This window comes from Eptesicus fuscus, chromosome 8 (assembly GCF_027574615.1).
Source record: "Eptesicus fuscus isolate TK198812 chromosome 8, DD_ASM_mEF_20220401, whole genome shotgun sequence".
NCBI classification, from domain to species: Eukaryota; Metazoa; Chordata; class Mammalia; order Chiroptera; family Vespertilionidae; genus Eptesicus; species Eptesicus fuscus.
This window is the reverse complement of record NC_072480.1, coordinates 89125036-89196878: the sequence shown is the minus strand read 5'-3', so window position 1 is coordinate 89196878 and position 71843 is coordinate 89125036. Positions and strand designations below refer to the sequence as shown.

The 71843-nt window shown below is 43.0% G+C and overlaps 1 protein-coding gene and 2 long non-coding RNA genes across 5 annotated transcripts; 2 read left to right on the top strand and 1 right to left on the bottom strand.

The window, feature by feature from the left end:
* Positions 1–27422: 27422 nt before the first annotated feature.
* LOC129150118 (uncharacterized) lies at positions 27423–28120 on the bottom strand. Its single transcript, XR_008556848.1, has 2 exons — positions 28041–28120; positions 27423–27861 (listed from the first exon to the last, which is right to left on the bottom strand). It is a non-coding gene; the product is annotated as an uncharacterized LOC129150118 (long non-coding RNA).
* Positions 28121–28773: 653 nt separating this feature from the next.
* Positions 28774–32236, top strand: LOC114233256 (uncharacterized). The gene is made up of 2 exons (XR_003619405.2): positions 28774–29074; positions 31887–32236. It is a non-coding gene; the product is annotated as an uncharacterized LOC114233256 (long non-coding RNA).
* Positions 32237–37501: 5265 nt separating this feature from the next.
* On the top strand, positions 37502–68001 carry LONRF1 (LON peptidase N-terminal domain and ring finger 1). 3 transcript variants are annotated; one of them, XM_008146219.3, is made up of 12 exons: positions 37503–38308; positions 47744–47862; positions 49285–49407; positions 51948–52097; positions 54758–54998; positions 55097–55193; positions 56443–56557; positions 60219–60340; positions 63284–63442; positions 63561–63723; positions 65027–65179; positions 67732–68001. In XM_008146219.3, the coding sequence occupies exons 1-12, from the start codon at positions 37594–37596 to the stop codon at positions 67888–67890; spliced, it is 2316 nt and encodes a 771-aa protein (XP_008144441.2). In that variant the 5' UTR covers positions 37503–37593; the 3' UTR covers positions 67891–68001. The 3 variants fall into 3 exon arrangements, with proteins under 3 accessions (XP_054576064.1, XP_054576065.1, XP_008144441.2); XM_054720089.1 differs by lacking the exon at positions 51948–52097 and having other exon boundaries at positions 37502–38308; XM_054720090.1 differs by lacking the exons at positions 56443–56557; positions 60219–60340 and having other exon boundaries at positions 37502–38308.
* Positions 68002–71843: the final 3842 nt, after the last annotated feature.

The following is a 71843-nucleotide window of genomic DNA, read 5'->3' as shown; positions in this document are numbered from 1 at the left end:
GGGGTGGGGGTGGCCTTTTGTACTCACAGTCCTCCCCATCCCTGGAGCAAATACAGAGGGGCTAGTCTGCAGTTTCCCTGGGGGTAAATGAATGGGGCCTAAGACCCTGTAGGTTAGGTTCTCACGGGGAAGAAAGGGGGCACTAAAATGAAAAGAGGATCATCTGCTATTGCCATCAGAAAACACCTGTTTCAAAGGGTGTTCCTATACACACCAGGGTGAGAACCCCCAGCGACTCCAGTTATGCCTTTAGATAGAGGGATGGGAGGTAGAGAAAATTAGGTTACTGTCCTCCTTGCTGCCTGCCAAGCTACCACTGCCCCGCTCCATGTCTATTCACGGACAAGTAGGGACCCTGGCTCCCTACCTGATTTCAGCCACAGGGAAGATGTGTTCATTTTGAGGGCCATTATTTCTTCTCAACAAGATTATGTATCAAGTGGTTTCACCATCTTTAAAGCCTGAGCTGAGGCTTCTTTTGGTCCAACTCCTCACCCACACCAGCCAAGATCTCCTTGTCCTTGATTCTAAGGAAACAATGAGTCAGTCTTGCATTTACTCACTCTCAGCTGAATACTCAAGACATACTATTGGCTTCCTTTATAAACTCCTAGTTCTTCAGTAACTAGTCTCCTATACTGGTAGTGTCCAGGCTGTGGTATAACAAAATATCACAGACTGGGTAACTCACATACAACCAACATTTACTTCTCACAGTTTTGAAGCCTAGGATGTCCAAGACCCAGGTACCAGCATGGTTGTGTTCTGGTGAGAGCCGTCTTCCTGCTTCACAGCCTATGTTCTCAATGTGGTGGAAGGGGCTAGGGAGCTCTGTGGGGTCTCTTTTATAAGAACACTAATCCCCTTCATGGGAGCCCCACCCTCATGACCTAGTACCTCCAAAGACCCTACCTCCTAATACCATCACCCCAGGGGAGAAGGGGTCTAAGATTTCAACATATGAATTTGGGGAGGATGCAGGCATTCAGATTATAGTATATACTGTCCTGTCAGAAACTTTATTTCTTCTCTTGTACTGTAGCTTCCCCAGTGGCTGGATGTTTCTGTTGTTGACTTCATTTTCCCCTTATTTATAGCAACCCTTCCATTGTCAATGCCACTGCCATCCACCTGGGCTTTTTATGAATATCTGACCCACTCTTAGTTGGCCAGTTACCATGGGCTTTGACTTTGCATATCACCTGGTATTCTCTTGAGGACTAACTCTAGTTTTGAGTTCCCTTTAAGCTCACATTTCTGGGTACCATTTGTCCTAAAATAGCTGTGGTTCTAATTGGGTACTTAGTCTCTTCTTTTTTCTCTTTGGCTCATTTTACTGCCATCTAAGCTCAGGTTAGAGAAGGCTGAATCTGACAACTGAAAAGAACTCTTAAAAATTTGTTAATTGGGGTTTTCTTTAGAATTGTATTGTCAATTGTATTATGCTTTTCTGCCTTCTCTAAAATTAATATTACTTATCATGAATTTATTTGAATACATTTTCATGTTTGATTTTCATAACTCCTACATTTTCAAGCATTAATATTTTTGCATAATGACACTGATAAAGCTTGAGAAGTAATACATTGTTAGCTTACAACTGAGTTCTATGTCAAATTCTGATTCCTTAATTTGCTAATGGTCTATGATAAGAACCTAGGATTTGAACTGAGTCAAACCAGGGTCAATCCATCCTAGTGTTCATCTAGAAATAGTTACCTCAACTAGTATGCAGTGAGAATAAGCAACTACTCTACCTAACAAGCTTTCAAAGTAACTATATCCCAGAGTGCTAGGATCCATTTATGGCCTATTAGTCATAAATATTTCCATGCCTTTTATGATTCCATTTGTGTTTCCTACGAAAACCACTTCTGCTGTAGACATCAGTCGCTCTCTTTGGCTGTATCAAACAGAGAAATCGGTAGAGAGAATGATGTGGTGAGAGAAAATTTTATGATTTATGCTACTACAATATATTGAAGGCATGGTTTGATCGAGAAAAACAGATATAGATGATTTAAAATATTTTTTATGTTTGGTACAGTTAGTGTGATGTAGTGGAAAGAATATAGACTTCAAAGTCAGGCAGATCTAAGTTTAAATTCCGGTGCTGTTCTTTACTATTTTCATGACCTCTCTGAACCTGTTTCTTTATTTGTTAAAAAACAATTAATATTTATCTTAAAAGTCTGTTGTTAGGATTAAAATAATAACAAATGTACCCAGAACTTAGTAGGTATTCGATACAGTTGGTCTTTGAACAACAAGGGGGTTAGGAGTGCTCCCTCCCCCAAATAGTCAAAATTTTGTGTATAACTTTTGACTCCCAAAGAACTTAGTACTAATAGTTTATTGTTGACTGAAAGCCTTATTCATAACAAAAACATTTGATTAACACATATTTTTGTGGTATATGTATTACATACTATATTCTTAAAGTAGTCTAAAGAAAATATTATTAAGAAAATCATAAGGAAGAGGAAATACACTCACAGTATTTTGTTGGCAAAATGCACACATCAGTGGATCCATGCAGGTCAAATCTGAGCTGTTCAAGAGTCAACTGTATATGAATATAGTAATAGTAGTAATACTAATCTGGTAGATCTCATTTAGAAATAGTCTTTCAACACAGAAAATAGAGAAGAAAAGAAACTAAATTAGAGTTTTGTTTGGTCTTGGCAACACATTGCAGAGTCCTCAAAGGGAGCATGGTCTAGACCTGCGTTGTCTAATGCAGTAACCACTAGCCACGTGTGCTTATTTGTATTTAAAAATTGTAGTTAAATATTCATTTCCTCAGTTGCACTAGCCACAGTTTAAAAGCTCTAGACCATATGTGGCCAGTGGCTACCCGATTGGATAGAACAGATAGAAAATGTCTCCATCACTGCAGAAAGTTCTATGGCCAGTTCCAGTGCAGACACAGAAATTCTCCGTAGGCTTCATCACTACTGTCAATAGCAACTGTTCAGGGTTAGGCAGCCCCTCCGAGTGCGGGAAACTGAACCAGCCCGTTTGTAGTTCCCCTTCCCCACCGCATCCATTGGCTTCTCAGTCCCTGCTCTCTTGTCCCATCGCACAAAGCACCCAGGGCCATTTTCCCACTCTTACACCTCCACCAGAAGACGGGCCCTTAACTGTTGGAAGCATAATATATAACCTTTTACAGGAATAACTCTGTTTTCAAATTTAAAGTAATTATTTAAAATGCCTCTCATTTTAGAATTTCAGGAGGAAACTCTGGGGTATGGGATATCCCCTATACTCTAAAGACCATGGTGGCCCCCTAGCTTTCTGTGTCCACAGCTGGTTCTATTTTGACTGCACTGACTGGCTAAATTAAAACATGAAATATCTCTTAGGGCGATCAAACTTTTAGAGACACACACAGCATTGTAGCCAACACACTGGTAAGTTTTTAAAGTTGATTCTACACATACTACGTGCCACATAACTCTAATGAGGCTGCCGGAAGCCAGTTCCAGCATGTCCTAACTGCAAGAGTTTCATCGAAGGGTTGATGGAACTTGGGGACTCAACAAGGGCTGAGTCACATATGTTATCGCCTGTTGGGAATGGCTAAAGGCAATGTGCCACATAACTCTAATGAGGCCAATAGAACAGTGAGTCTGAAGTGGTTAAACAATAAAACTTGAAGTCTGCTGCCAAATAGAGCACTTAATGATGTTTGACCTTAAGTGTCACGGTGTTAATAGTACGGGGTTCATATCTATTTAGATGAGATCAGGAAATTATTCTTCCTGCTTGAAACTGCTAAGTTTTAAATGTTTCTATTGCCATAATAAGGTAGAATACGGAAGTCTGAATCAGAGGGAGAAATGTGAGGTCACATAATAAAGAGAGGAGACATTCTTATTATATGGCAGGCATTAAAAGGGGTTCTTGAAGGAAAGCAACCCCTTCAAGTTAGCTGGTGAAGACTGTATCTAAAACCAGCACTTTGAACATTTATAATACGAGACAATTTTCTACCTTCCATATATGAGAGTGACAACCTCAGTACAAAACAACCTCTGACTAGGATCACACAGAAGATATATAAAAAGAACAATAGAACCTAGAGGCTCAAAATAAGATGAGAATTCTGACCAGACTAGAACAGAAATAATTCTACTGGCCACATCAAGGAAGGAAGCCAACAAATTAAGACTTATTGGGAGAAAAAGGATATAAATCAATATTAGAATTCTCATTCTACATTAAAGATTAATTAAATTACTAACTAAACTCTATACTTAAATGTATATGCTTCATGATGTATAGTCCAATTATTTGTTTTTTAAATCCCAATTAATATTTAATTACTCATAGATAGATGAACAGATCTCATATTCATCCTTTTTATTCATAGGTAGATATTTGGGTTGGCTGGACTCAATTGATACTTGAATTTGAGATTGTGTGTCATAAGTGACAATTTGAGAAAAAGAGTACTCTACGCAAAAATACCTTAATAGAGCTTGTTCCTAAAGTTAGCAGTGTAGTTCACTAAGGTAAAAAGACTCCCAGAAAGAAAAAAAGTATTCCAGTTTGCCATAAGGGAGGTGACTATTATTCTAAAGCAAAACTGTTTTGTGAAAAGCCAGTTTGTCAAGCTGCTAACTCACTAAAGGCCATTTCAGCAAAAATCAATTCACTGTGATCAACTGTTACATTACTGAGGGGTTTATGTTTTGTTTTTTTGTGTTGTTTTTTTAGCTTTTCCTCAGTGTCACAGCAGTCGCATCATTATGAATTTCTAAGTCCAGCTCAGCTGAATGTGAAACTCAAGTGTGTTTCCAATTTCAGATACAAGAAAACTTCTGTAATGTGTAATGGGAGACAGTGAGCCTTACTTCAGTGATACGGCACTTGTTTTCTTCTCTATGTTCAAGGACTTATATCCTATCCCAGTTCTTTCCCCTACAATTGCTTCTGTTTCCCAAGGCAAAACACCAAAACACCTGGTTTAAGACCGTTGTCTCCCAGCATTCACTTGATCAACTGGTTAGGTGATCATGCAGGTCATTGGCTTTTGGCAACTGGGTCACCCAGTGAAGTGCCCGCCTATTAAATAGTCATTTAGGGAATTGAATAGAACCAACTTTGATTCTGTCTCATCTTGAAGGTGATGTGTGCATGGGAGCTACCACCAAGAATAATTTAGATAGTCCATGACATGCGCTGATCTGCACATTGATCTTTCTCACACTGCTTACATTAATTTTTAGTCATTCTCATATCAACTTTATTATTTTTTTCAATATTCTCATAGTACCTATACTATTATTTATTTAATATTTTTATGTAAATGGATTCAACTTTTTAATTTAATTCATTTAAAGAAAAATTTTATACTATCTTACAGAGCATATATTTCTGTAAGTTCACTCATTTGACATACCTGTATTTTAATTTTTTAAGTACACATAAAAATACATTACTCTGAATAAAAAAATATTCATCTCTGAACTATCCAAACTCATCTCACATATCATTATAGATATGTAATGGGGTTCAGGACAGGCCACCCCAAAATATGCCACATTGCATATTGATTATTTTGAATTAAAGTTACTTGAAAAATAGCCAGTGGGAAAAAAAGAACACTTTGACCCTCATCTGTTTCTCCTGAAAGTAGGAAATAAATCTTTCATACGTACCAGGAGATAAAGAGACATCCTTATGCCAGAGATAGGGAATTCAGGGCTAAGAAAACTATGTAAACAAACTCTGCTTAGGATCTTCACTAATTACATGTGCAAGCCTAAGTTTCTTTGTCTTGTCAATCCCTCACAAATTTTGGGGGGTTTTTGGTCTAAAAAATAGAAAAGCTGCCTGTTTTGGCCACTTTTTAGTACCATATCTCTGAGACTTCCATACATACAAAATTAAATTTGTTTTTTCTCCTGCTAATCTGTTTAGTGTGACTTTAATTTTTAAACCAGCCAGAAGAACTTGGAAAGGTAGCGGGAAAATTTCTTTCCTTCCTGACACATGAATACATACTTTGGAAAAAGTTTATATCTATGTATATAAAAGCCTAAGCTACCGTTAGGACCAGTCAACCGAACGACCATTCGACCAGTCACTATGATGTGTACTGACCACCAAGGGGCAGACGCTCAACGCAGGAGCTGCCCCCTTGGTGGTCAGTGTACTCCCACAGCCAACTTTTTGCGGCCGGCCAACCTCCCACAGTCCCTCCCCCTAGCTGGCTGGCCTCGATCGGGACTGGTCAAGATGGCCCCGATTGGCCCCAATAACCGGCCAGGCCGAGGTACCCCACTCGTGCAGGAATTCATGCATGGGCCTCTAGTAAAGGAATAAATAACATGATAACTTTGCATCGTGCTTAGCAGCTGCCTTCTCATAGCAATATTCCACAGGACCAGTGGTTCTCAACCACTGAGCCCTGGCTCCACCCCAGGCCAAGTGATTAAGTATCCCCCAGTGGAGTGGGACCCAGGCATGACATTTTGTTTGTTTTTTGTTTGTTTTCTTTGTTTTTATTGATTTCAGAGAGGAAGAAAGAGGGAGAGAGATACAAACATCAATGATAAGAGAGAATCATTGACTGCCTGCCTCCTGCATGCCCCCTCCTGGGGATCGAGCCCACAACAGGGCATGTGCCCTTTGACTGGAATTGAACCTGGGACCTTTTAGTAGGTAGGCCAACACTCTATCCACTGAGCCAAAATAGCTAGCGTGGGCATGACATTTTATAAAAGCTTCCGGTTGATTCTAAGGTGCAGTTAGGATTGAGAACCATTGCACTGGCCCATATTCTCCTGGTTAATCCCATAAGGGAAGGAGCCGAGAGGAGTTTGGGCAATGCCACATTCCCTAACACTAGAACAATAGCTGCCCTGAGGCAGTCTTGAGTTACTATTCTAAAAAGGGTAGCTAGTACTGCCACTTGGGAAGCAAAAAGATCATTTTTAATTTTTCTGCAGTAGAGTAAACCACTAAGTCCAAGACTAAGAGGGTGATCCTAGAAGACTGTGTCCTCAATGATGAGATTAGGAATTCCCGTGAATTGTATCCTCTGGTTTTTGTTGTTCTGTTTTGTTTTTTCACGTTACCTCTTTGCCACTCTTTGTGGTCCAAGCAGTATTTCTGAGACCTAATTTATCTCTGTTTCTGATTCCCTCTTTGTCCTTGAGTAAAGTTGTCCTCCACTTTTAGCTGCCTCACGCTCCTCACTCTTTTTTTTTTTTTTTTTTTTTTAAATATATTTTATTGATTTTTCACAGAGAGAAAGGGAGAGAGATAGAGAGCTAGAAACATCGATGAGAGAGATACATCGACCAGCTGCCTCCTGCACACCCCCCACCGGGGATGTGCCCGCAACCAATGTACATGCCCTTGACCGGAATCGAACCTGGGACCCTTCAGTCCGCAGACCGACGCTCTATCCACTGAGCCAAACCGGTTTCGGCTTCGCTCCTCACTCTTAAAATAAAAATAAGAAGAATAAAATTCCTGAGCCAGTTAACAGGACTGCTAGCCTTCTATGCTGGAGCTATGTCCTACAAAAGCTCTGATGAATAATAATAGCTTGTTTTTAAAATGTCTTTAGTTATGATACATGTTTCTATGAAAGATTAAATAAGTAGCATTAATCATTTTAAACTTTCTCCTCCTTCCCTCCCAGGCTAAGCATACATGAGCAAATACAATATGGGCTTTCATTGTGTTGGCAAGGGTATTTATAAATGAACGTGTGTGTGTGTGTGTGTGTGTGTGTGTGTGTGTTTACACAAGTGATTTAAAAATAACCCAAGTGAACTAAGTAAAGTAAGTGGATGGCATGCTAACCAGGAATATTAGGACGCAAAGGCCCTTCAATATCTGAATTAGCTCTGGCACCGTTTCAGGAAAGAACCGGCTCACATCTCTTGCATAAGACTTATGTAAGAGATTAGATGTGGTGCCTGAACTATTCCAGCAAGGGAAAAAGAAAAGTATGCTACATTGTCGTTACTTGCTTAGCTCTCTCAGTTTCAATGAATTCTTTGCTTATAGAACTAAACCATCTCTAACTCTTTAAAAAATAAAAAGCTTAGTTTTTCTAGCGTTTGTCACACAAGAATAGGTGGATGCAAACCAAGAAAACAAAGCTATGGTACAGGCAGTAAGTAACTTAGAAACTAGGTAAATATTTAAATAGATTCATATAAACAACAACAAAAGTAGCAGTTTTACTATTAAACTTAAAATTCCAAGGCCACATTCCACACATAGCTGTTACATATCACTGAAGAAATAATTAGGTTTTCCCACATAACATAAATTAGCTCCTCAAAATTTTGAACTAAAAATGTATTGTCATAATCATTATACTCTGAAAAGGATTAGATCAAACCTGATTCCCAGATACTTTGACCAAAATAGAAATGAAAGTCAGACATGGGCTTCTCTGTAGTATAAGGTTTTTCTTGGTTCTCATTTATGATAAATATATATTTTCTCATGGAGCTGTGTGGTGTAGAGAAAAGAACTTGTCAGACTAACCAGTTTAGGAATAGATGCACGTATCATCACTTACTTGTATGACTGCTGGGGTACTTGTCCCAGCCTTACAAAGGGTTCAGCATTCTGAATAAAGGGGCTGTGTGTAGATGATCGAGAAGGAGTCCAAAGAAGAAAGATAATTTTGAAAGGCATTGGGTTCAAAGGATCTTCAGCTGAAGGAGCTAAAGACTCCTACCTTGACCAAGGACCCGTGCTTTTATTCAACACAATTTGTCCTAAGGCAAGGTGGAGATAATACAATTCAAAGGGTAGGGTAATAGAAGCATTGTCAGTTTGGGGAATAGCCTAAAGCTGTTCAGGTGTTTGGCCAACAGGAGGCAATAAAATGCCCTGAGCTGTCTGGCAGTTAACAATCCTATTCAGGCTTGGGGGAAGTACAGTTTAGCCATTTCCAACAGGTAAACTACATATGTGGCTCACCCTTGTTGAGCCTCCCAAGTCCCATCAACCTTTTGATGGAACTCTTGTAATTATTACATGCTGGAATTGGTCCCCGGTATATGACCCAAGAAAATTGTTTAATTATTCTGAGCTTACTTTCCCAATTATAAAATGAGAATAAGATCTACCTCTTAGCCGAAACCGGTTTGGCTCAGTGGATAGAGCATCGGCCTGCGGACTCAGGGGTCCCGGGTTCGATTCCGGTCAAGGGCATGTACCTTAGTTGCGGGCACATCCCCAGTAGGGGGTGTGCAGGAGGCAGCTGATTGATGTTTCTCTCTCATCGATGTTTCTAACTCTCTATCCCTCTCTCTTCCTCTCTGTAAAAAATCAATAAAATATATTTTAAAAAAGAAAAAAAAAAAAAAAAAAGATCTACCTCTTAGTGTTATTGAGAGGATTTATTCTTTTTTTTTTTAAAGTATATTTTTATTGATTTCAGAGAGGAAGGGAGAAGGAAAGAGAGCTAGAAACATCGATGACTAGAGGCCTGGTGCACAAAAATTTTTGCCCTAGGGGGGTCCCTCAGCCCAGCCTGCACCCTCTCGCAGTCCGGGACCCCTCGATGGATGTCTACCTGCTGGCTTAGGCCCGCTCCCTGGGGCATCAGGCCTAAGCTAGCCCTCGGGGGATATCCGACTGATGGCTTAGGCCTGCTCCCCAGTAGTGGGCCCGAAATCAGATATCCTTAGCCCTGTGGAGGAGGTGGGAGAGGATCCCACCACTGCAGCTGTGCTCACAGCAGTCAGCCTGGCTTGTGGCTGAGCAGAGCTCCCCCATGGGAGCGCACTGACCACCAGGGGGCATCTCCTGCATTGAGCATCTGCTCCCTGGTGGTCAGTGCATGTCACAGCGACTGGTCTTTCCCAGTTGTTCCACTGTTAGGGTCAATTTGCATATTACCCTTTTATTATATAGGATGAGAGTGAATCATTGATCGGCTGCCTCCTGCATGCTCTCTATTGGGGATCGAGCCTGCAACCTGGGCATATGCCCTTGACCAGAATGGAAACTGGGACCCTTCAGTCTGCAGGCTGACACTCTGTCTTCTGAGCCAAACTGGCTAGGGCTATTGGGAGGATTTAGATGAAAATAACCAACATGTGTTGAGTGCTTAATTGATACTGTGATTTATATTAAGAAGTATTTGGTCTTCTGTCCCCTTCCTGGCACAGAGCTCCTAAAACCCTTAAAATCTCCTAAATGATATGAGTAGTAAATCCCTTTCAACCATACCTGCATTTATGTTAATGAGGTGGCTGTTGGAAAGCCCCAAAGGATGGGTGCTGATTGTCTGGGGAACCAACCAAGTGATTGAAGGATTGGAACTTCCCACCCTAACCCCTGACCTCCATGGAAGGAGGAAAGGGCTAGAGGTTGAATCAATCAACAATGGCCAATGGACCATCCCACATCATGAGGCTGCCATAAAAACCCAAAAGACTGGATCTGGACAGCTTCCAGGTTGGTGAACAGTGGAGATGCTAGGCGGGTGGTGTACTCACGGAGGCACGGGAGCTCTACACAACCTCTCACATCCCTTACCCTATGCATCTCTTCCATCTGGCTGTTCCTGAGTTTTATCTTTTCATAAGAAACCAGTAGTCTAGTGAAGTCAACTGTTTTTCTGAGAGCTACTCTGGCAAATTAACCAAACCCAAGGAAGGAGTCATGGATACTTCTGATTTATAGCCAGTTAGTCCGAAGCATAGGTGACAACCTGGACTTGCAATTGGTGTCTTAAGTGGGCAGAGTGGAGGGAGAGCCTTGTAGGCCTGAGTCCTTAACCGGTGGGATCTGACACTAACTCCAGGTAGATAATATCAAAACTCAATTGCAGGACACCCCGCTAATGAAGCAGAACGGTAGTGTGGGGAACCCCTCCCCACACTTGGTGACCAGAGTACAGAAGTGTAGAGTAAACATAGAGAGCAGAAGAGAAATACAGGAGTGCCTTTCCTAGACGGCTTGCTACGAAACTGGCATGTTCTCAGCACTTTACTTAGAAAACAAATCCATTTAATCCTCATAGTAATCCTGTGAGGTAGGTATTATTATTATCCTTCCTTTCTTGATGAGCAAACCTAGCCCAATTCACCCATCTTCTAAGTGGGTCACAGGATTGTGTGAGGTTGTGTGCCTTTAGAACCTGCAAGTGGATGAAATAAATAAATATATTAGCACTTAGCAAACCACAGAGTTCATATGACAGTCTCCTGAATGGTCATTACACCTACTTCTCCTCTTTCCAGAGAATAAGTTTTGCAATGAGGTAATATATGTCCCATGAATCTGTAGTGCCCCTACTGAGCCAGGATGTCCCTTAGGGGGCATTAACCGCTCAGTTTGAGCTGCATTTTTGAAACCCCAGCTGGGCCCTGACACTGAGAGTTACTACAGGCCTCACCCGGTCCCTGGGCCTGGCTTCAATGAGAAGACAGAGGTGCTAGGGCGTGGTCCGTCCATACACTGTACTTTGAAAAGCTCCAAGTAGAAGGAATTGAAAGCAGATTTAGTGATCTATTAGGCACTGGGATAATGGAAACAAGCCTAAAATATCTGCATAGAGAGAACTTGGGCTTCGTAGTTGTTATCGGAGAAATGAAAGTCTGCACATGTGTTTGGCTTATGTACATGAAAACATCAAGTCATGATTGTTTTAAGATGAGGCACAGTCAGAGTCATAAAATGTCTTTAGAAACGTTATGTAATGAGATGGATAATGTGCGTAAACTAACCACAGTGCCATATATGGAGCAAATATGAGGTAATCTGCAATGGTTTTATTATATTCTCTTTTAGAGCATACAAACTTCTCAGAACTTATGGTTGGAATGAGAAATGGGCCTTTCCCCATGTATTCCTAGATGGGAGGTAGGTTTAAGGTAAGCTGTACTGATTTCACTATCTTGTCCAAAATCTCAAATGAAAAGCTGCTGCCCTGGCTGGGTGGCTCAGTTGGTTAGAGCATCCTTCCATTATGTCAAGGTTGTGGGATTGATTGCTGGTCAGGGCACATAGAAGAACCAACCAACGCATGCATAAATGAGTGGAAAAACAAATCGATGCCTCTCTCTCTCTCTCTCTCTCTCTCTCTCTCTTCCTTCTTCTCTCTCTAAAATCAACTAAAAATAAAATAAAATGTAAGGCTGCTCAGGGCACCTGAAGTGTGACTGAGGATTACCAAGGCAGCTGCCCAGCCTCCTGCGGTTCTCAAGGCACTGGCTACCCTCCAGGCATGACGCTGCCCTGCATCCTTTTCTGGTGAGAAACACAATTTCAGGGCTCCCCATGTTTCATGAATCAGCTACTTCGGTGGAACTGACTCACTTGGTCCTTATAAGTAGTTATCATGGCCATGTACCTTCCATATAGAAATTTGCCCAAGGATAGTGAACCATGTACAGTTCACAACTGTTATAACCAAAACTATTATAGCTCTGCTTGAGGATTAGCAAAGTCAGTGTCACCCAGCCCCATTGGGAAGTAGTTCCACCACCTTTCGTTCCTTTAGATCTGAATGGCTTGAAAGTGACCTTTATTATGCCTTCACTGCTCAGTTCAGTCTGGGTGTATGAAGTATTTTTATATTTATTTTAGTATGAACTCTCTTCCAAAATGCCCAAACACATCAATTGATAATGCATGCCCCAACTTAACTGGGTCACACAAAACAGTCTGATATCCAAATAGACTGAAAGCCAAAGTCACATGCACACATGTATATGAGGAACCCCACTCCTCTCAGGCTCTTCCTGGGGTCCAGTAGGCCACAACTGAATGGCTGAAGTGTAGCAGGAGGGACAGCAACAGTGTCAACCAGAATATTAAACATTAACAAAGGTCATTTCCTATCATGCCTTTATTTATTTTTAAAATATATTTTTATATTTATAAAATATATATTTTATTTCAGAGAGGAAGGAAGAGGAGAGAAAGATAGAAACATCAATGATGAGAGAGAATCATTGATCAGCTGCTTCCTGCATGCCCCCCAATGGGGATCAAGCCCACAACCCAGGCATGTGCCCTGACCGGGAATCAAACCTCAATGTCCTGGTTCATAGGTTGATGCTCAACCACTAAGCCATGATGGCTGGGCCCATCGTGCTTTTATTTTTATTTTTTTAAAACTTTTTAAAAATATATATCTTTATTGATTTCAGAGAGGAAGGGAGAAGGAGAGATAGAAACATCAATGATGAGAGAGAATCATTGATCGGCTGCCTCCTGCACACTCCCCACTGGGGATCAAGCCCGCAACCCAGGCATGTGCCCTTGGCCAGAATCGAACCCAGGACCCTTCAGTCCGCAGGCTGAGTGTTGACCTATGAACCAGGAGGTCACAGTTCAATTCCCAGTCAGGGCACATGCCCAGGTTGTGGGCTTGGTCCCAGGTAGGGGGTGTGCAGGAAACAGCCGATCAATGATTTTTTCTCATCGTTGATGTTTTTATCTCTGCTCCCTTCCTCTCTCTGAAGTCAATAATATATATATATATATATATCTCTCTCTATATATATATATCTATCTATCTCTATCTATCTATCTATCTATCTATCTATCTATCTATCTATCTATCTATCTATATATATATTAATGTTATAGAATGCTAAAACTAGAGCTCCTTCAAACCCATCATTTAAGGATTGATGAGTATAAAGCAAAGGTCCTTGAAAGTTTTTCGGAGTTGTTTTTCTCTGCCTTCCCACAAGCTCACCCTGGAAGTTACAATTTAATGCCAGATTGCTTTTCAGCTACTGCTCTCCCCCTGCACCGTTTGGTAGCTTTGCTGCACAAGATTACAGAGCTGACTTATTCCATCTGAGAGTCTGTGGCGTGCCCATGATGGATGGACCAGTTCTAGCGTATAATAGGAATACATTTCCATTCGCCAAATGCTGTCACTGAAGTGGACCTCCAGTCCCCAGGGAGCAGTGGGATGTGTGGCCACAAAAACAAAGCCGTTGTAGGTCAGATCTGTTTTTATACACAAAAACCGGTCATCTCGTGTCATATGTAGATGTGATCTGATGACGATATTTAGATATGATGAATATAATTTAAAGTATATTTTGCAATGAGAATAGAAACATTAAAAATCACTGTCATGTTTATGCAAAAATTATTATTATTGTTGTTATTATTATTACTGTAAGAGCTTTTCATTGTATGGCTTTAAATGTGGGCATTTTCTTTGAAGATGAGCTATGAGAGGATTTGTTGATCTGAGGACTGCACTAGAGTTATGCCAGAATTGATGAATGGAGATCGTTACTAACTGAAGAGAAGACCAGAACAACGACCCAAGAATACAGGACATGATCAAATGTTAACTATTTCTTCAGCTGTTTCTTGAGACAGATGTATATCAATAAGAACAGAGAATAGGAGAAATTTGATTTATCCTGTTATATGGACAATGGCAACTCTAAGATGTTAAATCCTACGTGCAGCTGCATGTTGAATTTCTGGTTTCAGACTATCAATCTGATGGTTTTAAAGGTATAATTGTGGACTCATGGGCTATTTATTCATTGGCTTACAATTACAATCATTGTTTTGAGCTTCAGATAGTCCAAAACTTGGCCATCTGAAGGCCCTTCAAATTGTGCCCTTTTTAACTTGTTTTACTTTTTATTTTGAAATCATTTCAAACTTACAGAAAAATTGCAACAATAATACAAAGAACGTTCTCATTCCGTGACCCAGTCATTAACATTTTACAGCATTCTCTCTCTCCCTGTGCTGTTTTTTTCTGGAGCCATTTGAGTGAATCATAGTCATGATGCCCCATTAACTATAAACACTTGAGTGTGCATTTCCCAGAAACAAGGCCCTCTCTTACGTAACCAAAGGACGGCCACCCAATCCAGAAATCAACAACAATACGGCATTGCCACGATCCCCTAAATGTTTGTCAGCTCCTCACCCAGAAAGAAATTCAGTGCCCAGCTCTTGGTGGGCAAAAGGCAGCTTATAATGTTACAATATGCAACCAAAAACTAAAATATCTGTTTGCTATGTAGAGCTTGCAATTCCAGTAACTATGTCTATAACTGGAACACTATTTCACTGAATATCCTTGGGTGATGTATGGTCTTGTGGAGAAAGATAATTGAGAGAAATCAGCCATAAATCCAGTTCATTATTTTTGTCTCTCTCTGGAAAAATACATTCTTTTTCTATATAAGGACATAAGTATCTACACATAGGTACTCTTAAGAGCAAGAAGACCCCTGAGCATATGTAGGGCTTTGCTGACTTTAAAATTGCTTTACCTGCACTTATTGGTCTTTAGAGGGGCAGACTCAGAACTTACAAGTTCTCAGGTATTGTAGGTGAGCTCTGGGTTTTGGTCTGTGCATAGCACAGCTGACTTCCCAAGACATTGGAAGTCTGGGGGTTAGAGGTCTTCGAAAAACTCTGGTGCTCTCAGGGATTCATGAAAATATAAATGTGGGGAAAAATATAAATATTGGGGCTTGCTTTTCTCCTTTTCACGTTAATGGCATTTTTATTATTTTGTTTTCTACTTCCCATGTGCTATTAAAAAAAAGGTTTATTTTCTTTTATTGACTTCAGAGAGGAAGAGAGAGAGGGAGAGATAGAAACATCAATGATCATAGAGAATCACTGAATGGCTGCCTCCTGCACGCCCCCTACTGGGGCTATTTTTTCATTATCTGAGGTGTAAGATAAGCCAAACTGCTTTTCCTTTTACAAAACTTAAAAATATTTCTTGAACACACATACACACAAAACAAACAATACCTTTAATATAGAGTACAAATATTTTCTCAATCTATATTTACATACATATTACCTTGCCATATAGTTTATTCGCACTCCAGGATTGAGAAAGCCAGTTGAAGTCTCTGTTTATATAAAGCCTTGTTAATCCCCTCCTCCCACCCCCACCACTGGAAATGCTATCCTTCATAAGAGAAACAGGCCCTTCATGCAAACAGTCTATATAAACCCTAACCAATGATCTCGAGTGGTTGCTAGAGTGAAGTGACAGCTCACATCTCATGAAATGTATTTGTTTTGATAGGAGACCCTTGGGTCACATCTGTTTACAATCCTTCATTAGACTGAGAAGAGGGTGACATACAAGCAATATGACCCAGGCAACCACAGAGGAGAATCACTCTTTCCCACATGCATGAACATGTCCCAGCCGTGCGGGCTTGCACGTAGACTAGCTTGCCCTTCTCCACTTCCAGACTAACCAATGATTATTTTTACTTATTTATGGCAGCCTATCTCCAAAAAGAATTCGAGGCAGCTTGCAAAATTGATTAATAGCCATTAGCTAAACAGACTTCAGGGCCAAAGTCGGGTTTCCTCTGGAAGAAAGTTTCACCACACTAAACATAACAGTTGATCAATGCCAGGAGTCAGCTAAAAATTGCATGGGAACACTCATTCATGCTCATTATGTATTTTCTGTGCTCTGGAAATACCAATGCACTTCAAAAACTGCATAATATAGGTCACAGTGACCCAGACCACTAGCAATGATGGAAATGTTGTTGCCAGCTTCAAAAATAAGGGACATCTACGTAACAAACTATACAGAGCTTGTCTTTCAATAAGAGTGGCTCTTTGCTTACATAGGAAATATTTAAATTTGGTCCGGCTACAAACAAAATTTTCCTATGGAAAACCAGTGAGATTTGCTTATTTGTTTGTTTGTTTGTTTTGCCAACCTGAAGAACTACCATATGCCAGGAAGAATTTTGTTTTTGAACATGCACACAAAGAGGCAAGGGTTCCCCCAAATAAGATCTAGAACTCTGGAATGTTTTATTTCCCAGTTTGGAATCTTTTATTACAGAGGCCTTGAGCTGTTTTGGATTTTTTCTCTTTTTCTGTTTTGGATTTTTCAAAAAAACATATTATAAAATACTAGAGGCCTGATGCATGGAATTCGCGCAAGAGTAGGTTTCGCAGACAAGGCTGCCTCGGCCCCCACAGCCCCAGCTTCATCCTGAAGGTCGACCAGAAGGTCATCCAGACAGTGGTTCCACTGTTCGGCTGTTCGGTCGATTTGCATATTACGCTTTTATTATTATAGATATCCCAAATCTGAATATCCCAGTCCAGTCTATATTATTTCTTGCTTAGACTACTTCAGTAACCTTCCAATTGGTCTCCTCTATTCCATGCCCACTGAACTAAGGTCTATTCTCCACAAGGCAGGCTCTGAAAATGGAAAACAGATGATGAACTCCTCTCCTCAAACCCTTCAAAGGCTTCTCCTCTTCCTCGGAGATGTGATTTCATTACGTCCCATGACCTCCTGCTCTTACCTGCTCCTCTGATCCCATCTCTTGCTCCTTCCCTTTGCTCACTCTGTCCTATTTTCTAGTCTCTCTACTACACTTCCAACATCCTGAGCCCACTCCTACCTCAGGTCCTTTGGACTTCTTTCTACATGGAATATCTTTACCCCAGTTATCTTTGCAGTATCTGCTTCAAAACTGCCGGAGTGGCTCAGTGTTGAGCATCAACCTATGACCCAGGAGGTCACTGTTCGATTCTCGGTCAGGGCACATGCCCGAGTTGCAGGCTCAATCCCTAGTGAGGGGTGTGCAAGAGGCAGCTGATCAAGATTTTCTCTCAGCGTTGATGTTTCTATCTCTCTCTTCCTCTCCCTTCCTCTCTGAAATAAATATATATTTCCTTCAGCACTGTACTCAAATGTTACCTTACCAAAAATAACTTTCTCTAACTGGTCACCTTATATGAAATAGCACACTGTTCTCTCTGTCCACCTTCATCCTTGCCTTATTTTTCCCCTAATACCTTATGTGACATTACATAAACATATATATTATTTGTTCACTCTCTCCCCAGCTAGAATGTAATCTCCATACAGGCAGGACTCTGTTTCTAAGCTTCCATAGTCCCAGCATCTGAACATTGCCTGGAAAAGTGCTCACTGTTGAATGAACAACTTCTACCCACAAGCTGAGACATAATTTTTATTTGCTTTTGACTAAAATTACAACTGAGTGCAATAAAACTGATAAGATTACACAGATCCAAAGTTCTGATTGGAAGCCATTTATATGAGTACATCATTACCTTTTTTCCCCATCATCATCCCCCAAGTTCTTATAGACATATTTTTCCCTAATCCCACCCACCATGAAATTTAATACCATAGATATATTGTATGTATTTTACATACTGTATACATCTGTGTGTGTGTGTGTGTGTGTGTGTGCGTGCGCGTGCATGTGTGCACTCACGCTTTATAGCCAGCTGGTCAAAAGTTCAGGTGACTAAGCCCTTAACCTGTGGAGTCTAACACTATTTCTGAGTATTTAGTGTCAGAAGTGAATTGTAGAACCTCCAGCTGGTGTTCTGTTAGCACAAAGAATAGGTAAGATCACTAATAACCCTACTACACATTTTCCGCTCCAGTTTCCAGGGTTTCCCTCCCTCCATCCATCCCTCTCTTTCTTGTTTATTTTGCATAGCTTATGATGAAAACACCACTCTGATCATGGTTGCTCAATGTTTTTGAGATGATCACTAAAATCTATTAGGATAGAAAGGCCTTTCTTTTTCTTTGCTGTGGCCTTCCACAATTTATGAAAAGTACCTGGTAATTAAACCCCAAGATTGTTAGCTCCTCTGATTCAAACAGCCCCTCTGTTCTGTGTGTGTGTGTGTGGGGGGGGGGGGGGGGGGGGGGGAGCCACATGCTAACCTGACAAGCTCAGGGAAGCCCTGAATGACAGTCTTGCAAACTTAAAGACCTAAAGTAACCACAAAGATGGTCTGAAATTAAACTTTAACTAAAAGCAGTTATGGTGGGTAGTCATATCCTAGGCCGGTATTTTTCTTGACAAGGTCAATTTTTACCTTAACTGAGCCTATTCTATTGTCCTCTTGCATCTAAGATAACATACCTATGAAATGTCAGAGTAATTTGTAACTTCCCTTTTTCCCCAACCCCTGGGGCACAATCAAATGCATCTGGGGGCCAGGACAGAGACCATAAATTCCTTCCTTCATTGTTATTGTTACCGTGTTAATTGTAGATTGTTAACTATCCTGTGCCCACCTAAGTAATGCATCTATCATTTTACTTTTTATTCAATCCCAGAGGTTCTCCCTTTGCTTTCTCCCACCTCCCTAATCTATCACCAATGAATGTCATGTAACTCACTTACATCTCCTCCTTTGATGTAAGGTATAGAATAAGGTGAAAAACCACCATTCTCTGGAGCGTTATCCCAATCTGTTGAGATGCCGCTTCCCGGCAATTGTCCAACAGTTTGGCTCAAATAAACTCACAAAAATTCTTTACAGGTTTAAATGTTTTTATGTTAACAGTTCAAACTGTAAGACAAGGTAAGTTACTCTCAACACAGTGCCCTCAGCATCCTGGATCTGTCTCTTGCTTCAACCGCGTTTGGATGGAACAGACCCAGGGACGCCCCTTCGGGTCTCCCACCACTCTCCAGGTCTTACCCAGTCACCACCTTCAGAACCACCTCAGCCTCTAGCCAACACTGTTTTGTATGTTTTTTACCTTGACTTCTTGTTGCTGAACAGCCATGAGCTCCCAAATTCGTCAGAATTATTCCATCAAAGTGGAGGCTGCGGTCACCCTCCAGGCAACCTGCCTCTGCGGGCCTCCACACCTACCTCTCTCTGGGCTTCTGTTTCCACCCGATGAATTGGCTTGTGAGGATGTGGCCCTTCTTCCTCGAGTTGGCGGAAAAGAAGCTCGAGGGCACTGAGCGTCTCTTAAGATGCAAAACCAGCTCAGTGGCCAAAATGCATTCTCTTCCAGGACGTGCTGAAGCCTCCCCAAGGTGAGCAGGCAAATCTCAGGAGCCATGGAGGCTGCCTTGGGCTTGGAGAGGGACCTGACCCAGGCCCTTTGGGAGCTGCAGGCCCTGGTTCTACCCACAGACTCTCGTCTCAGTGACTTCCTGGAAAACCACTTCCGAGGTGAGGAGGTGAAACTCATCAAGAAATGGGTGACACCTGACTCACCTTGGCAGGCTGCCAGCCCAGGCTGGGCTGGGCAAGTATCCTATCTAATAAAGAGGAAATATGCTAATTGACCACCATGCCCTCACAAAGATGGCGACACCCACAGCCAATAAGGAGGGAATATGCTAATTGATTGTCACACCCTCAAAAATGGCGGCGCCCACAGCCACAAGATGGCGGAGCCCAGTCCCCTCAGCCCCACCGGGGCAGCAGGCACCCGGCAGGGCCGGCCTGCCCTCAGGTGGGTCCGGCTGTGCCGTGTGCCTGCCTCCAGAGTCCCCCAGTCCCCTCAGCCCCCCAGCCGCCCAGGGCCGGCCCAAGGCGCAGGCAAGCCTTGGATGGTGCTGCCCAGGCGCCCAGGGCTGCCCAAGGCTCAGGTAACCAGGGCCAGCCGAGGCTTGCACTGCCAACAGTGGCAGCAGCAGAGGTGTGATGGGGGCGTTGCCATCCCCTGATCACCAGGTCGCCTCCCGCCCCTGAGGGCTCCCGGACTATGAGAGGGGGCAGGCCGGGTTGAGGGACTCCCCCGTCCAGTGCATGAATTTTCATGTACCGGGCCTCTAGTCTATTAGAAAGGCTCACCTCAGCCCAGCTGGCGTGGCTCAGTGGTTGAGCTTCCACTTATGAACCAGGAGGTCACGGTTTGATTCCTGATCAGGGCACATGCTTGGGTTGTGGGCTTGATCCCCAGTATGGAAGAGGCAGCCAATCAATGATTCTCTCTCACCATTGATGTTTCTCTCTCTCTCTTTCTCTCTCTCCATCTCTGAAGTTAATAAAAATATATTTAAAAAAAAAAAGAAAGGCTCACCTCAAGCATGACTAGGAGCCTTTGGAGCCAGAGGCCTTGGAGAGGAACCCAAGTCTCTCCTTTGAGGGGCCCCTCTGCATTCCCCTGGTGTCTGGCTTTTGCCTGAGCTTCTCCCCAAAACTACTAGCCATTCTTTTAACCACTCCGAAGCCCTCTTTCTTTTTTGTTAATCCTCATTGGAGGGTATTTTTCCTTTTCTTTCTTTTTTTTTTTCGACAGTGGAAGGGAGTGGGAGAGACAGAGAGAGAAACATTGATGAACACATCAACCCGCACATGCCCCTACCAGGGCCAGGGATCAAGTCTGCAATTGAGGTACGAGGTCTGTGCCCTTGACCACAATCAAACCTGGGACCCTTCAGTCTGCAGGCCAACACTGTATCCACAGAGCAGATAAAGCGTGGGCCTCCCTGAGGTTTTAATTACTCCGGGGAAATCAGCGCCAGAAAATTTCTAGTTAGTAGAAGTGCTCTATTCCCTCCCTTTCATACCCAAGCTGCCCCCGCCCTTCGAACTCTTCGAAACTTTCGCTCTAAGAATGTTTCACAGGCTTGCGAAGTTGCTGATAAAGACACCTCCCTAGGACATCTGCCTGGACTGCCTCCTAAACAGCAAACAAACTTTTCAAAGACATCACCACTGATGTCTGCTCAATTTCTGCCCCCAAATCCTCTCTTCCTTGTCACCTAGCAATAGCTGCCAAGGCTTTAAAAGGGGGAGCCACGTTTTGTTTCTTGACTCTGTATTGATTAGCAATGCACTGGTCCTTTCCCTTCAGGGAAGTAAAACAAACTTCCTCTCTGTGTCTTTTCTTTTAGTTGTGAATTCTTTCACAGCCTGAGTCACTGGCCAAAACCCTAACAAGATCTATGAGACTTCGCATGAGAAATCTCAAGAAACTATAGCTTTTTTCCCTTAAAGACACCTCATGGTGAAGCCTTCCCTGTTCTGCTCAAATATGGCCTAAGGCTTCTAGGAAAAATGAAAATGACTTTCCTTCCAACCTGGGACGTGACACACCAGAATGAGCCTTCCTGACAATGAAGGACCAGCTATGCTTTTAATAACTGATCAGTGCTACATTCTAATAATTGATCAGTGGTGTTTTCAACAAAATATCACAATCAAAGAGGGAAATGTTTTATATATATATATATATATATATATATATATATATATATATATATTAGTGTGTGTGTATATGTGTGTGTGTGTGTGTGTATATATATATATATATATATATATATATATATATATATACACACATATATATCCGCTTTGAAATGGAGTCGGAGTTGCCATCCCAGAGGGACTGCCTGGCACATCTTATGCCTCAAATCTTTAGAATTTTAAAACAAAGCAACCTTTGGACTGGGCCTAAAGCAACATCAAGTCCCAAAGAACTGTTTCTAAGGAAAAAGCACAAAGCAGATATTACAAAAATGAAAAGCATAGTTTAGAATTAGCAACACTATGTTAACTTATCTGAACCAATAAAAATGCCTTCCTTTTATTGATGTAATTGTTCCCTTTCCCTTCCTCAAAAATACCTTTTGCCCTTGTCTCCTAATCAGAACACTGGGTTTCTGCCCGAATCAGCACTTTCCAAATAGCTTTTCCTTTTTAGCTCAAATAAATGCTTGTTGCCTTGCACTTTGGCTTTTTATTTTTAGGTTGTCAATTTAAACTATCTTTAGCCTCTGAGATACAGTAAGATCTTTTATGAATGAATGCTCTTTTAGATGTTGAATTTCCTTCTAACGTGGACTCTCAGAGGAATGTGTGACTATTTGATTACAAGTAGGTGGAAGTGCTTTACTCTAAGACAAGAAACTACCCAAGAAATGACTTGTATCTGGGAGGAGACATTTATGTTAGACTAGGGGCCCAGTGTACGAATTCGTGCACCTTGAAAGGAACTGTGCGCCGAAAGGCTGAGGTGGGCACAGGGGCGGGTCTCTGCCCATCCTCCGAGCCCCTGCCAGGCCCCTCCTACCATAGCCTCCTTCCCCCCTGCCCCCACTCCTCTGCCAACATACTGATGGTGGGAAGTGATTGGGGCCGGTGCTAGCAGAGGGTGTGAGCAGGGCCAGCTCCATCAGTGGGTGCGAGCCGTGGCTGCTGCCCTGATTGCCCCTCAGGAGCAGGGGGAGGTGGAGAAGCCCTCAGGGGTGATTGGGCCCGGCAGCTGCTGCTCGTACCGGCTGTTAAAAACCTTGACTCTTGGTTTGAATTTAGACTCCACCTCTTATAAGCTGCACAACTTTGAATAAGATAGTGCATTTCCTCATTAGTAAAATGTAGTACCCATCTCAAAAAGTTATTAAGTGAATTAAAGGAGATAATGTATTTGTGTGTGGCACATAGTAGCTAATAAATGGCAGCTAGTTTGATAATCAAGCTAATAAATGGCAGCTGGTTTGATAATAGAACACCTAGTTGCACTTGATGATATGCAAACAAGGATTTATGGCCTTCAGGGCAGCTCTCTGAAGGTACCGTCACACCCACCATCAGAGGCAGTCACCCAACCACAGGGCTGCCTTCAGTGGGTCAAAGGCCTCTTCCCTGTGACTTGCTGGCCTCATTTTCCAGGTCTTCCTTTACCGAACATGATTTTACACAGCCTGCCTGGGCCTTTATTGCCTGCCTCCTGGTGCTGGGAGGAGGAAATCATTCCTGGGGAGACATTGTGTAGGGCCCCTGTGCCCCGATTTGCCGTATGCAATTGGGTGAGAACAGTGACTTGATGATACCTCCCCTCTCTTCCCTGCTTCCCCACTCCCATCTTTCTTCCGGAGCCATACTGTCTGATGTCCTGCAGGAACCTTGGGAGCTTAGCTCTTATCTTTGGTCCAGGAAACAAAGATGTTGGTCACGCTCCTAACTCGCACATACATAAATTTGGGGAAGGCCTTGTTTCTTGTATTTACCTGGTTTGCTTCCTGAGAAATGGTGACTTCCTCCTTCTCCCAACATTGACTAATTTCGGGGCTTGCTGTGGCCATGATCAGCGGTGGCCATCTCAGATACTGTGCAACTGGCCAACTACTTGTATTTTTATGGCCAGTCTATCACAAGTGTAATCGGGCAATCAATGGGTCCTTGCTGCCTGTCACTACTTGAGCCAATTAATCAGAGACAGGGTTGAATCATATATGAACCTTTATTACAATACTGCTGGCAGTATGGGAGAGCAGCAGGTCATCCACAAAAATCTGCTGTGCATGGGGGTAGGGGAGGCTGGGGGAAGGTCAATGGGGAAAAAAAAGGAGATATATGTACTACTACATGTAATACTTTAAACAATAAAAAAAAATAATAAAAAAATCTGCTGTGCAACTTCCATAAGCCAACTGCTTATATAGGGTAGGACAAAGATTGCACGGGGAAATAGGGATTACAGGCATGGAAGTAGGAAGCTGGGGTGGGACTCCATTGTTTGGGCAACAAGGTTGTTACTTTTCCCATGATGATAGGCAGTTCTTGAATGAAATGGTTCCAAGGTTGATTCCCAGGTCCAAGGTTGACTCCCAGGGTCTGGGGGTGTACAACTCCCAGCCAGGTCAGAATGTCCTTTCTTTAACCAACACAAGACAATCATGGTTAACAGAGCAGGATTAATATTTCCCATAACCATAGCTAGTCCCCAATATTTTATTTTTGCCCCTCACACAAGGAGAGGTTATGATAAAAAGAAAATATGCAAGTAGATCGTGTTTTTTGACTGTCTTGGTACTGGTGAAAAACCACCTAATTTCTAATGTGTTCTGAAAATCACACAAGCTTATTTTATTCAATCACATAGGAATCTATTTTATTTTAACAACTATTCTATTTCGGTGTGGATAAAACATGTTTTAACCACCTCCTGTGCATCCCACTGACCAGGGAAGGATTCCTGCCCTAAAGTTATGGGGGTGGCACCCGTGACAGATGAGGTTCCCAGCAGTTTGTCACATACGCTCACAACCCAGGGGAGGACAGTGCACGCCACGCATGGCCATAGAGGAATAGAGTGAACAGACACAGGCTGTGGGAGGCAGTCTTGGTAGTATCAGGAGAGTGAAGGGACCTGTAGTTTCCCCGGAGGATGTGATTGGCTTGTTGGAGTAATTCCACGGCTGGCAGGGAACTGAAACGCCCCCTTGCAGGATAAGCAGGAACTGCCTGTGGTTTCCTTGGTAAGGAGGGTTATTTGGCTACGGACCTTATCCATAGGTGCAGGGTGAGGAGGGGCAATGCCATTAGGACATTCAGGGCTCTCCACTTGTCAAGGCAACAAATAATATTGGGCCTTAATTAAAAAAAAAAAATAGACTCCTTTGTGGTCGGGCTGAGGCTGGTGTTTCCGTGGGGGAGGAGTTGTGTCCTAGACCCCTGGAACTTTCTCCTTTTCTTCTCCCCTAGTGCTGCAGGCCAAGGAGAAGGATGATGATCTTAGGGTTGACTTGTCCTCCCCAGCCCTATGATATTGGGTATGATTTCTGGTGGGAATTCTGTCCTTATCCCGTCTCCCCTGGACTTCAGCCTTGGGTTGGGACACGCAGTAGCTTCTGTCACGTTCACCGTGTAGCCTTCACTCTGCCAGGCTGAGCGAGAGGTCCTGCTATGGTACCTATACCTGTTTCCACAACAGGCTGGCTGGCTCTGCTCTCGCTATCACTACCCACGTGCTGCCCTCTGGGGAGGCACCAGCAGCTCCTGCTGGGAGTATGCGCCTGAGGCCAGCACTGGCTCCAACTGTGCGAAGACCTCTGAGGACGCCAGAGAAGAACCTGCCATGGATGTGCTGGCTCTGTTCCTGCTGGCCCATGAGGGCCACTCCTGCCGGTGCTGGATTTGTGTGCCAAGCCTGTAGGTTCGGTCGCCTCCATGTCCACAGCACCTGCTGTTGTGCTGGTTACTGCCACTGCTGCCCCTTCATCAGGCACTGCAGGTGTGTTGGGGAGTGCGTTTCCATGAACACAGTTCGTGCAGGAGGGACGATCACATCCTCCGGGGAAACTAGATGTCACTTCACTCCCCTGATACTACAAAGCCTGCCTCCCACAGCCTGTTTGCTCACTCTGTTCCCGTGTGGCCCTGCATGGCCTCCCCCTCAGCATAATGGGAAGAGGTGCCCCAAACACCTCAGGGACCATGAGGAGGCTCTTTAAAAATATTAAAAAATTATATATATATATATATATATATATATATATATATACACACTAGCTTTCCAATAGTGTGTGTGTATATATATATATATATATATATATATATATATATATACACACTATTGGAAAGCTAGTGTGTATATATCCTGCAATAGGATTTCCTGCTGCACTCTACCCCGCCTCCGTTCCTCCCTTGTTCGCCCGCCTCACCTTCTCCTCCAGCCCGCCCTCGTTTCCCTTTGCCCCCGGCCCCGCCTCTGCTCCGCCTTTATCACCCGCCTCACCTTCTCCTCCAGCCCGCCCTCGTTTCCCTTCTCCCCCGGCCCCGCCCTTCTCTTCTCTTCTCCTCCTCCCCCCCCCCCCCCCCCCCCCCCCCCGCGGCTTGCTTGCTTCTTCGAAGCTTTACTCCCTTCTGCAGCTGTTGGCTTCTTTGGACGCTGTCTTGATATGCAAATTAGCCGCCATCTTTGTTGGGGCAATTTGCATACTCGTCCTGATTGGTTGGTGGGCGTGGCTTGGCTGGTGGGCGTGGCTTAGGTGTAGCAAATGTGCGGTCAATTTGCATATTTGTCTATTATTATATATATATATATATATATTTTTTTTTTTTTCAGAGAGGGAGAGAGATAGAAACATCAATGATGAGAGAGAATCATTGATTGGCTGCCTTCTGCACACCCCTTACTAGGGATTGATCCCAAAACTGAGGCATGTGCCCCAACCAGGAATCAAACTCTGACCTCCTGGTTCATAGGTCAATGCTCAATCTCTGAGCCACGCCAGCTGGGTCATGAGGAGGCTCTTGATGCTGGCTTCATGGCGATCCCCTTCTCCTTGGTGCTCCATGGCGACTGGGCTAAGCCTCAAACACGGGAATGCCTTTTGTGTGCTCACCTGGGATGGCCTGGGTACAGCTGTAAGCGTCCACCAGTGGTCTGGGGGCAGGGAGGGGAGGAGGGAAGAGGTGTATAAACAAGATTTTCCATGAACAAAACGATCTCTTCCATCTGAAGGGGACACAGCTGAAGGTAAACGCTCTTCCAAGTTTTAGGCGGGACTCTTGTTTCCCATGAGTGTGGATGGCTATCTTTACAAACCAAGAGAAGCTGCCTGGTTAGCTCCAAGGTCTCTGTCGGCCTGCGGCCCCTTCCTGGGTGTCTCGGCCACATCTGGCAGACTCTCACAGTACGCAGCTGTTTGGGCCAGGAGCACAGTATCAGGTATTGCGAGGCAGGAGCTGGTGGAAACGAGGCTCAAGGTCACCTCCCTTTTGCTGATCTAGGTAAAGTCATTCTCAGTGCACTCTTGAACATAGCACACTTTGCTGTATTGGCAGCGGCAAGGATGGCACCAGGTGTTAGACCAGTGGGGTCAGACGGGGGGCCCTGGGTTCACTAACCTTCATACTTGAGTTCTGGCTAGGAAAGAATTCAGAACCGAGACTCAAACCATAAGAGAACATTTATTTGGAAAGTCACAGAGGTGAAGTAAGTAATTTGTAGAAGAAGTGGGCTTAGGAAACAAGTTATAGAGGTGAAGGAAGGGCCCTTGTAGCTTAGAAGTGAGGAAGGTACAGGTGATGCCACTGAGGAGATAGGGAGAGGGAGGGGGAAGGGAAAGGGTGGGGGGCAAGGGGGCATGCTCAGGGAAGGAAAGCAGCATGGCTGGGTCCTCCTCCTAAGGGTTGTAAGGGTGGAGATTTTAGGGGAGGTCCCAGGGAAAGATCTCAATGAAATACTCATCAGTTTTCCACGTGTGTCCTTTCAGGATGGTGGTCTCCACTGATTGATGGGTGGGAGCCAGGGCAGGGGCTATTAGTCAATGCACTTGGTCCCGAGGTCAGCCTTGGTGTCGCTGACCTGGTTTTGCTGCTTTTCTGGGCCTGAAACAGAAATACCCCAGAAGCCCAGATGTTATCTCTAGGGAGGAAAGGTCAGGGGGTCCAAACGGCATGACCAGCAATAGGCTAGGGGAGGAAAGGTAACCCTAGGGGCCAGGTCCCACCCTATAATTGTTGGGTGCTAGGCACCTGGGGCTTTCCCCCCTGGTGACCTTCTGTACCTGGCGCCTGTCCTTGCTCTGCCTACCGCACCTGGACAGCTCTTGCTGCGTTTCCCCATGGAGGTAAACATGCTCACCTCACCCCGCTCTCCCCTGGGAATAAGGTAACAGACTGTGTAATAAGGTAACAGATTCGCTGCTCGTGGCTGCCTTTTATGACGGCTCTGGGAGCCTCCTCCACACCTCGCTCACCCACCTGGTCTGCCTCCCCAGGCCTCCCTGGCAGGTGGCTGAGCTTCCATCTTCGCAGCCCGTCTCCCCCCCCCCCCCCCCCCCCCGTCCCTCCCGGCCCCCCTTTCCTTTCCCCTTTGCTCTAAGTACTGGGGCAGGGACAGCTAGGAAGGGATCCGGCACCGATTACCCACCACTCAGCCCTGTGGATCCCGATTGCGCCCACTAGACCGGGCAAGGCGGTCCATGGGCCCCCCTGGCCCTCCACCTGGCTGAGATCCCCAGGTGCCTGCCTTCCCCTGAGCCTCCACCTAAGCCACTTTTAACCCTCTACCGCCCATTGTGACCTAGTCCTAGCGCATCACTCCGCCCTTTGTCCCTGTCACCGACAGCCGCCCACTCAGGGTAAGGACACCATTCAACCCCGCCCCTCGAAACACAGGGACCCTGCCCAAAGGAGGGGGGTGTAGCGGGGGGGGGGGTGATGCCTAGACACTGAAACCACTGGGAATGGCCCACCTAGGGGGTGGGGGTGGGGTGGGCAGCAGCGGGGGGCGGGGGTTAATTACAAAATTAAAGATTTCACTATGGGCCCTAACTGCTGGACTTTCCACTACAAAGTTATCAAAAGGCAGGGATGTGTTTGTTCAGAAATTACAGGCTCTGTGAGCCGGAAGGGACTGTAGAAATTACATATTACAACCCCTTCATCATACAGAGTTGGAGATACTTGGCCCGGAGTACAGAGAATCCAGGGGCTACCTCTGGGAAAGACAGTTTGGGGCCTCGTTGTAAGCAACCTAGTGTCCTTCAACTCACTCCATCTGACTCCATCTGGGCTGTGGCAACCTTTTCTCATGCATGTAAGTGGCTCTACTTTCCCAGATAGACACAAAACAAGTCTGATTTATCCTATTAACAATTCCAAAACATTCTTTGAAGCGAGTTGTTTATGTAAACTGATATAGATAAAAGCTTAGTAAACTCAGCTCTTGCTGGCTACATTGGAGCTATCTAGTTTTGTTTGGAGCCAGATAACTTGGCTGCATGCAGCAAGTTTAGGGGAAACAAAAATGGAGCTGTTAAGTTACTTGAAATGCCTCTTCTGCTCTGAAAGGTTTGATCTAAATTTGGAGAAGCACTTTCTACGGGACAGGACCTCATTTCTTCAGGCCCCAGTTGATGTAATTGAGGGAAAAGAGATGGTGGTACCTGGATCAACAAACCCTCCCTGGCCAAGGGCACGTGTAGCAAAGTGACCCTGGAATAAATGGACTTGGGGGAAGCTTTGGCTCCCTCCACACCGCATAAGCAGTATTGTCACCTAAGAAAGGAGTCTCGGGTCCTGAATTTTCACAAAGACCGAGGTAGGAACCAGGTTAAGTTAGTTTCCAGAATTCCGGAGAGTCATGTGAGCTAGTCAGCCAGGAGTGAGAAGGGTCACCATAAACTGACACATGCACTCCAATATGGCTTCACACTTGCTGAGAGCTCTAGTCCTCATCTCTGATTATAAGGCATTTCATTCAAAGTCATTTATGTGTTTGCAATTTGGTTTCACAGGAAGTTTGTTACCGGCGAGATGAAGAGACCTCTGTTCTTGACTTCTACTTTTTAAAAAAATATATATTTTTATTAATTTCAGAGAGGAAGGGAGAGGGAGAGAGAGATAGAAACATCAATGATGAGAGAGAATCATTGATTGGCTGTCTCCTGCATGCCCCCTAGTGGGGATTGAGCCTGAAACCTTGGCATGTGCTTTTGACCGGAATCGAACCTGGGACCCTACAGTCTGCAGGCCAACGCTCTATCCACTGAGCAAAACCGGCTAGGGCTGTTCCTTGAGGGAAAGATTTCAATCAAGAAACAAAGTGTAAAAAAGCAAGCAAGAATTTATTGACTGCAGCAAAAACATACTTAGTTCAGTGAAACAAGGACAAATGAATCCTGTCCCATAGAAAGTGCTTTCTCTCCTGGTTGCAAGTCTCAGGGGGTCCCTTAAAGGTAAGGGGGTAGGTGCCTGTGGGAAGGAGAGGGGGCAGGGAATGGCACCAGGTCGTGCTCCCTGGGACCTTCATTTCCAGGGGTTTTGGGGGCTGGGAATTTAGCTCCCCTAAGTAGGGGCAGATTGATAGAATACTCATCAGCTTTATGCTGATGTGCCCAAATGAGATTTATTCTCTTAACTAGAGGCCGGGTGCTGAGGGGGGGGAGAGGGGGACCCTCAGCCCAGCCTGCACCCTTTTGCAGTCTGGCAGTCCGACATCCTTAGCGCTGCCATGGAGGCGGGAGAGGCTCCCGCCATCGCGGCTGCACTCACCAACCATGAGCCCGGTTTCTGACTTAGAGGCGCTCCCCCTCTGGGAGCACACTGACCACCAGGGGTAGCTCCTGTGTTGAGCGTCTGCCCCCTGGTGGTCAGTGCACGTCATAGCGACCGGTCATTCTGCCATTCAGTCGATTTGCATATTAACCTTTTATGCCTGTGGGATCGGGCCGAAACTGGCTCTGCCACATCCCCCGGGGGGTCCTGGATTGCAAGGAGAGGGCACAGGCCAGGCCGAAGGACCCCACCGGTGCATGATCAGGGCCAGGGAGGGATGTGGGAGGTTGGCCAGCCAGAGAGGGACCGAGGGAGGGCTCCAGGGCATGTCTAGCCCGTCTTGCTCAGTCCCGATTGGCCGGACCCCAGCAGCAAGCTAACCTACTGGTCAGAGCATCTGCCCCCTGGTGGTCAGTGCACATCATAGTGAGTGGTTGAGCGACTTTAGCATATCATTAGCATATTATGCTTTGATTGGTTGAACGGACGACCAGACACTTAGCATATTAGGCTTTTATTATATAGGATGTGTCTGTCCTTGGCTGTGGTTGGTAAATGGCACTAACTGGATTTCTGTTATCTGTCTCCCTGAGTAGGGTGATTTAAGCTATTTACCCTTTGGATGGGGATGAGAAGTGCAAACCTACTTGTAAGTGTCCTTGGTTTAGGGAAGATAGGATTTACTAGGTGGCTGCAAGCTGCTGTTTAACTATCTCTAGTCTTAGTTTCCCTATTCTGTTTGCCTTGGAATTTCCCTAGCCCCTTACTATGCTATAAGAAGTCGGTGGGAACTAAGAATATGGGAACTATCTTACTGGGTTAGACTCCTGGACCATCCAACCCCGTGTTCTCTTATTGACAGAAATATCAAAGGCTGGGTCATGGGAAAGCATCATTGTTTTTCTTGACTAAGTTCAATAGAGTTTGACTTTCCTTAGTAGTATTTTAGTGCCCATCATTTTTACACTTGCTTAAAATGATGGGAAACTCACAAAGTTAAAAATTTTAGTCCTGGCCGGTTTGGTTCAGGGGGTAGAGTGTCAACCCTCGGACGGAAGGGCCCCAGGTTCGGTTCTGGTCAAGGGCACGTACCTCAGTTGCAGGCTCAATCCCCGGCCCTGGTACAGTAGGCAACCAATTGATGTATCTCTCTCACATCGATGTTTCTCTCTCTGTCTCTTCCCCCTCCCTTCCATTCTCTCTGAAAATCAATGGGAAAATATCCTCGGATGAGGATTAACAAACAAACTAACAACAACAACAACAAAACACACCCAAAAACAAAACAAAACAATATTAAAAATTTTAACTTTAGACGTATAGTTAATAGGCTTGGTAATTAATGCATGTAGGAAGCTATTGTTCCAGGGACTGGAGTGTACCCCTGGACTTGCCCTGACTTCAGGAGATCCACAAGCAATTCGACCTTTGTGCCCCAGGAGGACTGCAAGGGACCAAGATGCACTGCAAGTGACCAAGACAGTATCTGAGCCATTGTGCTCCAGGGAGAGGAGGACCGCAGCCCAGGAAGCAGATGAAGACTCAGGGGTCAGCAGAGGAGGGGATGCTCAGAAAATCACCAGACTGCAGCTTTTGTCTGGTTAACCTTTTCCCCTGAATGTCAGACCCCTTACCTGCTTTCTTCTGAATCCCAAACCCTTTCCCTACACTTTTCTTCTCGTTATAAAAAGGGTCTGCTTGAGATGAGATGTAAGATGGTCTTTTTAGGGTACATTAACCTGGTTGCTCTGCGGATAACAGAATGCAGGGTGTAATGATAAAAACAGAGGCCCATTAGAAGGCTATTGTGGTAATCCAGCTGAAAATGCGACTGGTGGCTCGGACCAGGGTGGTGCAGGGGAGAAGTGAGATGGGGTGAGATTCTGGATATATTCTGAGGTAGAACCAAAAGCATTTTCTGGCCTCGCATATGTGAAGTGTGCAAGAAAGAGCGGAGTTGAGGATGACTCGAAGATTTTTTTGGCTCATATAGGCATCCCACAAAATCTTCTCAAATCGTCAAAGACTTTCTGATATTCTCAGGAGTCTAGCAAGCATTTCTATATGACAATAGTAATCATAATGTAGATTCTATCCAATTATTGCTTTATAATTTTCTTTTTAAAAAATCCTTACCTGAGGATACTTTTTCCATTGATTTTTTATTTTTATGTTTTCCTCCATTGATTTTTAGAGAGAGTGGAAGGGAGAGGGTGAGACAGAGAGAAACATCAATGTGAGAGAGACACATTGGTTGCCTCTTGCACACATCCCTACTGGGCTGGGGATCAATTCTGGAACCGAGGTACATGCCCTTTGACCAGAATTGAACCCAAGACACTTCAGTCCAAAGGCTGAAGCTCTAACCACTGAGAAAACTGGCTAGAGCTGCTTTATAATTTTCAAAATACAAAAGCTTTATTTGCTATGTGAAAACTGTTATATTTCTTTTTTCTTGGTTTATATATACAGATGTACATACATGTATATTTTGCTGAATATAACTTTATATCTATTGCCAATTGCAAAATTACTTCTCTTACCTAAAGAATGTCAAAACCGGTTGTACTACTTTTTGAGGAGAGATGCTGGTGGCTTGGGCCAGGGTGATGGAGAAAACAATGAGAAGAGGTCAGATTTTAGATATGTTCTGAAGGCAGAACCTGAAGGATTTTCTAGTTGACCCGACGGGCAGTATGAGAGAAAGCGGGGAGAGGTGAAGAAGATAAACTGTCCTAGTGTGTTAATGGTAATAGGTTTTTGTCACTAGCAAGAATGAAGAATATCAGGTGATACCATTAATGTGTGTGTGACTCATTCAACAATGATCATCTAGTGTCTTCTCAGGGCCCTGGGTGCTGGAGTCAGATCAGAGAACAAGATGGGCAGAAACCCCAGCTCTCAAGGAGCTTACATTCTAGAGGACAGAAAACACACACACACACACACACACACACACACACACACACACACACACACACACACAATGTCAGGTGACAATAAGTGCTAAGGGTTAGGTCAGGGCACAGGGAGGAGGATAGAGAATGCCAGGGGAATGCATATATAGTCAATTCTCAGAATCCTTTATTCTGTGGGATTTATTCCTATGCCCATTCCTTTTTAGCGGCCTGATACCGAGAAATGCACTCCTTTTATCAATTTGCCTACCAATAAAATACAATATGGGTTACATACTTAGTGCTTCTGGATTCTTCAGAGTATTAGAAGAGTTAAGCGTGGTGCCCTTGGTAAGGGTAGTGCCCTTGAGCATTCTGACGGCGTTCCCCACAGGAGTAACAGAGAACGTTTTAATAGTGAGTAGTAAACTGGACTTGGTTCCATACACAGTAGCCATCGCAAGCATTTGGGTTTAGACACCTACTCAGCATCACCTCTGTTTAACCTACTCAGGTTGTCCTCATTAGGGCTTTTAACTTAGAACACCATTATAGCAATCATATACTGTATTTTTAGCATCTTATATAAACTTCCCCACAAATGCCCAAGTTATATAACACCCCCCCACCCCCCCAGGTTTTCCACCAGCTTCTCACAGATTTACAGTGGGGGCAAGGAGGTATGTGTGTGTGTGTGTGTGTGTGTGTGTGTGTGTGTGTGTGTGTGTGTGTTGGGGGGATCCCTGTCCAGTAACTGAAAACGTTCACGTCTGAGAGATCGGTGCCCCCTCCTCTGGACAGGGCTGGGTGTGCACCCACACAGTGTGCTTCCTGATACCCTCCTCTTCTCGTCCCAGCCTTCACCTTCTGCTGTTACAGTCTCATCAGGTATCGCGTTGCCAGACTCTCTGCCTCCTCTCATTGTGTTCAAACAAACCCCTAGGGCTTGGCTCCAGAGGCAGAGCACCTGAGAGTTCCAGTTCCCTCAGTTTTGCTCAGGTGACTTCCCCGCAGGTAGAGAGGCAGAGACACCGTCAATCCCAGGTCTCTGGATTCCCTCTCCAGCAGGACTTCTATGGTTAACCCAGCAGCCTCTCTGGTCTCGGAGTTCTCAGGTGTATAAACGAGGGGTGTGAGAGGCGGTCTCTCAAGCCCCTTCCATCTGTGCAGGATGTATAGATATGCTACCGGATAGGGGACTGATCAGATTGCACTTGAGACCTTACTGTTTTCTATGCAGACTAGAATTTTACCAAATTGAGTCAGGAAGAGGACACTCATTTTGCTTGGCTCTTTAAAAGCTTAAGTTCAGCCTTTAAATACACGTCTTCAGCTAGTCGGTGCGCAAGGAAAGCACCATGCTACGTTCCTCTTTCGTAGGAGCTTAACTCAGGAAAAGTCTCCTTCTGGCGTGGCGGCGGGGAGGGAGGGCAGGGCTACGCAGGCTGTGATGGTGATAAGCATTTTCCAAATTAGGAAACAGATATGCTTTTCTTCTTACTCTCTTACATAACTGATCTATTTTAGAAGACAACACTAAAATTAAAGCTGGGATGAAATACAAACCTCATGATTTTACTACTTTGTGAGAAAAGAACAAGTCAGTCACGCTCCGAGGAAAACAGGGGAGAGAGAGCCCTTCACCCCACGTCTTCCTCCCGCCCTGGGGGCTGTTTCACGGGCTTCTCCCTTCGCCATGGCAGCCTGCTGGGTGACTCAGAGACCAAAGTCCGAGTTTTAGACAAGGAACCGAGAGGTCCTCATTTCCCCTCCCCTCTGAATTCAGACAGCAGTCGCGTCGCAGTGCATGTCCTCGCTGGTGGCACAGAATGACAGGAGAGCGAACTGCCATCGAACCAGTGGTTGTTTTGCCCCAGACTTCCGGATTCAGAGGGAAACGGTGCAGCACAGCCTCTTACATAAATAAGTTACATAAATGAGAACCAGTTATGTAAATGTATAAACCAGCAAACATGAATGATCACCATTCACAAGCACCAAGGACAGCCCGGCAGGATTCCTCCTCTCGTCCCATTTCCCCCCTCTCCCGTGACCGTAATTTGTGTTTGATACACTTTTACTTCACACCAGAATCAGATGTGGTTGTCACATTTATCAGGGAAAGAAACTCCAAAGGACACATTATTATTATTTTTTTTTGGAACCGTACACTGGGACATTCCACAATAAAACCTGATGTAAACAATATTTGATAAGAAAGCTATGCATGTCCATCAGCTTCTACTTCTGGTGTAACTTGCCATGCACACACACTGGGTATGGACTATTGCGCATTTGGCAAGTTGCTGTTAAGGACGGTAACGCATCACAAAAGTCAATGCTTTTGTGCCTATGGAGACTTGTTGTACCAGTTATGATTTCAAGTCTCCAATGAGTATGTGGGCGTTGGACTAACGTCAGTCTTCCGCTTCTTGAAGGAAGGTGGTCATTTAGGGGGTTAGAATTAGATTCAAGCTCATGCTCATGAATTAACCCCACTGTTCCCCACCTGAAATGATGAGGAGTTGCTCCTGGGTCTTAGCTGTGATTTGCTTCATTTGATGTGAATGACAAACTTGTTTGCCTCTGCACCCTGTTGGGAACCAGAGCCTGCGCGGTTCCTCAGTTAGCTTTTCCCCGGTTCCTTTTGGGGAAATACAGCTACATCTCCTCGGAAGTAAACACATATAACTCAGAGCAGTTCTGAGCCCCACAGCCGGTTCGGCATAAAGAGGGATGTTAAGCGTCAGCCAGGTTCAGACATAACATGCTCAGGTTAACATGCCATCTGAGTAGCTTATTTTGAAAATCTCATGTAAAATATTTCTAAGATCTAACATGGTAACATAATAGTGAAATCAGAGTTAGGTGTGATCTTGAACACTTCCGTATAACATGAGCTGTGTGATTTTAAGCAAATGACTTTTCCTCTCTGGGCCATTGTTTCTAACCACTCGAAAAAGAAAAGTTCTAAGTCACTTTCAGCATGAACAATCTAGTACCCTATAATTAAGTCTATAAATATTTCTCCTCTGAATTTAAACAGCAGTCGCATCAGCCTAGAGCTTTAAACTCGCTGACAGCAAGTTAAGAAAAGTAACCTATTGCGCATAAATATATATTTATTCATATCTAGTATTACATCTATCAGCAAAACTGCAGACCCTGCTTGGGTTGTAGTGATAAGGTGAGAGCCATGTGAAAAGCATTGATCCTGGAGTTCTCTCTTTAAAAACCCCAAATATAGCCTTTAGCCAGCTCGGAGCAGTTAATGAGAAGCGGGGAGTACAGCTGATACCTCGGGAATCTGCGGGCTTCCTCCCTGGCAGTGGGGGTTCATTTTAAATGGGAAAGGCAGCCATAACTGGCACCAGGGAAAACTGCCTCGGCCTCTGGAAGGAGTCACCCCAGGAACACGGCTGGGTTGCCTTCTTTCCAAGGTTGACTCTAGACTTCAGGAGTCACAAAGTCATCAGACTGCCTTTGTGCATTCCTAGGCCCTCTGCCTCTACATGCCCATCTGTAACTTGGGCATAAACTAGTGACAATGCCGCCTGGCACCCGACCACAGGGACACTACACTGGGAGGCCCCACGGGCCAAAGAGGGAACAGGTCCTTACTCGGGTGGGCGGGTACGTCAGGGGCGGGACGGCGATTTGGGGCGCCGTCCCTCCCACAGGGCCGACCGCCCGGGCAGACGAGCGCTGAGGAAGCCCAAGCAGGAATGAGGAGATCGGCCTGGGCGGGCGGGGGGCGCCCGGCGGGGAGGCGAGGGGGATGGAGATCTGGGCTCCTGGGAGCTTTTGTTCAGTTACAAGCCAGGCCCTGCTTTCGGGAAAAGCCAATTAGAGCCCGGCTGGGGCATCATCTGACCTCGCGCGCTCCGCCAGGAGGGGCTCCGAGAGGGGCGGGGCCAGCCGGTCGGCCCCCGGGGACCCGGCCCCGGGCGGTGCGGGGGAGTCCCGGGCGCACTGGCAGCGCCGGCCCCGCCCGCGCCCGCAGGCCCCGCCCCTGGGGCTTCCCGGGCGCGCGCCGCCCGCCGGGTCCGCGCGCCACGCCCCCCTGCTCGCCGGCCGCGTGCGGAGCCGCGCGCCCCGCAGGCTCCGGGACGGTGGCGGCAGTTGGCGGCGGCGGCGGCGGCGGCGCAGCCCTCCGCGGGCCATGTCTTTCCCGGCCGTGGCGAGGAGCTCCTCGAGAGGGAACCGGGAGATGGCGCCCCGGCCGCGGAGCCGGGGCCGGTTCTGGGAAGTGGGCGGCGGCAGCGGGGACCGCCTGGAGCGCGCGGCCGCGGAGTCGGAGCGCTGGGAGCTGCTGCTCCGCCGGGGCGAGCTGCTGGCCCTGGGCGGCCACCTGAAGGGAGCGCTGGAGGCGTACGCGGCGGCGCTGCGGCGCGGGGCCCCGGTCCGGCCCGAGTGCCTGGGCACCCTGGTGGACTGCCTGGTGCTCAACTACCGGCTCCGCCACGGGCTGGGCTGGAGCGCCGCGCGGGCGGCGGACGCGGGCGCGGGCGGGCTGCTGAGCTGCCTGGGCTGCCGGGGCTTCCTGAGCGAGCCGGTGACCGTGCCCTGCGGCCACAGTTACTGCCGCCGCTGCCTGCGGAGGGAGCTCCGCGCCCGCTGCCGCCTCTGCCGGGACCGGCTGCCGCCCGCCGCCGCCGCCGCCGCGGATGCTGAGGGCACCACCCCGCGGCCGCCGCCTCTGGCCGCCGCCATCGCCGCCTCGGGCTTCCGAACCAGCGTCGTCCTCAACCACCTGGCGGAGAAGTGGTTCCCGAGCCAGCAGGAGCGAGCGCGGGCGGCCGGCCGGCTCGGGGAGCTGCTGCACCAGGGGCGCCACCGGGAGGCCCTGGCCGCCGCCGGCGAGGCGCTGCGAGCAGGTGACCGCGCGGGGGGGGATGCACGGGCCCGGCCGACCCCACCCTCCTTCCCCGACGGGCTGGCTCCCCGGAGCTCGTCTGCGCCCCCCCCCTCCCCCGGGAGGCGCCTCTGCTTCCGCGAGGCCTCCCGACTCCCTGGTGGCGGGTCTCGGGGTCCCCGAGGGTGTGGGAGGGGGCGGCGCCCGGAGGTGCTTCGGTCACAATGGGGATCGCCCTCGGAGCCGACTGTGACGCGGCGTGGGGAGGGGCGCCCGGGCGCGGGGTTCCCTTGGCCGCGCGGCCCGGCGTCTGGGCGTGCGCGTCCCTGGAGAAGCGGGGGCCGGGGCCGGGGCCGGGGCCAGGCCGCGGGGATGCGGGGGAGTGGGGCGGCCGGGGCGGCCCTTCTCTTCCTGCCGCCGCGCTCTTTCCGGGAATTGGCCGCTCGGCCCCGCGGGACCCGTCGCGGGGAGACGATCCCCAGCGGAGGCCGGCCGGGCAGGGTTTACCTTGGTCTCCCACAAAAGTCACCGGGGCAGTGGGAAGCCGCGGGAGGGCAGAATTGCATAAGCTGGGGGGTGGCGTTGTGTAACGGGTGACGTCCGGTGGGCGTGGCGGAGCCGGGCGCCCGCACCGGCTTCGGGGGTCCGCGGGCTCCGCGCGGGCGTCCGAGCGCCCGGGCGTGTTCAGGTGGGACCCGGACACGCCTGCAGGGTTGGTTTCTGTGGAGGGTTTCAGCCTGCCCTATTTCAGATCACACTTATTTCTTAAACATTTTGGAATACACCTAGTCCAGGGCCAAGAGAAAGAGGTAGTTTCCTCGAGTTCTTTGTCCGGCTCCAGTTGGCTGTTCTGCTCCTGATCAGCGGTGGGGAATGGCCGGTAGGGCTTTTGTCTGTTTCTTCTCCAAGAAGTGGCTCAGGCCTCCCAACCCAGCTTAGCACTTTTCTTAAGGTGATTTTAGGCCGTGGAGGGGGACATTGCCTGACTTACCCATGTGCAATGGAGAGTTGTTCTGTAAATCGGTGGTTCTCTACCAGGGAGATTTTACACGTCCCCCCCCCTCTCCCCCGGACATTATCCGGAGACATTTTTAGTTGCCACCCCTTATGGGATTAGTGTTGATACATCACTAATGTTGACAGCATTAATGTTGACATTTTTAGCTAGGGATGCTGCTAAACATCCTACCGTGCACAGGACAGCCTCCCACACAGTAGTCAGGCCCCAGATGTCAAGCGTGTCATTGTTAAACCTTGTATTAAATAAGCCTGTTTCAAGCTTAGCATCTGTATTTGCATGAAATAATACGTGGGGGGGGGGGATAATCCCTAAGAAAATAGACGTCTAAAATAGAAACTGATGTTAGGTAATAGGTAAATTTATAAACTACCATTGAAAGTGTTTTGTTACGGTTCTTTTACCCAAGTGCTTTGTCATTTTGAACTAGTAACAATATATAAAGTTATTTCATACCTTTGGAGTTCAAAGCACAAACCTGGTACATTTTCATATACTTTCACTTTTTTTTATTTTTTATGGGGAGTAAGCAGTTATAAATAGAACAGAATGGCAGATCCAAAGCAAAAGAACTGTTTGGTATTCACAATTCTGATACAGACAACTCTACCTCTCTGGATGATTAGAGTCTGAGAGGGGAAGTACAGACCATCTAGGCCACCATCCTGGTTTTAAAAACAAGCAGAAGCTAGGGCAGTGAAATGACTTGTCCACAGTCCACAAACAGCTCACTGGTTGTAGAGGCAACAACACTGTATCCTCCAGTTCTAAATGTGGGACCAGGGTTCATCTTAGATTATAGCTCATCTAATGAAAATGTTTAATATAAATTTCTAAGGAGTTTTTGTCACCAGCATAACATAATGGGTGAAACTTATTGTCAGTTCTATTCAGTATTATGGTTTCGTGATTTGACCTCTTATATGAGGTGTTTCATAAGAATTTAGGCCCTAATCCATGGAAGAACAGTGAGACCTTTACTAATTAAGGTCTAGCTTAATGTTCTGTGACCAGTAATCTTTTAATTAAGGGCAGTAATCTTTTAATTAACCTTGAATTGAGGGCATTTTAAAAAGTTTATTTATTGATTTTAGAGAAAGAGAAAGGGAGGAGAGAGAAACATCAATTTGTTGTTCCGCTTATTTATGCATTCATTGGTTGATTCTTGTATGTGTCTTGACTGGAGATTTGAACCTGCAACTTGGTGTATAGGGATGATGCTCTAATCAACTAAGCTACCCAGCTATGGCCTAAGGTAATTTTTTCTTGAACCGAAATAGACTCTGAAAGATCTACTCTTTCTTTTTTTCCAATTTACATAGATTGCACATGGGAATTTTGCCTATTCAACTATTTAATCCTACTTTTTTGTGACTAGAACCCAAGTTTCCTGACTTTCACTTTATTAGCCTATTTTTCCCTCATTTTTAGGTCTTTCAAAAATCATCAATTCCTTGAAAATATGTCTGAATGAAACGAAGGAGAATAACCTTTTTTATCCTTTGAATTTTTAGTGGTAAAATATGTGTTTAACTGTTTATGCACATAAATGAAAATATTTAGCAGAGTTATAAATCTATTTGTACAGTTAGGCTTTAACTTTTCTGAAAGTTGGCTAGTTAGCTTATGCATTTGGATTGTATTTATATAATTGCACTGTAGTTACTAATGATGCGGTCATTGTTGACAGTGGAAAAAAAACCCACTATAATTTCTTAATGTAATTCTTATAATGAAACAAGTAAATACTATTAAGTAGAAAAAAATAATCTAGTCTACAGTTAGCCCACACATTGAAATTTATCTGTCAACAAGAAAGGAAAGCTTGAAAACCTTTGCCAAAATCAGAAGTTTCCCATTGAGATTACATAAGTTTCTGTTGAATTGAAATATATTTAGATAACACTTAATCCATTGATCTTTTGATATTAACTCTCAGATGTTTCATAACGTCTGTCTTTTTAGTATTCAAGGCTATTATATAAAAAGTCTTGTCTGCATTGAATCTTTATACTTGAATCTATTGAAATGATGCCATTTTGCTATGTTTGTCTTCCTTTTAATTTTAATGAATTTTTACAGACTTGCCTCCTCCCTTTGTATGCCCCTCTCCCCTCAAAAGAAGGGAACAGAAGAGTATAATTTACAGTTTGAATTGTTTAAATAATAATAATAGTAAAGGGCAGAACACTTTATTTTAAAATACTTGGAGAAGGACATTTTTGTCTTTAATATAGTTTCTGTTTATATAGTCCTTGACTACTAAAGTATTTTTAGATTCTTTACAGTATCTGATCTTCACAAAGAATCTTATAGAGTACTATTGCCCTCAGAAGGAAATTATGGCACCTCAAGCTAGGTATTCAGTGTGGGCTGGTGGTTAAAGCTGTGGATGCTGGGAGCTGACTGCCTTGTTGTGAATTCTAGGCAGCCCTCCACTTACTCTCTGACCTTGGGCCTGTGGTCTGACCACCCTGTTTTGATTCCCTTCTCTGAAAAGTGAGAATAGTATCTACCTCATAGATAGAAACCAACAACCACCTAGGTCTGTTGTGAGAATTGAGTCAAAACATTATCTGAATGCATTTAAAGAAAATGTAAAGGGTTTTAATATCTTAATCAAGGAGGTTAATGTGAAGAGATTTGAGTTTTTGTTCTTTTGTGTGTGTTTTTGTTAATTCTCATCCAAGGGTATTTTTTCTTTCTTTCTCCAATGCTTTTCTGAGAGAGTGGAAGGGAGGAGGAAGGTTGGAGGGGAGGGGAAAGAGAGAGAGAAACCTTGATGTGAGAGAGCACATCAATTGGTTGCCTCCTACACCGGCCTGGCCCTGAGATTGAACCTGCAACCCAGGTACGTGCCCTTGACCGGGAATCAAACCCGAGACCCTTCAGTGGTTGGGCCGATGCTCTAACCACTGAGAACACCGGCCAGTGCAAGATTTGAATTTAATTAATAAACTTACGCATGTTATAACTTTGCAAAGGTCTTGAAACATTGTATCAAGAGATAATCTCATTTTTTTTCTATCAACTTTTGAAATATTTTGTAATACTAACAATCACTATTATTTATTGAGCACTTGTGTGCTAGACAGTGTCTTAACTGTTTGTTTTTTTAATCCTCACCTGAGGCTATTTTTCCATTGATTTTTAGAGAGAGTGGAAGAGAGAGGGAAAGACAGAGAAATATTGATGTGAGAGAAACACATTGATTGGTTGCCTCCGGAGCCTGATCAGGGCCTGGGCTCGGGAGGAGCCTGCAACCGAGGTATGTGCCCTTGACCGGGATTGAACCCGGGACTCTTTGGTCCGAAGGCCAACACCCTATCCACTGAGCCAAACCGGCTAGCCTAGGGTGACAGTGTCTTAACTGTTTGCATGCATTATCTTGTTTAGTCCTCACACCAGTCTTAAGTTGGAGGTATCACCAGCAATCTATAGGTGAGGAGACTGAGGTTCCGAGAGTTAGAAAAACTTCTAGAAGGGATCTGACAAGCTTCCAGAATGGATCTGAACACAGATCTTCTGAATCCAGTGGTGATAATCTTAATATGCCGAACTGCTATTCTTGGACTTTATTAATCAGTCACTAATAACTTGTCAATTGATGTCTTTTAGTTTAACTGTGATAACCAAGTATTCCATATTGAACTTGATAAAGTAAAAGAAGCAAAGAAGTTTGATATTTTGGTTTGCCATTAAACTTTGTGAAATAGCTCAATATATAAGACAAAGAAAAAGAAGACACTCAGAAGAATGAGAAAAAGGATATGAACAGGGAATTTTTACACTTACACATGCAGTCTAAATAGCCAATAAATATGTAGTTTTAAAGGTCAAACTCACTGAAGAAATGCATGTTAAAATAATGCTGTTTTTAATTTGTATTTTTCTAGGAAACAAAAAACACAGTTTGTGGAAGTGTAACCTAAGTAACGTTTTTATACTATAAAAGGAGGGCCAGAATATATTGGAAATTCTGTATATCTACATAACTTTCTACATAGTCATTCAGCTTTGTAAAAGTAACTAAGGAAATAAGTGGATATATAAAAAGTCATGTAGATAGATGTCTATGCTACTACTTTTTATATTAGCAAAAATTGGAAGTAAAAAATTGAAGAGCAGGGAGTTTTCTAGATTATGTATATAGTAGACTACTTTGCAACCATTAAAAATCATGTTGACTTAATTACATTGACAAAAAAGCAGGCTTTAAACAGTATATGTGGTTTATTTTATAAAACTACATAAAAATGTAATCTATACACACAGAAAAAGTACAGGTTCTATGCCAATACTGGTTATTTCTTTGTGGTGGGAAAAATATTTTTAATTCTTTTTTTTTTTTTTTTTTCAAAAAGAAACTGAGTATTTATTGCAAAAATTATAACATTGTGTTTGAGATTTTTTTTTTTAATTTCTTTATTGATTAAGGTGTCACATATTTGTCCTCATCCCCCCATTCCCATCCCACCCCCCCTCCCCACGCATGCCCCAACCCCCTGTTGAACTTAACCGTTGGATAGGCTCATATGCATGCACATAAGTCCTTTGGTTGAACTCTCCCCCTCCCCGCATCCTCCCCTATCCTCCCTCTGAGGCCCGATAGTCCGATCGATGCCTCCTTGTTTCTGGTTCTGTTCTTGTTCCTCAGTCTATGTTGTTCATCATTTCCCCTAGATGAGCGAGATCATATGTCACTAGATATATACTTATAAGAACTGAATGTGAGACGAGCAATAATAGTTATGCTGACAGGCAAATGAATCAGTCTGTAGTGAGTTTCTTTCTGGACCAACAGTTCTTTTGAGACCCAATTTCAATGTCCACCAGTTCCTTATGTGTACATGTCAGCACTGATCCCTCAGCTCTGGATGGTGGACAAATGGTGGTAACGGAGGTCCCACTCCCTCTGGTTTGGTCTCGGCCGGACCCAGGGGCACGGCTTCACCCGGACTAAGGGGCACGTGGCCTCACCCATACCCAAGGGGCACGTGGCCTCACCCGGGCTCGGGACCCAGCCTCACCCGGATGGATCCAGGGGCACACGGCCTCACCCGGACCCAGGATCCGGCTTCACCCGTACCCAGGGGCGCAAGGCCTCACCCGGACCCAGGGGCACATGGCCTCACCCGGGCCCAGGGACCCAGCCACATCCGGGTCCAGTGGCGCGTGGCCTCACCTGGACCCAGGGGCACGTGGCCTCACCCGGGCCTAGGTGCGCGAGGCCTCACCTGGATCCAGGGACACATGGCCTCACCCGGACCTAGGGGCGCGTGGCCTCTCCCATAATTCTTAATTTCTATATTTTTCAAACTTTATAAGTAAACAATAACATAATTTGAAAAAAAAAAAAAGTTTGTTTTTTGAAAATGAGCTAAGGAAACGACATATTAGTAATCACACATATTCCTACGATTGGAAAAAGATAGGGAATCATGACCGGAGAGCTCTGTCCTCAGCCCAGGAACGCCTTGAACAGCCTAAAGAGTAGTTTCCTCAGGTGTATAGCAGAATTTCATTTCAATTTTTTTATTTGCCTAACGACTCACAGAGTTACTGGGTCTAGGAGAAGAGAAAATGAGAGCATGAATTGTGGGCCCATTTTAATGAACTTCTATTTTTGTAAATATTTAGGAAAGCCAAAGTCAGGAAATGATGGAGAAAGCACAAAAATAGATTTTAAAATTAATGCTATGCACATACAGTGAAGGAACACAATCATAATAGAACACTTGCTGGTGCTATAGTGTGCCCTGGTCTAAGTATTTAGTATCCTACCTAATAAAATAGTAATATGCAAATTGACCGCACCTTTGCTACGCTCAAGCCATGCCCACCAGCCAATCAGGGCGAGTATGCAAATTACCCAACAAAGATGGTGGTTAATTTGCATATGCTGAGGGAGGGAGGAGTGAAGACTGGAGACAACTTAGAAGGAAGAGGGAGGAAAATTGGAAAGCAAGGTGGCTGCCAGAGGGAAAGCCCGGGCGGGGTGGGGCGGGGCAGGGCAGAGCTGGGCGGGCAGCAGTGGAGCGCGGATGCAGGCCCAGAGGCCGAAACAGCGGCCACAGCGGCCACTTGCAGGATTCTTCCTGCAAATGGGCTACTAGTGTATTATATGCTTTGGCTGGTCAAGGGCCTCAATAAGTGCATTTGGCTCTTTTTTTAGAATTAAGAAGAGTTGATCCTGATCTCAAAAAGTATTGAATTTGAACTCAGCTGATATTTTTTCCCCTAATAGATTGACCCAATATAATCATCTACTAATACTTGAAGTTCTCAACACAGACATTACCTATGAAGAACTGGGGAGCAGGAGCTTTAATATCTGGCCCTCTTGTCATCTCTTAGTGTTTTGTGTTGAGGGAAGAGGGGACAGTCTTTTGCTTTGGTCAGAGTGGAGCGATTTGATAGGTTGACTGGGTTTTCTCAAAGACAGATCTTCTCAGTCACTTCCTCCAGTGCTGTCCTGGTGACAATTGAGCAGTGAAGGCATTGACGAAAGGGTGTGATAATCACTACTTCTGAATATGCATTAAGTATGAGGCGATGGGGGACTCGCTGTACAAGAAAAAAAACTGGGACATTTTTAAAAATCCCAGTAAGGGATCCGGGAGTGGAACGGGCTGCTTGTTGCCACAGTGAAGTCCCTCTGGTGCTGGAGCGGAGGCGGGCCCGGAGGATGCCGTTGGAAGCACCTCGCTGTGGGCGGAGAATTGCACGTCCTGGCCCAGTCTCTCTCTCCAGCTCAGGGGGTGTGATGTATTTACTACTCACTCTTGCACTCTTTTGGCGCCCGCTGCTCTCCACGTTCTGAGCTCCAGCTGTGCTTGTCAAATCAGGATTACATGACGCTCTTTCACAACAAAGTCAATTTTTTCTAATTTGATAATAAGCTCCTCAAAGACAGGGATAAAGTACAATCTTTTGAACACTTACAGGGGCTAGCTTTGTGCTAGAACGTTTCATTCTTGATTGATTAATCACAGTGAGCTATCATTCTGTGTGCTTTTGTTCAGAGTGATTTCCAATTACATTGCTGTAAGAACAAAAGACAGGATGCCCTAGATGTCTTTTATTTAGGAAGTAAGAAATATTTTCATGAAATATAAATTGTGTTCTTTAAGGTTTTTCATTGGCATATATTTGAGGGAGCAATATCATTCCACTTCTCGAGTACCAGCAATTAAAAAGGCCTAATTGTTCAGTCGAGAGTTATCTGTAATAAATGAGGAAACCATGGAGCTATGAGGAGTTTTCTGATAGTTTATTTAAAAAATATGTTTTGCCCTAGCTGATTTGGCTCAGTGAATAGAGCGTCGGCCTGCAGACTGAAGGGTCCTGGGTTCAATTCTGGTCAAGGACACATGCCTGGGATTCAGGCTCCATCCCCAGTAAGGGGCATGTAGGAGGCAGCCGATGATTCTCTCTCATCATTGATGTTTCTCTCTCTCCCTCTCCCTTCCTTTCTTAAGTCAATAAAAATATTTTTTAAAAAATGTTTTTATTGACTTCAGAGAGGAAGGGAGAGGGTGAGAGAGAAACTTCAATGATGAGAGAATCATTGATCGGCTGCCTCCTGCATGTGCCCCACTGGGGATCGAGCCCGCAACCCTGGCATGTGTCCCAACCAGGATCGAACCCCATCCTGGCTCATAGGATGACACTCAACCACTGAGCCACCCTGGCTGGGCTAGACTTCTGTCATCATCTGTATACCTGTAGTCATTGATTATTGTATTGGGTGAACCAGCTAAGTGTCTGAAATTCTGATTGCCATTGGTTTCTCCTGTGGTAGAAAAAAACACACAAAGTTTTTTCCCTCAGGAATATTTGAAATTAAATCTATTTTGGGATGGCTCAATACCATTCTTGCTAATGGCAGGGATTAAAATTTTGATCTCTTAATCATCACCCATTTTCTCCCAAATCGGGACTGTTATATACCTCATGAGAGAGAGCCTTGGTCACTCTTTGTTACTATGGAAATTCTATGTGCAGTAGTGACACATACAGTTGTTTATAAATAAGGATTCAGAAACTAGGGTATAAAATAATTACAATTTACCATAAAAAGGCAAATCTTCTAAACATCCAAGATGTCTTTTAAATCTCTATAGAATGCCCTATTTAAAAAGAACACACATTTCTTTTCTTAGAGGTGATTATTCATATTATAAAAACATTCCCAGTGTTCTTAAGAACCATAATTTCCTCCACTAAAATAGTCTCCTTATAGTGATTTCATAGAACTTCTAGATACAATTCAACACGTAAGTAGGCTGCACCTGTACTGTGCTGGGTTCACCACCTTTGGTTTGGTGGTTATGGACTGGAGTCACTAGAGCAGTCATTAAATCTAGTATGATGTAGTTTGTGGATTGTACAATAATCTTTTAAAAGCAATCAACTTTTATAAAATATTTATTTCAGAGCCCAGCAACTTGACTTTAAAAATTTACCGCGCTGAATCCTATGCTGGTCTCGGAGAGTTCAAAGCAGCCATAGAGGATCTGAATGCAGTGCTCTTTCAGCTGCCAAGTTGGCCCGAGGTAAAAGGACTGTTTTACATTTTGCATACATTTTAAAATCTCAACTGTAAGGAACATGCATTCAGTTAATGGTTATATGTTTTAGCAGGATGGTGTGGTTGACTCTTAAGTAAAAATATAGAAAGTTCTCAAAATCTAAGGTCAATACTTTGGATAACAATCATCTGATAGTTTTGTAATTTGTAAGAAATCTTGTTTCCTAGCTAAAGAACAACTGAATTCAAGACAGAAAAAAAGAGACTCTAGTATACAGAATTTCCTCAGAGATACAACTGGCCATATTGTGAAGATGGATACAAACTGGCCATTGGTGCATGGGGTTTATTAATGGAAAGAGAAGAGGCCCTTGAGGCTGGAGAATTGATTGGGGCCTGATGATGGGAACCAGATGATTAGGGGGCCAAGGAGCTGGCCTTGCCATGTTTTAAAAAGACTTGGCGGCATGTATACAGTCAGTTTGCCAGTTGTCCTTTTTATCAAGTTGCCAAGGCACATCAGTCCATCTCCCATATGTGTTCTTTCTTTTTTAAAAAATATATTTTATTGATTTTTTACAGAGCGGAAGGGAGAGGGAAAGAGAGTTAGGAATATCAGTGAGAGAGAAACATCGATCAGCTGCCTCTTGCACATCTCCTGCTGGGGATGTGCCCGCAACCAAGGCATATGCCCTTGACTGGAATCAAACCTGAGACCTTTTGCTCTATCCACTGAGCCAAACCGGTTAGGGCTCCCATATGTGTTCTTTAAGCTAGAAGTTACTCTTGTGACTTTTTCCTCCATTCTAAACTGTGCCTTAAAAGACAGTATAGTAAGGATGCTCCAGAAATTATAAATTAATAACAAAAATTAAGCAGAGTCCCATGCTGGCATGATGGGTTAGTACCATGGACGGCAAACTGCGGCTCGCGAGCCACATGTGGCTCTTTGGTCCCTTAAGTGTGGCTCTTCCACAAAAATACCACGGCCTGGGCGAGTCTATTTTGAAGAAGTGGCTTAGAAGAAGTTTAAGTTTAAAAAAATTTGGCTCTCAAAAGAAATTTCAATCGTTGTACTGTTGATATTTGGCTCTGTTGACTAATGAGTTTGCCGACCACTGGGTTAGTACAAGGCACGTATATATTAAAAATAAGAGGGAAAATGATCTGTATGGACAACTTTAAAACTGTTTAAAAAAGAAAGAACTCTTGGACTTAGCACTGGAGTGATACAATTAGAAATGTGATTTGAAGTCATTTTCTTGGCCTCAGTTCCTCTCTAAGTGCCTCTCCAGGGCAGTGTGACTGTACCTCTAAATGCTCTGAGCTCCTCAGACTCATTCAGAGTTCAAAATGAGCATTTCTGAGCACACCTTTACTTGATATTGACTTTTTTAAAACAATACAATTCTACAAATAAAAGTCTTGCTTATGTGCTTTATTGAAGGTCTACTTCAGGAAAGGAAAGGTACTCCATGATGCTGGCTTTTTAGGGGATGCCTTACAACTGTTCCTGCAGTGCTTAGCCCTTGATGAAGACTTTGCACCTGCAAAGCTGGAAGTGGAAAAGGTAATTGGTTCATCAACTTTAATAGTTTAAGGCAGGGCTAAGACATAGTTCTTTTGAAAAAGCCTAATTAGAAAACTGGTATAAGAACAAAAGGAATCTGTAAGTCAAATTTAGTAGCAATTGGACAGGTGGTTTTCAGGTTCATATATGTAGTGAATTGGATTCTTACTGAAATCAGAGTATTTCATTCACAGATATTTAAATGCATTATTTTTACTTAGTTAAATTTAGATGTTCCTTAATAGTCTGTTTAATCCAAGCCAGACGAGTTATCCTTAATTAAACATTGTTGTCATGATGTTTCTGCTCAGGAATTTTTATTGGCCTGCCTTTTGCCTTTCATTTCAGGTCTAAACTTTGCTTACTCTCCACGGGTGCCAATAGTATTGCCCTAGTCAAATTGTTTCCCTGATTTTTCTCAGCAGTCCATATTCCACTTTGAAAGTTTGTTCTGTACTGTGTTAGGTGTTAATTAAAAGAAAAAGGGAAGGAGGTTCTCTGATCAAATGATTTTAGGAAACATTGGGTTAAACCAAGTTAAAGAGATTTCTTCAAAACTCAGAGGTTTCACTTGTACTAGCATGACAGTGGCATTCAGCTGTTGTCAGACTTATTCACAGAGCATTTGGAAAGATTAGAGTCATTGAAAATTTTGGGGGGAAATCAACCCTAATACAATTTCAATACTCACTCATGATTCTTTCCTCAATATCCTAAAAACATGCTACATTATTTAATTACTTTGCTGTGTTTCTTAGAGAATGGTTTTTTGTCAGAATCTTGGATGCATGGTAAACATAAAGATTCCTGGGCCCTACACAGACCTTTGGAATTAGAATCTCTGAACTGGGACATATTTTAAGAAGCACCTTGGCAGAGTCTTATGTTTACTGTTGTGTGTTTTACGACAAATCTGTATTTGTTAGCCTTTCTTCCTGGTGAGATTGCAGTAAGGGCTTATAATTTGTATTTTCCATGCTGTTAGATATCCTTATATATCTGTAAATATTTCTTTGTTGGTTAATAAGGTCAAGTGAATGCAAAATAACAGATGCTTTGAAATATTTGTTTTTTCCCCAATAAGCTTCTTGTAAAATTGTGGTATAATTTACATCCATGAGTTTTGAGAAATTATAAATTCATGTAACAGCACCCCATTCAAAATATAGATATCTTCATCACCCTAGAAAATTACCTTGTCTCCTTTCCAGTAGATTCCCAGAGGCAAATACTGTTCAGATTTCTATCACCATGAGAGTAGTTTTGCCTGTTCTAGAACTTCATATACACGGAATCATAGAGTACTCTTTTGTGTCTGACTTTCCCCCCTCCCCCCAACATAGTATTTTTGAAATACATCCAGTAATTTAACAGTTTTTATTGTTCACAAGGTATTCCATTGTATGAACAATGGAATGGTGTTCACAGTTAATAGTGATTTTCATTTGGATTATTTCCAGTCGCTGCTATGAACATTCTTATACCAGTCATTTTGTGGACATATATTTTACATCTCATTGGTAACCAACTAGGAGTGGAGTGGCTGGTTCTAGGGTAGTTGTGTGTTTACTACATGTTTTTAAATCAAAGGAAATGTGAAATATACAGGTTTGTAAATGTTTATCAAATGGGGTATTGCTTGAGCACCTACCAGATACGCACACTTTTATTTACATTGTATATATTTCCTCTTATTTACATTGTAATGATCATGAAAAATTCTGATTTTTGTGTATTTGAGAGCTAGTACAGCTAAAAAAAAATCAAACCTCTAAATTTAGACTTTAAGAAATGCTCTACTGAACATATAAATACAGCTTATTTGACACAAAAAAATTTGAATCCCTCTCATTTCCTTGAACCTGGTTCTTCTCCTGTCTTGACCTACTCTGTTTCTTTGAGAGTTTTACATCTACTCCTGGTAGAAGTGCCCAGATATTTTGATGCTGCAGCTGTAACTCCCAGCTGTTATGGGGCAGCTGCTGTGTAGTGCTCCCAACCGAAAGCTGGCATGGGGACTGCCCAAGCAGGTTAGTTGTTCAGCAAGAAGCAAAATTCAGTGTAAATACTGGAGTTTTAGAGTTCCGTAGTTACAGGTCCAAGTTCTTTAGTTCACATAAACACTCCAAGCCCAGCCTTAAAATATACATCAGGGGTAAACTGTGAACTTTTTTATCTTTGCTGATCTTCAGAGGTAAATATTTTCTACGTAAGAGCTCCTCTTTTTACAGTTCTTACATTAAAAAATCAGCCTTCATCTTGGGTCCCTCCTCAGGTATCCAGTTGAACCACACCCATGTCTTCCTTTTGAGCCATGTCTTTGAGATGATTCTTTCCCCATTGAGGCACACTTTGGTTTTGCAAGACTTTTAAAAATATTTGGCAGTTCTGCTTATTACTTAATCTGTCCTCCTGCTCACTAAAAAAATAATGTCTGCTACAAATTTTCTCAAAATTCTTAAATATTAGGTAACTTTATATTAAATTACCCTTAACTGAATATTTTATATTTTTATTACTTTTTAATATTTCTCTTACAGATTTTATTTGATTTATTATCACCTGAAAACTTAAAAGAAGGCCTGAAGGATTCTTCCTGGAGTTCATTGCCATGTACTAAGAACAAACCTTTTGGTTTTCCGTCAGTAATGGAAGAGTTTCACCCTGCCAGTGAGCTTAGCCCAGTGCAGGTAGAGTGAGAAAAGATCACCATGGGTTTAGTGTATCTGCCTCTTTACAATTTAAGATCTGCACTTCCCTCCTTTCAGTACTAGAATCTGTTTAGGTACTTTTAAGCTATTTAATGTTGTCTTAGTAGAATTTTTGTCTATAAATATTTATTTCACACTAAAAACTTTTATGTGAAAAGACTTGTTCATTAATCACAATTTTAGGTCACCTGAATGTTAGAAAAATTTTTAAAATTTTATATTTATTTATTTATTGTCTAAAGTTTTACATATGTCTTCTTTTTCCCGCTTGAGCCCTCCTTCCCCCAGCCATTCCCACCCCGGGCAAGCCCCCACCGCCCCAGTGTCTATGTCCATTGGTTGTGCTAATATGCATGCATGCAAGTCCTTTGGTTGCTCTCTAACCCACCCACCCTCCCCTGCCATTTGTCTCTGGATCTATTCTTGTTCATCAAATTATGTTAATCATTATATCCCATATATGAGTGAGATCATGTGATATTTATCTTTCTCCGCCTGGCTTATTTCGCTTAGCATAATGCTCTCCAGTGCCATCCATGCTGTTGCAAATGGTAAAAGTTCCTTCTTTTTTACAGCAGCGTAGTATTCCATTGTGTAGATGTACCACAGTTTTTTAATCCACTCATCTGCTGATGGGCACTTAGATTGTTTCCAAATCTTAGCTATTGTAAATTGTGCTGCTATGAACATAGGGGTGCGTATATCCTTTCTGATCGGTGTTTCTAGTTTCTTGGGATATATTCCTAGAAGTGGGATTAGTGGGTCAAATGGGAGTTCCATTTTTAACTTTTTGAGGAAACTCCATACTGTCTTTCTCAGTGGCTGCACCAGTCTGCATTCCCACCAGCAGTGCACGAGGGTTCCTTTTTCGCCACATCCTCGTCAGCACTTGTCGTTTGTTGATTTGTTGATGATAGCCATTCTGACAGGTGTGAGATGGTACCGAATTGTTGTTTTGCATCTTTGGATGATTAGTGACTTTGAGCATGTTTTCATATGTCTCTTGGCCTTCTGTATGTCCTCTTTCGAAAAGTCTATTTAGGTCCTTTGCCCATTTTTTGATTGGATCGTTTATCTTTCTTTTGTTAAGTTGTATGAGTTCTCTGTAGAATTTGGAGATTAAACCCTTATCTGAAATATCATTGGCAAATATGTTCCCCCATGCAGTGTGCTTTCTTGTTGTTTTGTTGATGGCTGCTTTTGCTGTGCAGAAGCTTTTTATTTTGATGTAGTCCCATTTGTTTATTTTCTCCTTAGTCTCCATTGCCCTAGGAGCTGTGTCATTAAAGATATTGCTACAGCCCTAACTGGTTTGGCTCAGTGGATAGAGCATCGGCCTGCGGACTCGAGGGTCCCAGGTTCGATTCTGGTCAAGGGCATGTACCTTGGTTGCGGGCACATACCCAGTAGGGACTGTGCAAGAGGCAGCTGATCGATGTTTCTCTCTCATCGATGTTTCTAACTCTCTATCCCTCTCCTTTCCTCTCTGTAAAAAATCAATAAAATATATTAAAAACAAAAAAAAGATATTGCTACAACATATGTCTGCTATTTTGCTGCCTATGGAGTCTTGTAGGATTTTTATGGTTTCCCATCTTACATTTAAGTCCTTTAGCCATTTTGAGTTTGTTTTTGTGTATAGTGTAAGTTGGTGATCTAGTTTCATTTTTTTCATGTATCTGACCAAATTTCCCAGCACCATTTATTAAAGAGATTGTCTTGACTCCATTGTATGGTCTTGCCTCCTTTGTCAAATATTAATTGAGCATAATGGCTTGGTTCCATTTCTGGGTTCTCTGTTCTGTTCCATTGGTCTATATGTCTGTTCTTGTGCCAGTACTAAGCAGTTTTGAGAACTGTGGCTTGGTAATATAGCTTGATTTCTGGTATTGTGATCCCTCCAACTTTGTTCTTCTTTCTCAGGATTGCTGTGGCTATTCCGGGTCTTTTTATTCCAGATGAATTTTTGTAGAGTTTGTTCTAGATCTTTGAAGTGTGCTGTTGGTATTTTAATGGGGATTGCATTGAATCTGTAGATTGCTTTGGGTAGTATGGACATTTTAATGATGTTGATTCTACCATGTTAGAAATGTTTTAGTCTCTTGGAAAATGGGGAACATTGTATTTATTTTAGTTTCCTCAGAGTAGGAACAATTATATTAGCATAACTGCTTAAGCCTCATTATAATATAGGTTAGCTGGATGTCTAGGGTTATATAAGTACTGGCAAAAATAATTTACTTGCCAGCATTTTAGAATTAAAAGTTGGTGCTGTTGGCTTGGCCAGGGTGTGGCTCAGTGGTGGAACATTGACCCATGAACAAGGCAGGAGTCATGGTTCGATTCCCAGTCAGGGTACATGCCCAGGTCATGGGCTCGATTCACAGTAGGGGGTATGCAGGAGACAGCTGATCAATGATTTTTCTCTCATCATTGATGTTTCCATCTCTCTCTCCCTCTTCCTTCCTCTCTGAAATCAATAAAGAAAAACATACAGTATTTTAAAAAGTTGGTGCTGTTAAATGAACAGTTAAAATGGACATTATAAATTATTGAAATTTCATTTTGGTTTGATTCTTGGTGAGAGCAGTAAAGGATAGCGAAGAAATACAGATAGTCTTGTTATTGTATTTTTGTAGAATGAAGAAATACCTGAGGCCTCAGCAGAACCTGTCAAAGGAAGCTTAAACCGTGCTCGGTCAGCACAGGCTATAAATTCCACAGAAATGCCAGCCAGAGAGGATTGCTTAAAACGAGTGTCCTCAGAACCTTTGCTCTCTGTTCAAGAAAAAGGTGCTCTCCTGAAAAGAAAGCTGTCTCTCTCAGAACAGGACGTGATTGTCAATGAAGATGGAAGAAATAAGCTTAAAAAGCAAGGAGGTAAACATTTCACTGCACTCATATAAAACATTTGTTTATTTAGAATAACCTTTAAACTTTCCCACCAAAATAACCCTGTCGTTTCTTTGTTTAAATAGAAACGCCCAATGAGGTCTGTACCTTTTCATTAACTTATGGCGACATCCCAGAGGAATTAATAGACGTCTCAGATTTTGAGTGTTCTCTCTGCATGAGGTATGTAAAATTTTTTTACAAGATGAATATTTTATATTAATGTAAATAAAATACAGGGTAGAAAAAGATAACCTACTCTGTAATAATAGATAATGTAAGTGAACTAAATGTGCTAATTTTACTCCTAGCTTGACCTTTCATACTTTGGACAAATAACTTTAATATATGAACCTCTGGTTTCCTTATTTAGAAAGTATTTGCATAGCCTTTCTCACAGTGTTATAAGAATCAAATGACTTAAATATAAAAAGTTCCTGGAAAATTGTGAAGTTCTATAAAGGCTGTATGTATTATTGTTAAAACTTAGAAATACCCATGATTTTATATTTGAGTAAGGATTCTAATTCTGTACTGCGTGTGTCTAACTTGTTAAAGAACCATTGGATAAGGATTTTCATTATGTGGAGTGCTTAGAATTCTAAAAGACTGATGGTTTGGAAAGAACATTTTCCGCTTACATGAGTTGTGTGGCGTCAGAGGAAAAGGGCCCGAAGAGTCAGGAGACCTGGAACTGGCCCCACAAGGCTGGTGGTAACTGGCTGTATTCCCAAGCAAGTCTCCAACCGGAGCTTAGGGTTCTTTCTTTATGAGGTGGGGGGATTAGTCCAGACAATTTCTGAAGTACCTATATATCTAATAATACTTCCAGGAAATTCAGATGTGTTTCAGGAAATCATACTGTTAGTAAAATTAGTTGTCCCATATTATCTGAGTATTGCCTTTGGTATTAAGCCTAATATTTCTTCAGTATTTAACTATAATATTTATTGGATTATTCCTTTTAATGAATTTTACAGAGTATGCCTTTTATAAGCTTATTAAGAAAACTAATTTCAAAGAGATAAGAAAATAAGAATCTATATGAAGGCTATTTAGTGGTTGTGAATGATATATTTTACATTAAGTCTTGAAAATCTGGTGTGTATTTTACATTTACGACGCATCTTCGTTTGGACTGGCCACATTTCAAGTGCTCAGCGCCACGTGGGGCGAGTGGTTGTTGTCGTGTTAGTGCAGCTCTGGGAGGTTGGCAGGTTTTGATGGAGAATGTTTAAAAAGTTCTTCAGGAACGTTTGTGTAATTGCATTCATCACTGGCCCCTTCCTCCTCTTCTACCCATCAGACCCTCCTTCCTCCTTCTCTAAATAGGGATTAGTGTTATGGTTCTATTAATAGTTTGTCCATTTTTTCTAATAAACAGTTTAATGTGAAAACTAATATGTACTTCATGCATTTTGGTTGATTTCAGGTTGTTTTTCGAGCCAGTAACAACCCCTTGTGGACACTCATTCTGTAAGAATTGTCTTGAGCGTTGTTTAGATCATACACCATATTGTCCCCTTTGCAAAGAAAGCTTAAAAGAGGTAAACATTTTATCTGTTTATTGGTCTCAAGTTTGGCAACATGGTTTTATTTCTGATCAGCCATAGAAATGGTGATTATGATGTTCAGAACGAATTACATTATATATGCTGAGTGACTGCAAAGGAAGATGCCTCAGTACCACGTTAGTGTTGGAGAAGGTGAGGTTAGAGCGGGTAGGGAAAGCAGAGAGGTCCTGGAGACCAAGCCCCTGGTACTTAAATGTTTTTAGCAAAGAGGGTATATGGTCAAGTACCAGGTCAGGAATTGGTTCAATATTAATGATGACAATATTGGGGAAACCCCCAAGAGTAGGCTGGATTTCTGGCCCATTTCAGTCCCATTAACATCTGGAACAGCTCTGTTCAGTAGACTTTGTGCATTGATGGAAATGCTCTATTTCTGTGCTATCCAACATGTCGCTACTAGCCACATGCGAATATTAAGCACTTGAAATGTAGTTAATGTGACTGAGGAATTGTCTTTTTAATTGATTTAAGTGGGCACATTGACTGGTGGCTGCCATGTTGGACAGGACAGCTCTAGAAAGGGGTAGGCTGGGAAGGAGGGGAGGCACAGCTTCCACAGCGCTTCTTGTAGAGTCAGGGGTCAGCGCCAATAGCCGTGTGAGGAAAGCAGCAGTTCCCAGGTGGGAGGACAACACCCTCTCCGTCGTGCAAGGCAGCTGGAGACCCTCTAAGTGAGGCCAAAGCCTTGGAATTCTGCGCTCCAGCTGCACTGGTAGCATTGATCAGGGGAGAGCAGTCCTATCTCTGGTAGTCAACAGGGTTGTTTAAAGAAAAGTGTCTTCCAGATATGAATAAGAAATTGATAAAACCATTTTGCTATCAAACATACAGAGCTATTTCCTATATACAAATATATATATGTGCATTATGTTTGATATGTGTCTTTTAGAACAAGCTGGTATGTTAAAAACAAAACCACGTACAGAACGTTCACAAAGTCAAGAAACAATATAAACTTATTCCTAAAGAATTTGTTAATCGCATGTTCAACTAAATACTGTTTTCAGGTGAAGTATTCTAAATATGCTTTCCTGTGTTCCCAGAGTTTTTAGTACTCTCTAATATATTTTTATTTTATATTTTTACTGATTTTAGAGCGAGGAAAGGAGGGAGGGGAGGAGAGAGAGAGAGAGAGAAACATCAATTGATTGCCTCCTGCATGTGCCCTGACCTGAGATTGAACCTGCAACCTAGATATATGCCTTGACTGGGAATCGAACCTGCCACCTCTCCGTGTATGGGACAATGCTCCTACCACTGAGCCGCATTGGCCAGGGCTCTAATATATTTATTATGCTTTATTTTAGATTAATAATTAGGTATGTAGCTTTAAATTTAGAGATACCTCACCTTAAAAAAATGGTGTTTGAAAGAAAATACGCATATTTAAAAATATAACTAGCATATTATTTAAAAATAACTTTATCTTGTGTCCTGACTTTGAAAATACCTTGTGTAATATAATTTGCATAACCTAAATATATATTTTAAATAATTAAATTGATATGCTCTACAGTTTTGCATCTTTCCTACTTGTGATTTTATTTTGCTCATTTTTTCATTTGAATATATTTTATAGCAGTATAGTAATATATTGACTTGATATTTACCTATTGTTGGATTTGTAAATTGTTTTTTCTCTTTTTTTATATACCATGTGTTATGTCTTTGACTCTTTTCCTTAGGGTAAATTACTAGCTTAAATGTCTTATTTTTAAAAGACTCTTAACCTTTTGCACTCGGATGTTGAGATTAAAATTACTCTTTGAATGTATCAATAATTTGAAATATAAAAAAATCCAAATAAATAAGTTTGTATGAAAAGAAACTCCAGTTTTTTATTCTACTGCCACGCTTTGTAAAATCTGGGGTATTTAAAAAATTAAATCCCGAGTAGAATAAAGGAATCGAGAAAAAAGCAAGCGAGTGCAAAGGGTTAAAACCAAGTGCCCAATTGCGTAGGTCCCTAGAAATGTACAAATTAGATTCCTATCAGGAATGTAAGAGAAGCCATATTTCCCCAAATTTAATACCTGAGTATTAAATTTTATAACATCTTTATTAGTTTAATAGAAAAATGGTAATAACATTGCCTTTATAATGTCTATAATTTGATTAATTTTATAATAAACTCATCAGTTATCTGTATCTACATTACCTGCTCAAGAGTACCACTCTTTAGTGGTTCTCAAAGTGTGTTCCCCTGACCAGCAGTATCTGATTACCTAGACCCCACTCGAGAGCCACTAAATCAGAAACTCGGGTGGGACACAGCAGCTGCATTTTAACAAGCCCTGATTCATGCTAAGATTTGAAAACCACTACTACCCATCTCCTACATTCTCATATTTCCTACTCTATTAAAAAAATATATATTTCTTTTTTATTAAAAATATATATTTTTATTAATGATTTCAGAGAGGAAGGGAAAGGGAGAGAGAGAAATATCGGTGAGAGAGAATCATTGATCAGCTTCCTCTTGCACAACCCACACTAGGGATCGAGCCCACAACCGGGCATGTGCCCTGACCGGGAATCGAACCGTGACTTCCTGGTTCATAGGTTGACATTCAAGCACGGAGCCACGCCAGCCGGGCACTACTCTTATTTTTCATTGGATAATGACAAAACCTTTATTTATGCTGGATCTACAGATTAAAGGATGACCTCTCTTTATCTTATGTTCTCGTGGTCTCCTAAGAGTTTTTCCTCACTACTTTTATTAAATAAATTTGTACTGGGCATTTGCTTTGCACAAAGTTCTGTGCGTACACTCTGACCTGGTCCCTTCCCCTGTGCAGTGTTTAGTTCAGTTACAGAGATGTGTTGTATTCCTGTACGTGTTATACAGTGCAGGGTGAGGTAACTGCCTTTTATATGGTTCTTGGGAGACAGAACAATAATTAAGAAAGAGTTTATGAAAAAGGTAAAATTGGAGCCAGACCGTAAAAGATCGATGGGCTTTTTACAGGCAACAGTATAAGAGATTGCTTCTAGCAGTTGGAACAGTGACACCAAATGCATGAGGGGCGGTTGCTCAGAGTCTGAGGGAGGGGTAAAATGTCCCCTTTATGCATACAGGGGTCATCTGGGGAAAGCAACCTCCTGACGAGGTCTGAGTATAGTAAGGTGACAGGGGAAGGAGAATCTGAAAGGAAAAAAATTTGCTGTAAACTCTGCTACTGAAATAGGGAACAAAAAAGGGTGTATGTGTAGTTTTTGCTTTTTAAAAATAAGGCAATTGCGTCATTTTCTTTATTTCTTACCTTATTTTTGTTTTTCAGTTAAAATGCTAGTTTCAGGTACGCATGAGCTTCCAGATGCAGATTGGCCTTCTGCGTGGGAGATGCAGGGCAGGGCTGACAGCTGCTAAAGGATTTGTGATCAGAGCAAGACACGGGCCTTACATAGGGTGTGGCTCAAGCTGCCACCATGCAGCTTTCTGCTCTTGAGCGAATCCTCAGACAGGTGGCCTGTTTAGCATCATCCATTGTAAGGTTCCCCTCACTAATTCGGTTAATTCAGATTGACTGTATAAATATGTAAAAAGGCTTGACTGTATGAGCTAAATTGTTTTGCCTGTTTTATACTGTAGGAAAAAAGAATTGGAATGTAAAATAATATTGTCTTTTAGTATCTAGCAGATAGGAGGTACTGTGTCACACAGCTGTTGGAAGAATTAATAGTGAAGTATCTGCCTGATGAGCTGTCTGAGAGAAAAAAAATATATGATGAAGAAACTGCTGAACTCTCACAGTAAGTTTCTTCTCATAAAAACACAATCAAATTACAAACTACTACCTTTGAAAACAGGAGAAACCTTCTCGTGGCAAGCTGGATCCCTCCTTTAGTTCAACCCATATAATTAATCAGAGGCATATTTCAAACAAATATTGGTCAGCTTCCCCTGTCCTAAACAAAATTTTTTAAAAGTTCATTTGGTAACTTCCAGATGTTCTACTGGGAATTATTGACTCATTTAAGCAGCATTTTAGGTGGGGGAGGGGTTTCTTACAGTGACATCAGGCAGTGGAATCTGGAATGGAGAGGTGGAGCTACGAACAGTGGTTGCTGGGAACTGCAACCTTCAGGTATCAAGGCAGTGTAGGAGGAAGGCAGGAGACAAATGGCCAGGATTGGCAGGGGGTTTAGCCAATTAGAGGTTTGGAAGGTGGGGCGTTGAGTCCTGAAATTGGAAGAGGGTAAGGAGGTAACTTAGGGGACAAATTCTCAATTAATGAAAATATTGACTTGCAGAATCGAGTTAGTCACAGGAAAGTGAAAACCCTGGAGGTAACTTTGGGATTTAGTGGAACAGATCATTATTAAGAGTACTTCATGGCTGATTGGGGCTGGGTAGGCTGGTCCTAGTTTTGTTGCTCTGTACACCTTTCTTTCTTGTAATTTTCTTCACCTACGTCTTTCCCTCTTTGACCAGTCATTTGAGTCTCTAAATTTCCTTCATAGGTTTTTAATTTCTTAACTCTTTTCATTTTCTTTAATTCTGTCTTTAAAATATATATATTGATTTCAGAGAGGAAGAGAGAGAGAGAAACATCAATGATGAGAATCATTGATTGGCTGTCTCCTGCATGCTCCCTACTGGGGATCGAGCCCAAAATCTGGGCACGTGCCCTGACCAGACCAGGAATCGACAGTCACCTCCTGGTTCATAGGTCAACCCTCAACCACTGAGTCACACCCAGCCAAGCTCCGTTCATTTTCTTTTAACTAGACACACTAAAGAACAAAATTGCAATTTTTGTATGCTGTTTTTACTGAACAACTTTTGGGTTCCTTTATTTCAAATTATAAACAGAAATTTTATATTCATTTCTAAAAAAATTTAATTGTGCTGGTAGACACTTCTTTAAAAATATATATTTTTTTATTGATTTCAGAGAGGAAGGAAGAGGGGAGAGAAAGATAGAAACAGCAATGATGACAGAATCATTGATCTGCTGCCTCCTACACATGCCCTACTGGGGATTGAGCCCGAAACCCAGGCATGTGCCCTTGACCGGAATCAAACCTGGGACCCTTCAGTCTGCAGGCTGATACTCTATTCACTGAGCCAAACCAGCTAGGGCATAGACTCTTCTTTTTTAGTATGTGCCCTCCAAATTGGGCCGTGGCCGTCAGTAAAATACTTTGGGTCTTTTCTTTATGGAAATCGATATGCTTTGTCTTCTCGTGGAACTGACATTTTATTGTGTGGTTCTATGATAGAAAATATTCTGAAGTGCAGATTATGAAGCTTTTTGTTCAACAATGCAAAAAGCTGCCTATAAGAAAGCTGCAGAGATACTTTAAATTCTTAAAACAGTGACACACCAGACCCCCCACAGAGCAGTGCAATCGGTGAAGGAGGTGAATGACAAACGGTAGTAATGGGAGGGGAGCTTGAGGGCACCTTGCTGCTCATTGTCCAGGCTGTTTTCCTTAAGGGACGGGTCCTCCTCTGTCCTTACAAGTTTTGCTAATTAATGGGTCTATTGGTTTTTGTTTTTTTCCCCCAAGTTCTTAGGTTCATAAGGAGAGTGTACAGTGATGGTAAAATACAGTTTTAAAAGTAGAGTAACTAGCACTTATACATTAAACATGTTTTTATTCAATATTAATTTTTGTAACTTATGGTCTTTTTGAAGAAAAATTAGAAAATGTAAGTGAGCAGGGGGAAAAAGCCATAATGGGTAACCCAAACCAAGGGAGCTTCCTTTGGCATTTTGGCATATATCCTTTTATGTTTTAACCTTTTGCACTCGAATGTCGAGTGTGACTCGACACGGTTAGCATCGATAGCAGGAATCGAGAAAAAAAGCAAGCGAGTGCAAAGGGTTAATATACATAAATACATCTTAAACATAGATGGGATCATTTTATTCATATTCCATAACCTCTTTCCCATTAATATAGACATTTAAATGTATACCATGTTATGGCTATGTCATGATTTATTTTATTAGTCTTTTTGCTTCTACGTTTTGGCTACTGTACACAGTGCTACATTAAACAGTCTTAGTACTTATGGGGAAAAGTGAGCCTGTTGGTTCAAAGGATGTGAACATTTAAAAAAGTTTTTGATGTATATTGCCACATGCTTCTTCAGCATGGCTGTACTGTTCCAGTCTGCCCCCTGCACTGCCTGCATCCTCTCATTTTCTGCAAATCTGGCAATGGAAAATGTATCATTTTAGTTACCTGGAAAAAATGTTATTTAATTACCTATTTTGATAGTTTGAAAATATTTTTAATGCCTAAGAATTTTTAATGATTTGCATTTTGTATTTTCTGGGAATTCTTTTTTTCTTACTGTTACCTAAGAGTGACTAAGAGTGTTTTAGGGATAAAAGATATTAACTCAGTCATGTTACAGATATTTTAGAGAGATTTTAAATATAGAATAGAATTCGAGTCCATTACTTTTGGATTCATAAAGATACTGAGCTCTATATGATAATGTGGCAGCTCGAATTCAGGTGGACTTGCTGACTTGTGTGCATAAGAGGATCACAAACATTGTTTTAGTGCTGACATTGTATCCACGTGAGTGGACTGATTATTTTCTTGCCAAGAATAAAAGCTACCTTATTTAGGTCTACTTTCTTTTTGTTTGATATGAATTTATTACTGTGGCAAGCTTCACTCATTTTGGTTATAAATTCTGACATATAATAATGACACTTTTCTCTTCTTCAGCTTGACCAAGAATGTCCCAATATTTGTTTGCACTATAGCCTACCCCACTGTGCCTTGCCCTCTTCATGTATTTGAGCCAAGATATAGATTGATGATTCGAAGAAGCATACAAACTGGAACTAAACAGTTTGGGATGTGTGTCAGTGACACCCAGAATGGGTATGCTTTTTGTGTACTTTTAAATATTTTTATTTACATTGGAACTTTCCTTGAATATTGTTGAGAACATGTGTGCTTATTGCTTGAACTTTGATATTAATTAGAATTTTTCTTTTAGTTTTGCAGATTATGGTTGTATGTTACAAATTAGAAATGTACATTTTTTACCTGATGGAAGGTCTGTGGTGGATACGGTTGGAGGAAAGCGGTTTAAGGTTTTAAAAAGAGGAATGAAAGATGGATATTGCACTGCAGACATTGAATATCTGGAAGATGTTAAGGTATTACACAGTGTTGTTTTCCAGCACACCATGGTGTACTCTGTCCTGGGCATTGTACAGGCATCCAGGCAGATAAGATAGTTTCTTCCTCTCAGAGACCCTCGTCAATACTTATGCAAATTCGTTTCAGCTTACCTTTTACTTATCTTGTTCTTAATCACTGTGAGTTCCCAGAGAACCTGGGAGACCAGACCTAGATACTCTTGTTCTCCAGGCTCACCAGCCAGCACAGCCCCCAGAATGTGTGTGTGTGTGTGTGTGTGTGTGTGTGTGTGTATTTGCAAGGCAGGCACTTAACAGGTGCAGTGGGTTGAATTTTGACCTTTTATAAGTGTACAGTTTAGTGGCATGAAATGTATTCTCATTGTTGTGCAAAAGTAGATGCCTTTTAAACTTGTTTTGTGTTTTATTTCGGATCTTTAAAAAATAAAAAGCATGGGTTTTTTTTTGTCTCTTTTGTGCTGTAGACTCACCCTTTATATCTCAGAATGTTTTTAGTTCTTTTGTTGTTTTCCTCTTGAGTCATCCTTGAGTGTGAAAGGCTGAGTCAAGCCTGGTATTTGCTGGGAAGTGTTCATGTGTGTGGACTAGAGCGCTCCCTGGCAGGCAGTGAGTGGGAGAGAAGTGTGCATTAAGGCAATCAATGTGAGGTGGGTGAGCTAATGCTCCATCTTCCACCTGCATTCGTGAGACCACTCTGGGTCGCAGGCTGCAAGGCTGATGCATTTAATTGGTACTGCCATGATCCAGCAGTCTGCAGGGTGTCCGGAGGGATGGTGGAGGTAGCCACAGCCTTGGGCCTTTACAGCAGGAGACGTTCATCACTGCATAAATTATTCTCTGCCTTTTTATATGCTAAGTGATTTTCTAAAATTTTTTGTTTTTGACCCCATTCTGTGGTGGAAAATCCTGTTCCGCTTTCTGCCCTGTCATCTGCACCTTAATCCCCTTCCCTGTCTTTCCTTTTATTGTAGCAGCTGGACTCCTGCTCTTTTTGTTCCACTGCTTTCAAAAGCCACTGATCCATAAAGACCAAGGGAATTCTCGATTGGAGTAGGCCTTGGTCTAAGAACTCCCTCACAGTCTCACTCCTCCTCCTAATTGTGGGCTGTTAGGAGGGTCCGGTAGTACTGTATTATGTGAGGCAGAAATATATGGTATGTATTGTATAAGAATAATACTCTTATATCCAGCACTGGAATAGGTAGTCCCTATTTTTCAGTTTTTTCAGATGTCTGTGGGGTTGGTGATACTAGACAAGGCAGCTTAGACACAGAGGTCTTACTAACTGTTGTATTCCTAGGTGGAGAATGAAGATGAGATAGAGAGTCTCAGGCAGCTTCATGATTTGGTCTATTCTCAAGCCTGCAGCTGGTTTCAGAATTTAAGAGACAGATTTCGAAGCCAAATTCTTCAGCACTTTGGATCAATGCCTAGGAGGGAGGAAAACCTTCAGGTAAGATGGCTTTGATGTTGTTTCCAAAAGTATCACATTTTTTTAATAAACCCAAGTGAGTAGGTTTTTAAGGTTGTTTTTTTGTTGTTGTTGTCCTTTTTACATAGCATCTCCTTTGTCCCCCGTCTTTGGAATCATGCCTGTATTCTCTAGCTCAGTGGTGCCCCCTGCATTTGATATGGGAGCGGGTGAGTAGGTGTTGGCTGTGATGCCCGTAGGAGTAAAGGCTAGGAAAGGTCAAATCCTTAATTGAGGGGCCCTTTTCAAGAAGGAGAAATAAGGCATTAAAAACGGGACGTGGTACCATCGGGTAAATTGTGACTGTGAGACAGCTGCACCTTTGAGCCAGTCAGCCGTCGTTCTGGGACAGTTGAGAGATGTAGATGTATCATTTTCTGTACTTTCAAAATTTTTTTCTCACCACCTTTTATTCCCAACTTTCAGCCTGTCAATTAAATTCATTTTTGTCTCTTCATGTTTAACACTGCACTCCTCGGAAACTGCTGTCCTTATGGTCTAGCTCAGGTACTTAGGGTTTGCTTTTAAGCTTAATCTAATTAATGTGTATCAGGCATTCTCTGGGCAAGAGATCTGTGCAGTAGGCACTGTGAGAGGCAGGAAAGAAGGGTCCCCAGCCTGGAAAATCTGAGCTTAGATGCATCAAAGCACTGACTTTTAGGCATAAGCATTTTGAATTAAAGAGAAGAAAATGTTTGTGGTCAGAAGGTAATAGATTTCATAAAGGAATGACTATAAGTAAATATGAAGATGGAGAGAGAACAGGTGCCACTGTGGTGCAGACTGCCTCTCAGCTCAGTGCTCAAAGGTCAGTGCAAGTCTGTCTGAATCCCAGCCGAGTCCTTCACCTGAACTTGAAATTTCAGCATTAGACCATCTCCTAATTGAGCACTTACTCTGTGTCTAGCATGTTTGTTTTATCCTGTCTACCTGAATCTGATTAAGCTTAATAGAAAAGCTTTTGATAAGCACAAAATTGAATAAAGAAACTTTAAATGCTAACAAACCAACTTGTAGAAAAATTCAGCATTGCTTTCCCATAGCCTTTACCACCCTCACCTTTTATTGCCCTGTCCTCCACCTCTGCCATCTGTTAGTCTGTATAAGGCAGGATTCAGTGAGGGAAAGAAGAGCCCCCCCAGTCTACTCCTGGAATGAAGGGTTTCTTGTAGGATGTAGATCGATGTAGGTGCCCCGGCTTGGAGAAGATCGGGGAAATAGTCAGTGGTCAGAGAATCTGCCACCACAGGCCTGGGCCTGCCCCGGTGTTGCCCAGTGTCTCAGCTGCAGCCGCAGAGCAGGTGTTTTTCAGGAGTTCTCTGGAAGCTTCTGTAAATCTCACATCTGCCCACACTTGGCAACAATCTCCAGAGAGTAGTGGCTTCCTCTTTTCCAACTTACACATCTCACACAGGAGTGCCTCTCATTGGCCAGTCTAACCTGGAACCATCTGGGGAAGGGGGTTCTGGGGAATGTAGTTTTCTGATGCCTCTGATGTGCAGAAGGAGGTGGTTGTGGTGCTGACTAGAGCACAGACAATACATAAATGTAGAAATCTAGTTTGAGTCTAAGAGTGCACTGAGACCAGCACCGATACAGCTCCTTTTGTCATTCTGAACTTTCAGGTTCAATAGGAAGCAGTTCAACTGTAGTAAAGGTGGCTTAACAATTCTTTTGTATAAATTCCTGTTCTTTCAATAGCCAGTAGTCAGCCCTTACAACATCAGGGGGACTTCTAGCTTTCTGAGGAGTCCACAATTCTTTGAAGCAATTTCAAAATACCAACTAACTTTAAAAAAGTGTTTTAGCCCTAGCCGGTTTGGCTCAGTAGATAGAGCGTCAGCCTGCGGGCTGAAGGGTCCCCAGTTCGATTCTGGTCAAGGGCACAAGTTGTGGGCTCGATCCCCAGTAGGGAGCCATGCAAGAGGTAGCCGATCAATTATTCCCATCATTGATGTTTCAGTCTCTCCCTTCCTCTCTGAAATCAATAAAAACATATTTTTAAAGAAGTTTTAAATATGCATGTTAAGAAAGTATTTCTCAAATAGGGACAATTTTGCCCCCATGGGACATTTGGCAATATCTGGAGACAACTTTAACTGTCACAACTAGGGAGGTGCTGCTGATAGAGGGCAGGGGTGCTGCTCAGCAGACCATGATGCCCAGGACGGTTCTCATAACAATCAATCATCTGGCCTCAAATGCCAGTCACCTGAGCTTGAGGAAACCCTGCTTTAAGCAGTTCCCGCAGAGGAAAGAGTGTGGGCTGTGGAATCAGGTCTGGGTTTGAATGTTGGCTCTGCCACGTATGAGCTGAGAGATCTCAGACAATTTGTATTGCACTTCTGAGGTCCAGTTTTCCCATTTTATATGGGTATAGCAAAAGCCTTCCTTGCATGATTGTTTAAAGAATTTGAGATAGGACTTGATAGGGAAAAAATGCTCAGTCAAGACTAGCTTGTTGGTGGTTGGTTACTGTTGTTATCACATGGATACTTGTTTTATTAATCCTATAAAATGTTGATTATTTTTAGGCAACTCCTAACGGACCTGCCTGGTGTTGGTGGCTTCTTGCAGTTCTCCCTGTGGATCCCCGATACCAGCTGTCAGTTTTGTCAATGAAGTCTTTGAAGGAACGGTTGACAAAGATACAGCATATCCTGACCTATTTTTCTAGAGACCAATCTAAGTAACTAACTGCTTGGATCTTCCTTTAAAGTTACCCTAACCTGGCTGTGCCGATGGCCAGGTTGTCCGCTGCCTTTGCACATCCAGTGCTGGTTTGAAAAATGTATGGAAACTCTTGTGTTTTTTTTTTATTTCCTCAACCTCCAGAATCATGTGGTTCTGCAAATGAATACCCTCAACTAGGATTTAGACCACTAAGAACTTGCACAGGAAAACACACAGCAAATGTGTTAAACCTCTACATTGTGATGAAGTTGCACTATGTACCGTATTCTAAAATGAAATGAGAACTGTGTATGTGTGTGGAGTGTGTGTGCGCGAGCGTGTGGGTAGTATGTGTGCATTTTCTCTGGCTTTAAGATTTTAAAAGAAAAAAAAAAGCCATAGAGAGCAGAGCTTGCCGAGGGTCATTTACTGCCCAAGTTTACAACAGTAGCGATACAAGTTTTTGCGAATTGAATTTGCCTCAGATTTCTCTGTCCAAATGCTTCTGTTTGCACAGGTATGTAAACTATGGTATTGTGTATCACTCTGTTGGAAATCCTGCTCTTGCTGAACTGTCTTGACCATTGACTATGATACTTTCCTATTTATGTAAATACGTGCACCCCAGTGGCCGACGGGGGTGCAGAACCTAGAGCCAGTTTTCAGGAACAATTGCAAACTGACATGGTACTGTGCACCTACTCACAAAACACTCAAAACTGTGAAAATATGGTTTACATTTAATTGTACATACAGGCAAATGGAGAACTCAATTCAGTACCAGTTAAGTTTGTACCTTTTAGGGGGCTTTTCCCATTAACTGCCCATCTATGTAATTTATAGTTTGACATGATGTGTCTGTTTAAAACAATGACATAGTTCAAACCCATAAAGGACCTGAGGGAAGAGAAGAAGCTTAATGTAGAACTAAGCTTTTCCAGTCTGTTTTGTTTTCTAATTCTGGTCTCGGTGCAAATGTTAGTTATGCCTTACTCATATGACAGTTAGATCACCATGCTGTGACGTGGTTTATACTCATGCTGCCCTAGACACTTTTGTAATTATTTGTTGCAAACTTAGGACTGTCCCTATTAACTTTCTTTTATGTAAGTAATTTGTAAAAGTTTCGGAAAAACTTGCTTTTGCTTATTTAATTTTGAATAAAAGCTAAATTCATAACAAATTTTTCTTAATTTTAGGTCATTGTGAAAACAGTCAGTGGGGGAATCAAACTGCAGAGTGAAGGCACCGTTGGGTTTTGCTCAGTTTGTGCCATGAGACATTAACACGAGCTTTCAAAGTACTTTTCTTGGTCAAATGCAGTGACTTAAGGAGGCTTAAGGCCCTAGAACCATCCTCTAAAGCACTATTTTTCAACCTTTTAAAAATCCACGTCCCTTTAGAATGAGGTTAAATACGTATTGCCCATTTGGGGCTTCTCTTGGCTAAATGGACTTGACCATTTAGGTCCCCACTTCCCCAGCTAGGATTTTCCAAACCATCTTTTAATATTGAATGTTGATATAAAAAATATGCTCAGAAATGACTGCCTCGAGGACCACCCCTTACCCCTCAATTATGCTGATTGAGAATGTTCATTAGTTCTGCAGAAAATATTGTCTAAAGAACGGGCCGTTTCCCAAAAGCACCTTCTCAGTAGTTTCTGAATTGTTAGGTTACACTTTCTTGTAATAAACTATTAAATGCCGTTAAACGGTGTCTGGGTAGTAGAAGTTCAGAGTTTACCTGTATAGTTCTCCAAATATGTATCAGGTGGCAGTATGAGTTACATGGTCTTGAATCTACATCTGTAACGTGTGCCTGAAGTACACACGTGTGAGCACACACCAACACAAATGGGCTTTAAGTGGTCTCTGTACACATGTACTAATAGGAATTCCATGGGTTTTATTTATCATCTGACCTTAATTTTGTGATAGATGATTTCTGATAGTTGCTGTCTATAGATTTATACAAAAAATATCCTTATAGCCATGGCTCAGTGGTTGAACATTGACCAATGAACCAGGAGGTCACAGTTCGATTCCGGTCAGTGTACATGTCCAGGTTGTGGGCTCAATCCCCAGCGTGGGACATGCAAGAGGCAGGCAATCAATGATTATCTCTCATTATTGATGTTTCTATCTCCCTCTCCCTTCCTCTCTGAAATCAATAAACATACATTTTTAAAAGTATCCTTACAGAAAGAGCAAAGGAATCTGACACTTTCCCCCCTTACCACATTAAGTGACTAAGTTCTATGATGAGTTTTGACATTTCAAGCCAAAGTAGCTAGTTGCTGCTCTTGTCTCCTTTACACCTGTCTCTACTGTCCGGTTCTTCCTGCTCTTCAGGGTCCAGCTTGGAGGCCTTCACTCAGCTGGAACTCTGAACTCCATAGCATTTTCCTCCTTCTCTGCTTCTGGCACTCACACGATAACTGAATTAAATACAAAATATCCTCTCCCAAATGCTAGGGCCAGTGCCCAGCATTTAGACAGATTTGATCTCTAAGACGTGCTGACCACTGAGCAGAACTGAAATAAATGCCAGTCAAGAAGGGAAATTGGGTAAGGTATTGGATACCTTTGCCTTCCTTTCCTCCCCAAATAGAAAAAAGGGACAGTAAGGAAAATGAAGTCTAATGGCATTGTGAAGATGAAGTCTGATGGCATTGTCAGTTGACCAGTGCTGTGGAGGAACTTCTGAGGTATGGAAACAAAGCTGATACAGGAGACCAGAGGAAAATAGCTTCACAGAAACGGAGGACTGGAGGGAAGCCCCCGACTTGGGGAGTGTCTTGGAAAGCTCTGGAAGATCCCGTGGGGAGGCTACCCTTGACACAGCTGGGTCATTGGCTCCTCCTCCACTTGGGCTGGGCAGCAGGTGACAGCAGCAATTGTTCTCAGGCTAAAGCACTGAATGTGGGTATTGGGCCCAGGAAGACCTACGGAGCCTTAACTAGTACAGATCCCCATAGAACGAGCGCCCTTGTGCACAGGCAGTAAGCTACTGACCTTGCTCACGCAGCCGTGTGTTCCAGCGTGACCCCATAGTCCACTGGGTTGACTGAATGAACAACCCCAAATGAATAGGGATCCCAAATGAGAAAGTGAATTATCAAATCCTGGAAATTTGAGATAAAACTCTAAACAAGACGACAAACTCAATATCCTTAGGTTTGAGAATGTGCAATTCCAAAAGGATCTGGGAATTTAATACTTTTCAAATAGTCCCTGACACCATCGAAGCATTCAATGAGTGAATCATAAAAATAAGCAAGTAGATGAGCTACACAGAATGAATTAAAGAATAAATGAGGTGGAGAGAAAAAAATAAAATAAGAAAAATGAGGTGGAGAGGCGAGTGGGGCGCTTTCCTGAACACAGTGCAGAGATCAATACAGTCAAAATAGGAGGGAAAATTTGAGACATGGAAGTTTTAACGTCCATGTAATAGAAGTTTGAAAAAGGAAGAAAAGAAACAAAGTCAAGTAATTTTCCCAGAGCTCAAGAACTAAAAATAATCTTTCTTAGGGGCTAACTTCATCGATCGAAAGGGGAACAATAAGGCAAACTGACACAGGTGGACCAAGGACAAACGGCAATAACTGGGTTGACTGGCACTGCTCTGCAATGTGGTTATTGGCTGGATCACATGATTTTTCTTCCTAAGCCAATGTTTAGATGTCAACATTTAAATAATGTTTCATATATAGGGTGTCACTCCAAAATGTATACACACATTGAATAATTATAAAGACAGTGTTGGTTAAAATACACTTAATTTTCAAATCTGAGCTATCAACTGTTAAAGTGTGTATACACTTTTGGATGACACTATACAGTAGGTCCTCGGGTTACATCGGAGATCCGTTCCTCGGGCGCAACATAATGCAATTTTCATCGTAAGTCGGAACCCACCTACATAAGCACCTACGTCACTCGCATGGAGCACATACACAGCAGTAATG

Bases quoted from the DNA above. Each gene is read 5' to 3' on its own strand.
- LONRF1 (XM_008146219.3), top strand. From the start codon at position 37,594: ATGTCTTTCCCGGCCGTGGCGAGGAGCTCCTCGAGAGGGAACCGGGAG. The intron at 54,999-55,096 runs GTAAACATTTCA...TTGTTTAAATAG, and splicing joins TAAGCTTAAAAAGCAAGGAG to AAACGCCCAATGAGGTCTGT. The intron at 56,558-60,218 runs GTAAACATTTTA...ATTGTCTTTTAG, and splicing joins GCAAAGAAAGCTTAAAAGAG to TATCTAGCAGATAGGAGGTA.